The following is a 72,089-nucleotide window of genomic DNA, read 5'->3' as shown; positions in this document are numbered from 1 at the left end:
TTCACAACACAAATGTAAATAGTTTGGTTAAGTACCTAGAATTCAATAATTTCAGCTCATATTTGTTGGTTTTGGATGTGTAGAAATTCTCATGGCCTTATCGTTTCTGCAGGTTAATCCTTCCAGATGTTATAATTTTTGAAGGGATTATCATTTTTCATGACCCTCGTGTCAGAGAGTTAATGAACATGAAAATATTTGTTGATACAGGTTAAATAATTAAATTTATCTCAGTTCATTGGTTGATCATATCCATTTGCAAGTTATATATTGATTAGTTTTTTGACCAATGTCTGTAAGCTCCCTATTGTTAGGAACATTTTAGGTTGGATGTACTGTATAGGGAAAATACATACCAATGTGCTGTAAAGTGTAAATAAATTTTTTTTTAATTGATTTGTTTAATTTCAATCTGCATTATGTTGAAGGCAAAAAAGACCTGTTAAAAGCACACTACCTTTAAGAAAACCGAAATTTGGTGCTGAAAGTTGATTGGGATTTGGATTAGGGAAAAGTTGTGGATTTTGAGATTATGTTTGATATTGTGTTTGGTATTGGAAATGTGGTGAAACAAAATTTTCTTGGTGATGAAATTGTAGTGGAACCATGAAATTTTGAGGTTGATAACAACATTGTACATTGTGAGCACCATAAACTGGGGCTGAAGAACTTAGTTGATTACTACCCGTTACTGACAAAACTTCACTACTTCTAGGTTTAACAACATACAATGTAACATCATCTTGCGAAACACTAATGTAAGCAATGAATCGTTCAACATCTTCATTGTCGGTTAACAAATAAACTTTACCTTTTCTCTGATAAGATAACCTAAATCCACTTAGAGACTCTAAATTCAATTTCTTTGAAACACGTAACATTAGAGTTTCATAAGTTAACTTTTTTAATGACAATTTTCATTGAAGATTCATGGGTAAAGGCATATATTGTAAAACACCATTAACATTCTCCCATGACCCTCCATAACACAAATCTATCCAAACATGATCAACATTAGATGATTTCATTCTACAAATTGTAAACTAATTTACTAAACAAACGAGCTATAAACTAGATATCATCACTAACTTAGAGAAAAACATACATTTATTAAGTTGATACTTGATAATTTGGGTGAGAAATCATTGAAAAATTATATAGAAATAAAAACATGTAAAAAAAATTAGAGATGGGGAAGAATGTCGTCAGATATAGGAACGGATGTCGCCGGAGAGAGTGAGAGATGGAGATAGACTGAGTTGCGATTTAGGGATTTAGGTTATGAGTTGCTGCTGCTGCGTAGTTTATATACCCAAAACATTTGTGTTGCGAAAATAAAAGTTGTTTTGCGAAATTAAAATTCGTGTAGCGAATTCGAAAATCAAGTTGCGAAAATAAAATTTGCGTTGCGAATTTAAAAATTGTGTTGCGAAAAAGAAATCCGTGTTGCAAAATTGTCAAATTCGAGTTGCGAAATTGTCAAATTCGAGTTGCGAATTTAACTTTTGTGTTGCGAATTCCAAATTCGTGTTGCGAATTTGGAAACTTTGTTACGAAATTAGAGTCCGTGTTGTGAATTCAATTCGGTCACTCAAATTATTTTCTCTTTATCATATTGAATTTACTTCTTTTAAATTTTCTTCTTCATCTTGTTCACTTTTTAATCTTCCTATTTTCTTGTTTTTATTTTATTTTACTCTCTTTATCTACAAACCCCCCATTATCTCTCAAAAATTACTCCATCCACTTCTTGGCTTAGAGATTAAACCAAGCATAAATCAGGGAGTTTTTTTAGTCTCTGTGGCCTTACTTCTCTTTTACTACATTAAATTTTCTTTATTTATTATTTGAGAAAAATGAATTATTTTGACGCGAAAATGACACATGTCAATGGGCTTCTGTTTTATTTTCAATGTGAACCAACTTTGAGTATGTGTACTTCAATCAAAATATAAAATTCTAACTTTTATCACAAATAATATTAAGAGGTAAGGGTACCCGCGGCTATGTCATGGAATTGTTGTGTTTTGCGATGAAATTAAGGAAGGAATAGCGTGGTGCATAAGTGATGGAAGAACAATTGGCTTATAGGAGCTTGCTTGGTTAGAGCTAGGGCCACTATTGGATCTTCGACTGGAGGCTACACCGACCATCACTGATCCTATCTCGGTTTGAGCTATGTAACGGTAGGTATGGATTGTTAGTGAAACCAGTTGTGGCATTCATTACCTCAATCAACATTGCTGCACCTGGCGACTGTAAAGTCGCGTTTAATAGATGGCAAGGCAAACAAATGGACTTGGAGATAGGAAAAGAATAGACATTTCATAATGACAAGCTCCTACTTGCGATGATCAAATTTATTCAGGGAAGTGGAAATCAAGTTTTTGCATACAATACCAAAATATTGTGGCATTCCCCATATATGAGTTTTGTTTTGGCCAATTTATAAGAAATCGACTCATGACAAACGTTGAAAGGGTTCGACTCCATTTTTTAATAAACCTTATGGCATTTGTGGGGATTCAAGTGAATCCACCTCCTACATCTTCCGTAAGTGCATGACTGCATACCAATCAACTTGCATATTTTCCAAGTGAATATCAACCAATTAACCTACATATTTTCTGAAACAAAATGAGGATTCGGATTTGCTATTTGTAGAGATAGTTTGGAGCATTTGAGTAAGGAGAAATCAGATGATTTCTTATTAAGAACTATTGAACATAGAAAATGTAGTGCAGTGTAGTAAATGCCTGTGTCTAGAGGCTAGTCATGCAATAATGCAGCAAAATGCACAAATATCTGTTGTAAGGAAAATTCTTGTCGATGGAAAAGGTGGCAACCTCCTCCAGAAGAATGGTGCAAGCTGAACTCAGATGGAGCATGAGAGCCAAACTCGAGGACAACGACATGTGGAGACATTTCACGAGACTCAAGGGGTCTACGGATAAGGATGTAAAAAACTGTCCAACCTGCAAAATTGACTGAAACTGACTTGAATTAAAACAGTTTGTCACCTGTGGTGGTGATCCGAAATGGATTCAAGTCTGAATTGGTGTTGACTTGAACCTAAGCTGAACTTAGAAATTGTGAATTTGTACCCGACTTACACCCTATCTGATAACAACCTGAACCCGGATTGAACTAATAATATGATAACTGAACCAGGATTGCATTCGACTGATATAAACCTGAACCCGAGATTAATCTAATAAATAATTGGTGTTACCCTACTAGTTATCAACATGACTTGTTACGAACATGACTTGTAATTGACCCAACCTATAAATGATCCGACTTATTATTAAACTGACTTGATATTTACATGACTTATAAGTTACAATTGGTGAAGTTACGAGATTATGAATTTATAATAAACTATAATAATTATAATTACTTTTTAAAAATAAAAATATATCGTTAATTATGATAATTAAATTAATAAGAATTAAATTTATAAACTATATATTAGTTCATATTATTAGCCCATATTCTACGTATAATAAACTCATAAATATAGAAGTTCACATTATAAATAAGACCAAATAAATAAATAAATGTCCATTAAATAAAACTCAATACATATTTAACAAAAATCCTAAAACACATTAATAATTGCCCACAATGCTAAATTTTTGAAAAACCCAGTCTCCTTTTATCTTTATCGCCTCTTCTCTTGAAAAATGGGGAGTTGTAATTTAATGAACACAGTTTTTTAAGAACCGCCACGTCGCCAATCCTTGTAGAAGTAACACAGAGAATCCTGGCCATTGATCAAGTTTCAGATCCAATGGCTGAAAATTGATCTCCACCGTTCGACCAGCTTCACACGCGTCTCCGACTGATGGGTTACTCGCGTCTCCGACAGATGGATTACAAGCGCCGTCTTCTCCACTCCATTGGTAGTCGTTTTATGCAAAAGTCACAAGAAATCGGTGAGATAAAAGGTATGATGTTGGGGGGGGGGGGAAAGAAATGAAGAAATGAATCACGTTGAAATTAGGTTTTAGTGTTTAATAAGATATTTTGGGTTAATTAGGCCCGCGCTCCATCAAGAATCATTGTTTTTCTACTTTGTACTTTGATTTCTGATTTTATTTATTTCAGTCATAGTTTAATTGTGAATCTATTCTTCAATTCAATGCAATTTAGTCTTGAATGCATTCTAATTACTTTCAATTTTCCCTTCTTTCTTTAATGTGCATAATTATTAAATGTGAATGTTAATTTTAGAATCTTTTATTTTAGTCACTCATGTTTAATTATAGATCAAAGCCCTCATATTTTAGTCATAAATTATATTATTGTAAATGTTATTAAGTATAATTTATGATATTTTGATGATGCATTTAAAGATAAATTATGGTTAATTTATTTTTTAATAATTATAATTTTTATTATTTTTTACTTTTATTTAAAAAATAAATTATGATTTATATAAGTACATATATACATGCATCATACATATATACTTAGGCTATCTCCAGCCCTCATCTCTACTCTACAACATCTCTATCTATACTCCAAAGATGAAACAGTAATTCATCTCCAGCATTATCTCTATATTACCATCAACTCTACTTTATTCATAATATTTAACTATTATAATATTGATTTTGCAAATATAAAATAAAACATATACATTTCTAATAAATATCAAGATAAAAAGAATAAATAAAACATTAATAAATAGCATTGCGAAAATACAAATAAATAAGAAAATTACAATTTATAATAATAATGCGAAAAAACATAAGTTGCATAATTATATATTTTAATTCTCGGAATTAGAATATTCATTCCACAAATGCTCAATTAGTGCATTTCGTAGAGCAAAATAACCAGTTGCATCTTTGATTTGTCTAAATCGGGTAAGGAATTCTTGAAATTGAGTCTCCTTATCTTCAACAAATTCGACATTCGGAGGCGACACACCTCTTCCTTCTACAATTGGAGAATTAAGATCTCGTTCATCCTCGATTATCATATTATGCATTATTATGCAAGCAGTCATAATATCTTTCAAATCATTTTTGCTCCAAAAAGTGTTAGATTTGCCACAATTGCAAATCGACTTTGAAGAACTCCAAATGTACGTTCGGCATTCTTTCGACATGCTTCTTGTTTTGTCGTAAAATATTTCTTTTTGGGACCAATTGGCTCATGGATAGTTTGCACAAGAGTCACCCATTTGGGGTATATAGCATCAGTTAGATAATACCCCATATTGTACTCTTTTCCACAAATGACATAATGTGCAGGAGGAGCAATACCTCTAGCAAGGTTAGAGAGAAAATGTTAGACGTCTCCAACACATTAATATCATTGTTGGCCCCTGGCATCCCAAAATATGCATGCCATATCCACAAATCATAATCAACTACATCTTCAAGAATAATTGTTGGAGATCCACTTCGGCCGGCATATTGTCCCGCCCAAGCTGTTGGATAATTTTTCCATCTTAAGTGCATGCAATCGAGACTTCCTAACATTCCTAGAAAACCACATTGCTGACCAATATAAAGTAATAAAGCAACATCATCAATAGTGGGTGATCTTAAATATTGTTCTCCAAATACCTCTCGAATAGCACGACAAAATCTTTTGACACATTCAATTGTTGTAGACTCTCCAATTTTGATGTACTCGTCAGTTGCATCTGTCGGAGTTGCATATGCTAGTATGCAAAATGCAGCTGTTATTTTTTGTAAAATAGACAAGCCCACTTTCCCAACTGCATCCCTTCGTTACAGAAAATAAAGATCATGGTCTTTTACAGCAACAATGCGCAAGAATAAATTCTGCTATATTCGACAGCGTCGATGAAATAACTCTTCATTGTATGTTGGATTTTCTGAAAAATAGTCTTTGAAGAGGTTGGTTGCTGCTACTTCTCGATCACGAAAGATTGTTCTTCGGCCTGGAACTGAGCCCCCATGAGTACATCTAATACGTAGGCCTTCACCTAGCATAAGAAGACGACCACTTTCTATGTGATCAACAATTATTTGATGCTCTCCATCGCACTCATCTATTATGGATTTTAACCTATTATCGGTTGATTTTGAATGAGAAGAAGAAGAAGAATCATAATTCATTTTTTTTAATAGAGAAACAATTATGATAATAAGCAAATGAGTTTGGAAGTGATGAAATGGTTAGAGCATATGTTGGTATTTATAACCACAATGCATGTGCTTTTAGAAAACACAATCCATGTGAATTGGATTACAACCATTGATAAAGAAAGGAATCTTTCGATCTCAGCCATTCATTCACAATCCATGTGAATTGGATTACAACCATTGATAAAGAAAAGAATCTTTCGATCTCATCCATTCATTCACAATCCATGTGAATTGGATTACAGCCATTGATAAAGAAAGGAATCTTTCGATCTCAGCTATTCATTCACAATCCATGTGAATTGGATTACATCCATTGATAAAGAAAGAAACCTTTCGATCTCAACCATTCATTCACAATCCATGTGAATTGGATTACAACCATTGATAAAGAAAGTAATCTTTCGATCTCAACCGTTCATTCACAATCCATGTGAATTGGATTACAACCATTGATAAAGAAAGGAATCTTTCGATCTCAGCCATTCATTCACAATCCATGTGAATTATGCTTGCAAGAAAACACAATCCATGTGAAAACAATTCTACCCATTGATAAAGAAAGGAATCTTTCGATCCCAGCCGTTTATTCACAATCCATGTGAATTGTGCTTGCAAGAAAACACATTCCATTTGAAAACAATTCTACCCATTGATAAAGAAAGGAATCTTTTGATCTCAGTCGTTCATTCACAATCCATGTGAATTGTGCTTGCAAGAAAACACAATCCATGTGAAAACAATTCTACCCATTGATAAAGAAATGAATCTTTCGATCCCAGCCGTTCATTCACAATCCATGAGAATTATGCTTGCAAGAAAACACAATCCATGTGAAAACAATTCTACCCATTGATAAAGAAAGGAATATTTCGATCTCAGCCGTTCATTCACAATTCATGTGAATTGTTCTTGCAATAAAACACAATCCATGTGAAAACAATTTTACCCATTGATAAAGAAAGGAATCTTTTGATCCCAACCTTTCTTTCATTCATATTCCATGTGAATTGTGCTTGCAAGAAAACACAATCCATGTGAAAATAATTCTACCCATTGATAAAGAAATGAATCTTTCGATCTTAGCCGTTCATTCATAATCCATGTGAATTGTGCTTGCAAGAAAACACAATCCATGTGAAAACAATTCTACCCATTGATAAAGAAAGGAATCTTTCAATCTCAACCGTTCATTCACAATCCATGTGAATTGTGCTTACAAGAAAACACAATCCATGAGAAAACAATTCTACCCATTGATTAAGAATTGACTCTTTAAATCTCAACCATTCAATTTTATACGAATTTTTTCGATAAATAGATGCCATGTTATTTTTTCTAACACACCTCAGAAAAATCACAATTCTTATATTTCTCATTTCTAAAATGTCGACAAAGTTACGCACTAATTTCAAAGTGGGTGAAGATCGATACCTCTACAGTGTCTATCTTGATATTACACAAGATCCGATCGTCGGCAACAACCAAACGAAAGATCGTCTTTGGCAGAGTGTTGAAGCAAAACACAATGGCGAATCAAAACCTTCTCACATTGTCGATCATAATTCTAGATCGATACAATGTCGCATGTCTACCTTTCTCAAAGACAGCCGTAAATTCAACAGTTGTATACAACAAGTTGAACATAGTCATTCAAGTGGTGCAAATCAATAAATAATCATAAGTAGTTGTCGCAACCGTCTTTCGGTTGGGGCCCCGAATTGGGCTTCGACTTGGATTAAATGTGGTTAGGAGTCGCCACCGATCATTTATTTAAAAATAAATGGGTTGATCGGATACCCTATTTCTTACCTGATCTACGTCTTACCAGAAATATATCGGGCTCGGGAGTCAGTTACGGTCAAGGAAGGATTAGCACCTTTGAACCGCCCTTTCGGTACTACGTAATTTCCAATTGTCTTAATTAAGAAAAAAATGTAAATTTAAATTAAGAGGTAAAATAGCGATTTCGACTACTTACAATTGATTGATTTGAAAATGAACCCTTTAAGAGTCAAAATATGTATTAGAAAAGGGGATGAAAATAAATTAAAATTGAAGCATAAAGAAAACGGAATGAAGAACAAAATAACAATAAATGATACACTAAAGGTAACATAATCGACATGGAGATATAAAACATGAAGGAAATAAGAATGAAGACAAGTATGACAACATATGATCAGGTAAAAAATGAAAGAATGAAGAAATAAGAAAATAAGACACAATAAAATGGAAAAAGAAAAGAATAAATAAATAGGGAAAGCATAATAAAAGTGAAATAAAATAATATATACAAATGTAAAATAATGAGAATTAAATAAAATGTACATATGTATATATAAAAAAATGTAAAATAATAGCGTATAAAGTGAAATAAATAAAGTTAATAAAAACATATAATAATATCAATACCATATATATATGATTAGCTAAATATGAGAGGGAGGGAAAAAAATATATATATAATAATAATAGAAAAACTAAAAAATGTAAATAAATATAATAATAAAGAAGTAAAGAAATAGGATAAAATGCAAAATGTATATATACATATATATATATATATATAATATAACATATAAGTGAAATAATAATATACTAATAATACATATATACGAGTGTATAAAAAACTAATAATAATATAAAATATATATAAATATTATAATGTAATATAAAAAGATAATTAAAATTAAAATCCAGAGAAAGGATTAAAATGAAAGAACTGCAGGCTAGAGGTCAAAATTCCAAAGCAATATTAAGGGTTAATTTCGATTTGAGGGGGGAAAACAACTCTTTTCGAGGTAACGGGGATCAAAAGGGTAGTTTACCCTATTTTAGATAGAAACACGCGGATGGTTTAAGTATAAAAATCAAATTTTTTATCAAAATATTCATTTCTCTCTTCTCCAAGCCGAATCCTCCCCCATTTCTCTCTTTTTCTCTGCCTGGTTCATGTGTTCTTGATGAACACATGAACGCCGCCGTAGTTCCCAGACTCCGGCCACCGTTGCTGGCGCCGACCGTCGCTCGCCAGCGTCAAAATATAAAAATTTTCAATTTTTTTGAACCCCTTCCCTTCCTTGTTTTAAAAATCCGAACAACTTTTCAAAAGACACTCGCCTCGGGGGCTAGATCTACGTACATAGATCTTGAAAAACGCCCCCAGTTCATCGGCTAAGAAATGATTTTTTGGGGTTGATGTGTAACCAAACAACGAAACAAGATCCCTACGCATGCAAAAACGACAAAGGTAAGAGATTTTTACCTTTACTTCTTTTCGAAATATAGTAAAAACTCTTCGACTGTTTTGAGTTTTTTGGATGATTCCCCTGGTATTTCTCTCAAATTTCAGTATGTATCTCGTGTATCCACTGTTGTAAATCGTGCTCGAAAATGACTATCCTCCCCCCTTCAATGGGTTTTGATTACATATATTTATAGGAATAAAAATCCTATTTTTAGGTATTTACAACCGAATAAAACTCTAATGCAATCTGTTTATGTTTGTTGGTGATGACCGAGACTCTAGCGCCGGCTGGTTCGGTAGGTTGAAGCGTGTTGGTTGGAGTCCCACACGTCCACGATCTTGGCTTGCTGCCGAGAAGCACGGGGGAGAGGCGTACGAGCCTGGGAGTGACTTGCGGCGCAGAAGGGGAAGGCTTGCTAGAAACCCTAGCCTTCTGCAGATCCTTAATCCTGGACTGGGTCACGCGCAGTTGGTTTTTGTGCTGCTGGGCCGTGATCCTATTATCGGGCCTGAAAAAAGGAAAAAAATGTAAATAAATGTAAATATGAATAAAGACTTATATAGTTTATAATATTATATAGTATAACATCAGAAAAAAATTGAGTGTCTTCAGCTGCCCCTCTTTGCTCATTGTCGTGTAACGAAAGTGGAGCAAAGATTACAAGACACAAATTTTGTCTATATCAAACATCCTCTGTCGCAGAGTTGAAATTGTCGAAATGACTCCCTCTCCGTGAGGTTAAGTTTAAACTGGAAAACGCCGAGCACGAAATCCCTCGTCGTGAAGTTGAAAACGAGCTCTAAAATTGAGAAGTTGTTTGTTGACAACCAGCGGTCCCTTCGTCGTGAAGTTTGAACTTGCTTTGTCTGGAGTCCAACATCCTTCGTTGTGAAGTTAAAATTGGCTCTAAAATTGAGAAATGTTTGTTGACAACCAGCGGTCCCTTCGTCGTGAAGTTGAACTTGTGTTGTCTGGAGTCCAATATCCTTTGTTGTGAAGCAGAAATTGGTTCTGAAATTGAGAAATGTTTGTTGACAACCAGCGGTCCCTTCGTCGTGAAGTTGAACTTGCGTTGTCTGGAGTCCAATATCCTTCGTTGTGAAGTTGAAATTGGCTCTGAAATTGAGAAATGTTTGTTGACAACCAGCGGTCCCTTCTTCGTGAAGTTGAACTTGTATTGTCTGGAGTCCAATATCCTTCGTTGTGAAGCAGAAATTGGCTCTGAAATTGAGAAATGTTCATTGACAACCAGCGGTCCCTTCGTCGTGAAGTTGAACTTGCGTTGTCTGGAGTCCAATATCCTTCGTTGTGAAGTTGAAATTGGCTCTGAAATTGAGAAATGTTTGTTGACAACCAGCGGTCCCTTCGTCGTGAAGTTGAACTTGCGTTGTCTGGAGTCCAATATCCTTCGTTGTGAAGCAGAAATTGGCTCTGAAACTGAGAAATGTTTGTTGACAACCAGCGGTCCCTTCGTCGTGAAGTTGAACTTGCATTGTCTGGAGTCCAATATCCTTCGTTGTGAAGTTGAAATTGGCTTTGGGTAAAACCTGCAAAGATATGCATATATGTGATGTTATGGATGTCATGCTCTTAGGTATGCCTAAAATGCATATGCAACATATGTTATTCTGACCTCTGGAGAGTAATCTCGATCTCCGGTGGCCTGTCGTTGTTGACTCTTGAGCTTGAAGTTCCGATCTCTGATCTTGAATTCTTCAAATGTTTGATGATTTTTTTTTGAAGATGCTTCTCAACTATCTCAAGCATGCGCATGAGCCTTGATCGGCTTTTGGGTACCTGTACTTTTCAATGAATCTTTGTACAGTAATATGTGATTATCTTTCATAAAAATAAATAAATCATTAGGTTTAAATCTAATTCAAGATGCTCAAAAGGAATTAGAGGAAAGATGATCTTTATTCATAAGGGAGGAGAAGAACAAACAATACATGGCAAACATTCTAGAAAACGAATACACGGTGATGTGTAAATGAATGTCTTAGATCTCGATAATGTGGGCACTCCTGAGCTGAAAAGCCATTTGATGACTTTGAATGCAGCCTTTGCCAAAAGATCTTTGAGAATGCGATAACGTTTGGGAGAGTGCAACATTTCTCTGATTTGTTGAGTTCGTAGAAGATTCATGTGCCGGGATGTTTCCACTGTTAATATCCAAATCGCCCTTTCCGGGTTTTCAACTTGGATCCATCCTTGGTTGCAAGACGCCCTTTGCGGGTTTTCATCTTGAACCCCCCTTATTTTCTCTTTTGTTGTTCTTTTTTTAAAAAAAAAAAAATTAGGGCGCCCTTTCAGGTTTTCACCCTAAACGTTTTTCTCTATTTGTTATTTTTTTAACGTAGGACGCCCTCTCGGGTTATCATCCTAAGCGAATTATTTCTTGACTGCGTCCGAGTTGATGGGATGTGGCAGTTCAGGTCCGTCCATTTCAGCCAGGATGAGGGCTCCTCCAGAGAAAGCCTTTTTCACGACATAAGGTCCTTCCCAATTTGGCGTCCATTTTCCTCGGAAATCTTTCTGGACTGGCCAAATTCTTTTTAGAACTAGATCCCCTTCGCGGAATATTCTCGGGCGCACCTTTTTGTCATGTGCTCGGATCATTCGTTTCTGATAGATTTGACCATGATGAATGGCTTTCAGTCTTTTTTCATCTATCAGATTAAGCTGATCATATCTGGGTTGTGCCCACTCTGCATCATCCAGTTTGACTTCTGACAAGACCCTGAGAGACAGAATCTCGACTTCAATGGGTAGCACTGCTTCCATTCCATAGGCTAGTGAAAATGGAGTTGCCCCAGTCGAAGTTTGTACCGAGGTTCGATAAGCGAACAAAGCAAAAGGCAACTTCTCATGCCATTCTTTGTAGGTTTCAGTTGTTTTCTCCACTATCTTCTTAATATTTTTGTTTGCTGCTTCTACTGCTCCGTTCATCTTTGGTCTGTAAGCAGTGGAATTGTGATGTTTTATGTTGAACTATTCGCAAGCAGCACTCATCATCTTGTTGTTCAAGTTTGTTGCGTTATCGGTGATAATCCTTTCGGGTAGACCATACCGACATATAATTTCTTTCTTCAGAAACTTGCAAATAGTGGATTGAGTGACACTGGCGTATGACGTAGCCTCTACCCATTTCGTGAAATAGTCAATTGCTACGAGAATGAAACGGTGACCATTCGAAGCCTTCGGATGGATTTGCCCGATAACGTCCATGCCCCACACAGAAAAGGCCATAGTGACGTCATTACATGAAGCGGATGGGGTGGAACATTTATCTTGTCTCCATAAATCTGACATTTATGACATCTCCTAGCATAGTTGATGCAATCGCTTTCTAGTGTGGACCAAAAATATCCGCATCTCATTATTTGTCTTGACATCATATGCCCATTTGCATGTGCTCCACAAACTCCATCATGTACTTCTTCCACTATCATTTTTGCCTCTTCAGCATCGACGCACCTTAACAGAACTTGGTTATGGCTTTTCTTGTATAAAACCTCTCTGTCAAGGACGTATCCAGCTGCCAACCTTCTAAGGGTTCTCTTCTCGATTTCAGTGGTTTTTTTCTGGATAACTCCGATGCTTGATATACTGCAGAATGTCGTAGTACCAAGGCTTAGTGTCTTTCACTCCTTCAATTTGGTAACAATGAGCTGGGTACTCATACGACTGCATGTTAATTGGCATCATTTTAGACTCCCCGCCATCCTTGAATGTGGCTGCCAAAGTAGCTAAAGCGTCAGCCATTTGATTTTCTTCTCTAGGCACGTAGTGGAAGGTGACTTCGTCGAACTCTTCGAGCAGATCCAACACTAGTTTTCGGTACTCTAACAGCTTTATATCCTTGGTTTCCCACTCTCCTCGGAGCTGATAGATTACTAAGGCTGAGTCTCCATACACCCGCAAAGTCTTTATATTTTGCCCCAGTGCAGCCCGAATTCCCAAGACACAGCTTCATATTCTGCCATGTTATTGGTACAATCAAAGTTCAGTCTGCTGGTAAATGGGTAGTGACTCCCTTCTAGGGAGACTAGGATTGCCCCGATGCCATGTCCTAGTGCATTTGATGCCCCATCGAAGTGCATTCTCCAGGAACTGTCCGTTGAAATGCTTGCTTCCTCTAAAGATATGGCCATTAAGTCTTCGTCTGGGAAATCAAAGTCCAGCGGCTCATAGCTCTCATCAGTTCTGCTTGCCAAAAAATCGGATATGGCGCTGCCTTTTACCGCTTTTTGGCTCACGTATTCGATGTCAAATTCAGACAAAAGCATCTGCCATCGGGCTAACCTTCCGGATAGAGCAGGTACACCCATCATGTATTTTAGTGGGTCTAACTTGGAAATCAGCCAAGTGGTGTGATACAACATGTATTGTCGAAGTCTTTTTGTAGCCCAGACCAGGGCACAACAAACCTTCTCAATAGGAGGATATCGGACCTCGCAATCGGTGAACTTCTTGCTTAAGTAGTAGATGGCTCTTTCCTTCTTCCCAGACTCGTCGTGTTGACCCAGGACACACCCCATGGAGCTCTCGAATATGGAGAGATACAAAAACAGAGGTTTTCCTGGGATATGGGACATCAGGACAGGTGCGTGGGACAGGTACTCTTTTACCTTCTCAAATGCAATTTGACAGTTTTCATCCCATGTTCCAGGGCTGTTTTTTCGGAGAAGGTGAAAGATCGGATCACACTTGTCAGTTAGCTGAGATATAAATCGGGCTATGTAATTCAATCTTCCTAAAAAACCTCGGACCTCCTTTTGTGTTCGCGGAGGAGGTAGAATCTGGATGGCCTTAACCTTATCAGGATCAACCTCAATGCCTTTTCTGCTGACTATAAAGCCTAATAGTTTCCCGGATGTCACCCCGAAGGTACACTTGCTAGGGTTCAGTCGTAATCTGAATTTCCTCAATCTTTGGAAGAGCTTTCTCAGATTCTCGACATGTTCATTCTCGGTCTGTGCCTTGACAATCATGTCGTCGACATAAACCTCGATCTCTTGGTGCATCATGTCATGAAACAAGGTCACCATAGCTCTTTTATATGTTTCCCCAGCATTCTTTAATCCGAAAGGCATCACTTTGTAACAGAAAGTTCCCCACATTGTGACGAAAGTGGTCTTCTCCATGTCTTCGGGATGCATCTTGATCTGATTGTACCCCGAAAATCCATCCATGAACAAAAAGTATGCGTTCCCGGCCGTATTGTCCACCAGAGTGTCTATGTGTGGCAGAGGAAAGTTGTCTTTAGGACTTGCCTTGTTAAGGTCCCGGTAATCGACACACATGCGTACTTTCCCGTCCTTCTTCGGCACAGGCACTATGTTGGCCACCCACTCCGGGTATTTGGCTACTTGGAGAAAACCGGCATCAAATTGCTTCTTGACTTCTTCCTTGATCTTAAGGAGCATTTCTGGTCGCATTCTTCTCAGTTTTTGCTGCACAGGTTTGAATTCTGGTTTGATTGGCAGTTTGTGAACTACCATATCTGTGTCTAGTCCCGGCATATCTTGATATGACCAAGCGAACACATCTCCGTACTCTTGAAGTAAGACTATCAGGTTTTTTCTTGCTTCAGTCGAAAGAGTTATGCCGATTTTAACCTCCTTTCGATCTTCCTCAGTGCCCAAATTTAAGATTCCGATCGCCTCCTCATGTGGCAGTATTTGCTTTCCTTCGTTTTCTATCATTCTCAATAATTCGGTAGGCAAGTTGTACTCCTCTTGATTATCGCATTCATCAAATTCCCCAAGACAAATGGTTGATTCAAAATCCACCTCTGGATCAGGATCATCAGTGCCCACATTATCGTTATCTGGGAACCTGAAAGGAAGAAGCTATGCATGTGTGAGAGGATAATATCCCACACGGAACGGTCAAGAAATAACTTTAAGAGTAACTGGAAATGAAGTACTGGAATGAAGGAGATAGAGAATGAATTCAAAAATAAAAGAAAAGTTTGTTTGCCATGGAAAAGAAAAATGCATCTTTTATTAAACTTAAACAAAATATTTATTCACCCTTAAAAAGGATCACCTATTGCCCCGGGTATAGGCAAATAGGGATAGTTCGAATATTACTCTGAAAGATTCTTGTAAACCACATGTAGTTCTTCCACCGACCAACTGTTAGGCACAAACCCATGTGGCAGAAGGCATATCTCGGATCTATCTCCGTTGTCAACATCTTCTGTGGTCACGGCATTAACGTTCAGATCTTCCAGAGCCGTTTCTAACTCGGATATGGTGGTCTCAAACACATAACTACCTGACTTGAATGTTGTGAAAAGCGGCGGGAATGTCATGGGCTTCCATTGAAATTCGTTCCCAGTCAATCTGGCCAATCTTCTCTCCCGGTTCTTTTGGATCTCCTTTCTCTTTTCATGATAACTGGGCTGAAAACCGAGCCCAAATTGGTCTAATTTTGAGATAGGAAGGACAGGATTGATCATCCCTTACAAATATTTCCCAAAACCTTTCCCGGTTCTGGCGCCTTGGCCCAGGGTTTGCTTGATCTCTATCTTTGTGTATTTGGAGAGTCGAGGTCTTGGGATTCTCTTTCCTTCCGCCACGAATGTGGCATTCACAAACTCCAAGGAGCGGAACGAACATTCTACTGCCTCCTCGTCTACTTCGATGTATGGAGCCTCCGTGGTCACGCTTGCCACGATATCTTCCTCAGCGTTGATAATTACTAAGGCCCCGTCAATGACAAATTTAACTTTCTGGTGCAACGTGGAGGGTACTGCACCTGCTTGATGAATCCACGGCCTTCCCAAAAGACAGCTATAGGACGGCATGATATCCATCACAAGGAACTCAACATCATTGGTGGCTGGTCCGATGGTCAATGGTACCTCAATCTTTCCGATTACCTCTCTTTTGGTCCCATCAAATGCTCGGACCACATTCTGACAAGCTCTCATATGAGAGGTATCTATTGGTAGCCTCTTCAATGTAATCGAAGGCATCACGTTCTGGGCTGAACCATTATCGATTAAGACACTTGGTAAAGCGTGCCCCTTACAGTAGGTAGTAATGTGTAACGCCTTCGTTCGGCCTCTTCCTCTTGATGGAATCTCATCATCTGAAAACGAGATGAGATTATCAGCTTGAATATTGTTCACCAGTCGATCCATCTTGCTGACTGGTATGTCTTGTGGCACGAACGTTTGATTAAGGATATCCAACAACGCTTCTCGGTGTGCTTCCGAGCTTAAAAATAGTGCTAGCATTGAAGTACGTGTAGGTAAGTTGTGGAGCTGTTCTACAATGTTGTACTCGCTGTGCTTCAAGATCTTGAGGAACTCTTTAGCTTCTTCCTCCTTTATAGGTTCATTGACGACTAGCACATCTTCTTTGAACGGCTCCAGTGGTCTTTGCCCCACTTTACTATTACCTCCTCCGGAAGTACTCACCTGACACTCGTATTTCCATGGCACTTGTCGATTGTCCTTATATTGAAAAGGCCGAGGTACGGAGATTACCACCTTGGCTGGTGTTGTTACTGTCATGCTTGCCTTAGGGGTAATTATCAAAGGACTACCCCTACCAAATTTTCTATCTGATGATTCTCCGGTGGCACAAACATCTGCTTCCAAAGAATCTAGAATTTCTTCGTAAAACTCCAGCTCTTTCTGGTTCATCATGAGTTGGACTAACGATCTGAACTCTGGGCAATCTTGTACTTTATGTCCTTCTTCGTTGTGGCAACAACAATGGTTACCATCTTCATTTTCTATCGTATCTGGATATGGTGCAAGAAGCCCTGCCTTCACCATTTGGCTCCATACCCAAGCCAAAGGAGATTTGATCTCTGAAACACTCGATTTAACTTTCCTGCCCCCTTCGGTAGTAACGGCATTGATTCCTGTCTCCTGATGATTGGACAAGGGATTCTGGGCGACGTTTGGTGCTCCGGAGTTGAAAGTGATCCAATTTTTGTTTCGCATTCGTTGCACAAGTCTTTTGAATGCGAGACAACTTTCAATCGAATGCCCCTGCACACCGCCATGGTATTCACAGTGAGCGCTCTCGTCATACCATTTCGGGTAAGGGGGATTTATTGGATTCATAGGATAAGGCGACACTGCATGAGTGTCGAAGAGCTGTTGGTATAATTCTTTATACGTCATGGGAATGGGGTCAAACTGTTCCCTTTCCCTTTCTCTTCTTGGTTCTCTCTGGTTCTGTCTAGAAGTACCAGATGGTACAGCTGCTGTGGAATTTGAGCTTGAGATCGTAACCCCTTTGCTGACACTGTAGGTGTTTACATTGTTGATCTCTCGCTCTTTGTTCTTCATGGGAGGTTTTTTAGTGGAGTCTCATCCCTCAATCTTTCCTTGTTTAATGGCCAACTCGATCATTTCACCGGCCATGACTAAGTCTGAGAAACTTCCCGACGTGATTGCTACCAAATGCCCGAAGTAAGGTGCCTTTAAGGTCTGTACAAATAGCTTTCTTGTTTCCTTTTCATCCAAGGGTGGATGAAATTGCACAGATAAATCCCTCCATCTCTGTGCATACTGTTTGAAACTCTCATTGTGTTTCTTCTCTAGGCTTTGTAACATGACCCGGTCTGGTCTCATATCGTTGATATGCTTATACTGCTCCAAGAAAGACTTGGCTAAGTCTTTCCACGTCTTGATATGAGTTCGGCTAAGCTGGTTGTACCACCGAATAACTGAACTGGAAAGGCTCTCCTGAAAACAATGGATCAGGAGCTGGTCATTCCCGCCATATCCTGTCATCTTGCGACAGAACATAGTGATATGGGCTGAAGGGCAACTGTTCCCGTCGAACTTCTCAAACTCCGGAACTTTAAACTTTGGTGGAAGCACCAGGTCTGGAACTAGGCTCAGCTCCATTGCGTCCACTCCATAATAATCATGGTCTCCCTGGACCATCTTTATTTGATCTTCTAATATTTTTATCTTTTCTTCCATATTTTTGGCTTTATCTTCCTCATCAAAGTCTGGGACATGATTATCATCCGGATGATCATCAGGGATGATTGTAGAAGTTTGTATCTTAACAGCAGGTGCAACTTTCTCTTTGGTAACGAATGAGTCCCCGGGTAGTGCTGCTTTCCTTTTAGTAGCAGATGCGTCCCCGGGTAATATTCCGGGTGAGATAACCACTTGCGGGGTTGGTGGTATGGCCACTCCCTCGGAAGAAATGCCCCCTGATGCACTAGCTTGCTGTAAACCTGACAACTTGGCTATGATTTGGTCGACCAAGGACTCCTGATTTTTCTTGATAGACTCAAGAGTACTTTCACTGTTCTGAGCCATCTTATCTTCTAGTTCCTTTTGAAGTCTTGCCATGTGCTCTTCGATATTCTCCATTCTGGCTTCCATTTATCTCTTTTTTGCTCGAGTATTGTGCGGGTGATGTGTATCTGATGCTTGTGGTGGTAAGCTCGGTGTCTGAGACATGTTCTGTTAGTTAATACAAATGTAAAAACATGGAAAAAAAATAAACAGACATGAAATATAAAATGCAAGAAATGCAATGCATGATGTATTCAATTGGAGGCATTGATCCAGAAAAGTGTTCATTATTATAAATAACCCTTGTTCAGACAAAAATGTCTTATCTTTTAAGAGACATAAAAACAGATTAAAGGTACATTCGGACTAAATCCTCTAGACCCCGAACAGCTTCCAGTAGGTTGACAAGTCTTCTGCCTTCATCTGTCACTGGTAGAATGCCTTGTCGAACCACACCAGCTTCCCTTGCTAGGCCGTGAAGATGACGGGCTGCTTTTTGCACTTGATCCAGGAAATCTCGGATGGTTGCGTCTCGGGCCCTCACCCTTCGTTGTGCTTGTTCCCAACGGAAACGTCATTGTAATCCTCCGTCGAAGGGCACCATCTGAAGCTCGTTTGCTTGCCTGTTGAACCCATCTACAATAGCTTCTAACTCAGCTATCGTCTTGCCATCTTTCTCATGCTGTTTCTCTAAGTCAGCTACCCGAACTCTCAAACGTTGGTTCTGATATTGACTATCTGCCAAGCGTCTTTGGGCAGTCTTCGTTTGTTCTTTCCAAGCTCTCTCATCAAGCCCCTCGAACTTCCTTTTCAGGCTATGAGCTTCGTCTTTCCAGTATTCAGAGGTTACCTTCAACTTGGAGTTATCCTTGACCTTATCTTGATACCCCTTTCTCAAGTCTTCGAGCTCAAAACGGACTCTTTTTTGTTCTTTTTCCAGTTTTTCTGCCCGATCTTTCTGAGAGTCAGCATCAAGCTTCCACTGATAACGTTCAGCTTCAAGTTCCTTTATCCTTTGCTTCAGCTCATTATTCACGGCTTCAAACTCGGTCTTGGCTATCTCGAGTTCAGAAGGGACATGCCTGAGATGTTCTTCCATGGTCCGGGTGTCATCACAGTCTGGCACAGGGATATTATCATTCTTTCTCAATCTTCGCCATTCCACATAATCCGGAGTGAGCATGCTTCTGGCAGCTACAACATCCATCCGGAATACTTTCCTCCACAAATCGACTGCTTCTTTGATCATCTTCTTATAGCTGTCGCCGTGATACTCAAACTCTGACCTAGCTAACCCGCATGTTGCTGGGACAAACTGACGTGCTCCATACTGTCTAAGTGCTAATAGCGGAGCATACCCAACTGCTCCCCAAAGTCCAAGTAAGGTCACAGTGTCGGAGTCACCACATCGAAAAAGAACATCACTGAGGAATAACCAAGGGGCTCTCCAGACAATATCTCGGTCTTGAAGATGCGTAAAGACCTTCATCCATTTTTCTTTCGAGGTGCCTTCATGCCATTTTAAGGTAATAAATTCACCTAGAGGTGAATAGGTGGTGCTGAAACGGCGGTAGGCAACCCCGTCAGTCTTCCAGAAGTGGCTGTGAATCCAGACTTGAAGGAGCTGAATGCACCCGGTGAATCTTCCTCCGCCAGTTCTTCGGCAATGGTTGAGCGATCGAAAGGTCTCGGCCAAGATGGCTGGTGCTGGGTTAACTCGTTTAGAAAGTTGCTCAAATAGTTCCACCACGGCAGCGTCAATGCACCCCAAAGCCTTCGGAAATATGATCAAACCGTACAGACCCAGTGCAAAAAGGTCTATAGTCTTCCACTCATCAGGGTGGTTTTTCATTAGTTGCTTTATATGGATCCACTCGATTCCTTCCCCGCTACCTTTGTGCCGGAGTCGATCAGTCACCCACTTTTCATCAACCCCTGCAATCTTGGCCAGTCCGTTCTTGAAGGGCTGACCCTTGATATGTTTAATATATGCCCTTTCTAGTTTGATGCTTTCGCAGTGCAGTAGAGTAGTATACTCTTCGATAGTAGGCACCATGTCTTCCTGGTTAAAGGTAAAACAACTATATCCCGGGTTCCAGAATTGAATTAATGCTCGGAGTAAGGGCTCATCAGTCTTGAATGGAGCAAGAGGGCGATATCACCATATCGTTGGCTGAACTTCTGCTTTCTGTCATTCTTCCAACTGTCCCAAATGTTTCGCAGCTCTTGGACATTATTCTGTTTCAGGCTGACAGCGGTATAACTAACCAGTTCTGACACATAGTTTCCCTGAAGACTGTCTCCCTTCTCTTTCTGAGCCTTCTCGGACCATAGTCGTGCCTCAGCGTTTTCAATCTCTTGTATTACAACACCTTTGTCCATTAATTCGAATTATTTTGTGTATAACAAATGCTTTTTAGGGATCAATAGCCTCTTGTAATGATGCAAATGCTAGAAAACAAACACAAAGGCAAAAACGTTAGTAAAATAAAAATACAAATAAAAAAATGACGGAAGGAAAAAGCGCAACAAAAAACATGGTTAGGGTAAAAATATCCTAAGTTTTGGAACGTGGTTTCGGGGTAGGCTCTAATTCTTCATGGTCTCCCAGTTTAGGTTTTAAAAAAACGGTACCCGAGTTCTCCTTGTCGGTGCCCCCTTGGGCTTGCCAGACCCTTAGTCCTAAACCCATCACAGGCTTGTGTGGACTAAGTTAAACTCGAGGGGACACATTCCCTTATGCCCGCACGGTGAATAAATTCACACGAAGACATAAGGTATATGAATCCCGAAGGCTACTTGCTAGGCCCGCACGGTGAATAAATTCACACGAAGGCGTCGCTTTCACCCCCACTTAAAATAGGAATTGGAGCTCGGGTATAGAGCCTTAGATGAAAAAAAACTTTGAAGTCTGAAATCATGAGAAAACGATTAGTCCAACTATTTACTCGAAAATATAATCAAAAGTAAGTAAAAAGGATCGAAATATTACCTTAAAATTTAAACTTACCATTTTCGTTAAAAAGACAACTGGAAATTACCTTAGCCTGACACACTTACCGGTCCCCAGCGGAGTCGCCAAGCTATCGCAACCGTCTTTCGGTTGGGGCCCCGAATTGGGCTTCGACTTGGATTAAATGTGGTTAGGAGTCGCCACCGATCATTTATTTAAAAATAAATGGGTTGATCGAATACCCTATTTCTTACCTGATCTACGTCTTACCAGAAATATATCGGGCTCGGGAGTCGGTTACGGTCAAGGAAGGATTAGCACCCTTGAACCGCCCTTTCGGTACTACGTAATTTCAAATTGTCTTAATTAAGAAAAAAATGTAAATTTAAATTAAGAGGTAAAATAGCGATTTCGACTACTTACAATTGATTGGTTTGAAAATGAACCCTTTAAGAGTCAAAATATGTATTAGAAAAGGGGATGAAAATAAATTAAAATTGAAGCATAAAGAAAACGGAATGAAGAAGAAAATAACAATAAATGATACACTAAAGGTAACATAATCGACATGGAGATATAAAACATGAAGGAAATAAGAATGAAGACAAGTATGACAACATATGATCAGGTAAAAAATGAAAGAATGAAGAAATAAGAAAATAAGACACAATAAAATGGAAAAAGAAAAGAATAAATAAATAGGGAAAGCATAATAAAAGTGAAATAAAATAATATATACAAATGTAAAATAATGAGAATTAAATAAATGTACATATGTATATATAAAAAATGTAAAATAATAGCGTATAAAGTGAAATAAAAAAGTTAATAAAACATATAATAATATCAATATCATATATATATGATTAGCTAAATATGAGAGGGAGGGAAAAAATATATATATAATAATAATAGAAAAACTAAAAAATGTAAATAAATATAATAATAAAGAAGTAAAGAAATAGGATAAAATGCAAAATGTATATATACATATATATATATATATATATATATATATATATATATATAATATAACATATAAGTGAAATAAATACTAATAATACATATATACGAGTGTATAAAAACTAATAATAATATAAAATATATAAATATTATAATGTAATATAAAAAGATAATTAAAATTAAAATCCAGAGAAAGGATTAAAATGAAAGAACTGCAGGCTAGAGGTCAAAATTCCAAAGCAATATTAAGGGTTAATTTCGATTTGAGGGGGGAAAACAACTCTTTTCGAGGTAACGGGGATCAAAAGGGTAGTTTACCCTATTTTAGATAGAAACACGCGGATGGTTTAAGTATAAAAATCAATTTTTTTATCAAAATATTCATTTCTCTCTTCTCCAAGCCGAATCCTCCCCCATTTCTCTTTTTTTCTCTGCCTGGTTCATGTGTTCTTGATGAACACATGAACGCCGTCGTAGTTCCCAGACTCCGGCCACCGTTGCTGGCGCCGACCGTCGCTCGCCGGCGTCAAAATATAAAAAATTTCAATTTTTTTGAACCCCTTCCCTTCCTTGTTTTAAAAATCCGAACAACTTTTCAAAATACACTCGCCTCGGGGGCTAGATCTACGTACATAGATCTTGAAAAACGCCCCCAGTTCATCGGCTAAGAAATGATTTTTTGGGGTTGATGTGTAACCAAACAACGAAACAAGATCCCTACGCATGCAAAAACGACAAAGGTAAGAGATTTTTACCTTTACTTCTTTTCGAAATATAGTAAAAACTCTTCGACTGTTTTGAGTTTTTTGGATGATTCCCCTGGTATTTCTCTCAAATTTCAGTATGTATCTCGTGTATCCACTGTTGTAAATCGTGCTCGAAAATGACTATCCTCCCCCCTTCAATGGGTTCTGATTACATATATTTATAGGAATAAAAATCCTATTTTTAGGTATTTACAACCGAATAAAACTCTAATGCAATCTGTTTGTGTTTGTTGGTGATGACCGAAACTCTAGCGCCGGATGGTTCGGTAGGTTGAAGCGTGTTGGTTGGAGTCCCACACGTCCACGATCTTGGCTTGATGCCGAGAAGCACGGGGGAGAGGCGTACGAGCCTGGGAGTGACTTGCGGCGCAGAAGGGGAAGGCTTGCTGGAAACCCTAGCCTTCTGCAGATCCTGAATCCTGGACTGGGTCACGCGCAGTTGGTTTTTGTGCTGCTGGGCCGTGATCCTATTATCGGGCCTGAAAAAAAGAAAAAAAATGTAAAAAAATGTAAATATGAATAAAGACTTATATAGTTTATAATATTATATAGTATAACATCAGAAAAAAATTGAGTGTCTTCAGTAGTAATTTATATTATTTTCATTATTTTTTTATTTAACATGAACAATAAATAATTTTATTTTCTATAATGCAACTACAACGTGCAATTGAACTTTTCGTGCAAGAAAGGGGTTGTGCATTTAAGTTTGATCATGTGTTCGATTTGGTAGAAGATATTTTGCAACTTGAAAAAATGAGTGCAATTTCTTCACTGCCTCCAGAAAATATTTCAGATTCTGTCAACCCTTCATTGTCTTGATTTGAAATCAATTTAAGTAGCGATGAAAATATTAGTACAAGTTCTTCTTCCCAGAGACCAGAGGGTGTCAAAAAATCCAATGAAAAAAGGAAGCAAATCGAAGAAGACTATATTCTTGCAGATTCCTTCAATGAATCAAATGAAAAGCTTCGGGAAACATTATCTTTATCAAAGGCACAAAGGGATCTTGCTCTTCAACTGGAAAAGGAATTAATAGAGGCCTTAAATAGAAGGTCTGAAATTGCACAATTGAGAAGAGATGACAAGATTCTAGCGATGGATCCAGATACCATTCCTGGCCTAGAACGACTCTACTATTTTCGAAACAAACAACAAAAAATTATTTGGAAACGAAAAAAAGAACAGTCAACCTCTACTACTTTTAATGTGTTTGGAATGAACTTTGATGATCTTGGAGGGAGTGGAGGGGGTCTGTCTGATTATTAGTTAAATTCTTGTGTTTGGGCTGTTGGTTAAAATGTTGTTTGAGTTTTATTAGTATTTTCTATGTTTTTATGTTTGTTGTAGTTCTTATGTTTCAAAAAATTAGTATGTTTATTTATCTAATTTCAATGTATTTTTATCTATCTTGCAATTTAATCTACTTGAATTTAAAAAAAATCAAAAAAATTACAAAAAGAGTAGTATGTTTATTTATCTAATTTCAATGTATTTTTATCTATCTTACAATTTAATCTACTTGAATTTAAAAAAAATCAGAAAAATTACGAAAAATTAGAAAAATTACGAAAAAAATTAGTATGTTTATTTATCTAATTTCAATGTATTTTTATCTATCTTGTAATTTAATCTACTTGAATTTAAAAAAATATCAGAAAAATTACAAAATATCATAAAAATTACAAAAAAAATAGTATGTTTATTTATCTAATTTCAATGTATTTCTATCTATCTTGCAATTTAATCTACTTGAATTTAAGAAAATCATAAAAATTACAACAACAACAAAAAAATTGTAGCGTAGCTATATTGCAACGCCAAATGTGGCATGCACTATAGCATATCGCCACATTAAAGATCGTTTTTGACGATAGGCTGGAGAAAATACTATTAAAACCCCCTTATGCATGCATGTTACTTATATATATACTTTTTTTCTTTGATTTTTTTACTCAGCAAAAAGATTAATTTTATATCGGAAAAACCTTGAGTCCCAATCGATAGCCTCATTAAAACCCCCTCTACACCTATATGGGAAAAAAGAGTGCAACACGATTGGGATAAAACGTTCGACCAACAAAACTCCTAGAACGAAACGAAGCTGCAGCAAGCTACCAAAGAACTCTACTACACTGGCCACAAGATAGAGAATACGGCAACATCATAAAACTATGGTGGACTAAGACCACAAAGAGCTTAAAGACTAAACACTCCCACCATGCTTAACATTGCTTGACTACTCAAACCCCCCATTGCAAAACAATCCACCATAGTAATGATTGCTCGAGACAAATAGATAAAACAACTTTCCCAAATACATTAAATATCCTGTCAATTTCTTCGAAAGATTTCCTCCAATTCCATGGGCGATACAGAGCAGAGGACATCCAATTCACTACTTTTAAATATTATTCGATTACCAACTCGACCTTACCTCGTAGATAGTTCATAAATGTAACACCCATATCCTATATATGTCTCGTAATATGAGTCACAGATGTCTCATCAACTCAACTGACATTTGCTGAACTTAAATGCTTAAAAATTTTGTTTCATTTAATAATTTCCATTTTAACTTTAAAAACTTTTTCCTTAATCATATAAATTTATAAATACTATTTGATCATTGAAAACAAATATGATTTCATTCAGTAATTAGACAGTTCAGTGTTGTTTCATATCCAAATACAACTGCCTAATACTGTTTGATTTTAAACCATTTAAAATATGACATTTATACTATTCACTCATAAATACGACTAATACTAAAATTAGACAAAACTAAAGAAAATAACCCTAATTACTATTACAAACCCTTTTAAAATAAATCTAATAAAGCAACCCAACAAATATAATGTACATGTCACGAATAAGTTAAAGTTAGGATGTCTTACTGATACTGTCTGTAAGTTTGATTTTGCATGAGATAATGGCAAGCTCCTCACTTCAGGACCTCTACTTTATTCGAACCTACGCATAAAAATCATCACGCACAAAGTAAAACTTAGTGAGACAAAAATATAACTAAAATATAAAATCCATAAAATATAAGCAATAAACTGTAATTTAAATAAAAAAAAACATTAAAACTTCAACCCAGGATTTCCAAGCTGTATTTTTCCTCATCAGAAATCTGAAAAATCATGCTCTTATAATTTCATTAAAATCACAGTAAACAATAGCAAAAATAGTATACTTCGTATATACTTTCCATTCAGGCACATTTCAGAACTTCCATATTTTTCATTTTTATATTCTTTTTCCTTTCAATCACTTTCATAACTTTGTTTATTGCATTTTCATAGCCCAATATATATTTATGAGAATGCAAGATACATGAGTCAGACGAGTGAGCGCAATAATCACTTCAATGTTATCGTCATAATCAGAATATATAAACACACATAGTGCTATCATGTCAGAATCGTAATGTGCACACAAAGTGCAATCAGATCAGAATATATATACTAGTGCACCCACCGGTACACCACAATATATCAGAATCAGAACATATAAGCACACACAGTGTTGTTATATCAGAATCGTAATGTGCACACAAAACGCAATCAAATCAGAATATATATACTAGTGCACCCACCGGTACACCACAATATATCAGAATCGTAACATATAAGCACACACAGTGCTATCATATCAGAATCGTAATGTGCACACAAAGTGCAATCATATCTTAATATATATACTAGGGGACCCACTTGTACACCACAGTATATCAGAATTGGAACATATAAGCACACACAGTGCTATCATATTAGAACCATAATGTTCACAAAAAGTGCAATCAGATCATAATATATATACTAGTGTACCTTCAGGTAACACCACAATATATTAGAATCACTCTTCTTCATGTACCCACGACTCTCAATGCAACATACAATGAGCTTTACTTTGATTCATAAACATTTAATAAATATCATGTCAAACCAAAATTATTTTCAAATCATAACCATAGAATATAGCATGGGCAGTTCATACCCGAATTCATTCATAAAACTTGATAAAATATCATAGAAATATTTCATACTGAAATTTATAAATCATAATGGAAAATAAAATGTGGTTGACTTATCGCAAGTCGTCCTCAATCAGAATAATTAAATTATTAAATTGCACTCGCATTAATACTTTATATACAAATCAAAACATAAACCTCACCAAACATTAAGCTTAATTTCTTGCTTTCAATTCACTTCTTCACGAATTTATCACAATTTCATATTTCGATAGTTTGCGCTATCATCAAAGAAATATTTTTATGTATTAATCTATATATTTAAAAATTATTTTGTTTATACCAATGGAAACTAGACTTGAATAAGAATCTAACCACACTTTTCCAGTTCAACTCGTACAATTTATAGCTAATTTTCAAAGTTGACTGACAGAAGTTATCTTGGACTAAATCTGATATCCTATTTTTTGACCTATCACTGATTAAAAATTCTTATCTTTTTGTACACTTATTGAAATAAGTTTCCGTTTAATCTAAACGAAACTAGACTAATACACGAATCCAATGGTATAAGATTCATCTCACAATCATTTTTTTAGAATTTCTGTTGATTTTCTAAACTTACTATTCAGAACATAATTTCTAGGCAGATTTCACCAACTAGTGTCCTTAAATTATTCACTAAATCTATTAGCTTACTAAATGAACATATAAGCTTAATTTATATTTCATATAACACTAAGAGTCACTTCTTAACATAACTCCAACACTGGCTCATCGCAAGCCAATGTTTATTCGAAACATAAATATGAATTAAATGCACTCATCTTTGCCTCACTATCGAGCCTTCTCCATGATAATCTTCTCGATCCTATACTTTTTTCTTCCCTTCAAGATACTTGAATCACTAGATTTACATTGATCTGACGACATTATATAATAAAATAAAATATTCAAACTATATGTTAGCATCGAACTAACATAATCTAAACTTAAATATAAAATTCGACATAAATAAATCTGATACTTAAATTGATATACAACTAAATTGCACTTCCATCGTAACTTTCAAACTTCTCAAAATACTTATTTGATCCTATGAATATTTATTTTCACTATCAACCCTTTAACTTTTGCCAACAATCAAACCACTAATTATGAATTCTTTCTAGAATTCACATTAACTTTTCTATTAACTTCATAATGATCCTTTACCATTATGATTATTTTACATTAATCACATAAAATTTCCAACACCTAAATAAAATATTAAAATCAACACTTAAACATTCAAAAGCTTACAAATTCATCCTAAACTTTCTTAATCTTTGTCAATTCAACCACAATCTCTATAAAATTGTAATTTGATTCGAACTTAATAATTAAACAAAAATTTCAGCAAGCTTTCAGAATTTCCAGAATTGTCCTTATTTACGCAAATGATACTTCTACATTTACTAACTTGCAAACAAGTCCCCATTTTCTTAGGACCTTTCAAATTCCAACCCGAACTTTTACCAAATTTGCAATTTGGTTCCAAATAACTTTCCAACTTAATTTTCCAGCATCTCAATACTAAATATTATCATCGAATACTCCAAATCTCACATTCATGTTATAATGTCCCACAATTTGCAATACTTATAAATTAGCCCTTTTTCTATTTCAATCTTCCAAATTAATCCAAATTGATCTCCAAATCACATAGAACCCTTTCCAATATCAACTCTAGATCATAGGAAAATTTTCAATGTTTTCCCCTAATTTCTTTCTTATGACCGAATACCATTAGTAGTCTAGGACTTGATTTCCATTAAATTTCAAGCATGAATTCAACCTCCTTTCATTAAATTCATGTTATTTCAATCATTACAACATCAAATTTATTCACAACTCAATCAACTTCTATAAACCCTAACCAATTCCAAACATAATATAAGCTTACACACTTGAATTTAAGAATCACCTAAGCTTTAGAATTACTCAACAACATCAAAAACATAAAAATTCCCATCAACTCTTCAAAATCAAACATGTTCTTCAACCACCCAATTCATGAATCTCAATATCTAAGCATGATTTTCATGTATTTTTTATACCGAATGATAGAGAATTTCAAGAAGATTAATTATCTTTCTAATAGCTTAACCCAAAAACCAAAGAAAATGACTTAAAATGGAAAATATTTTTTTCTCGCCTTCCATGGAGTTTACGGAAGCAAGGGGAAGAAGATGAACAATTTTGCTGATTTTTCCTTTCATTTATTAACCTTTACACTTGTTTTAATCTAATAAAAATGAATTTAAAATTCATTTCATGAGAAATTCCCAAAATACCATTAATGAATCTTGAAAATTACCACTTTCCTTTGAAAATATCTTCCATTAAAATATCTCAAAGTCAAAGATGAACCAAATTTAAGTTAATTTTCTACTTTGGCCATGCAATTTTTGAAAATTGCATTTTAGTCACTAAAATTCAACTGTTTGGTCAAATCTGAAAAATTACACCGTTATGAGCCAAATTTATCTGATATAAAATATGACAATAATATTTCCAACCATTTTTTAATATCCTTCAAATTTTCATATAATTCTGGTTTGATCTGATTATCCGATTTCAATACCAAACTTTATCATTTTGCAGCTATTAACACGAATCCCGAACCGAAAATCTGATTACCACAAAAATCCTTGTTTTAGGACAAACTATTCATTTACGATCTAAAATCTATAAATTTTAAAAATTATATTTTGGTCCCTAAACTTTTACAAAGTTTATACTTTAGCCCTCAAATTTTCAAAACTTACATTTTAGTCACTAGTCAAAATTTGGTGTATTACAATTCCTCCCTCCTTAAAATAAATTTGTCCTCGAATTTTCTATTCATTTCTACATACCTGAAGTAAAGAGATAAGGAAACTATCTTTTTGTGTCTTTGCCTCGTTCCCAAGTCGATTTCTTAACTTTATGATTTCACTAAAGAACTTTCACCAGTGTAATCGTCTTATTTCTCAGCTCTTTGTCTCCATATACTAAAATATTTATTGGTTTCTCTTCATATGACAAATTTGATTGAATCTCAGTTTTCTCTATGTAATCACATGTAAAGTATTCAATCTATAATTTCAAAACAGTTATACATGAAACACATAATAAATCTTATCCATTTCCAGAGATAATGATAACTGGTAAATTACCAGACTAACTCTTTTTACAATCTCATATAACTGATAAATCTCGGACTTTACTTTCTTTTATGCTCAAATCTCATAATCTTTTTCTAAAGTAGAACTTTTAGAAATACTTTATCATCTCTTTGTTATTTGATTTCCTTTCTTCACTTTTCGATCCTTTCTGAAAATCTTTTATCTTTGTAGGGAAGATCTTTAATCAAATCTGACAATATAGGTCTCATCATCAACTCTACAACGAGTACACCATCATTTTTCCTTGAAAATCAAGTATTTAAAGCTTTGAAAGCAGAGAAGATCTTTCGACTAAATGTGTCAACTACCATATTTACCTTCCCAAGATGATAATCAATAATCGTATCCATCTTTTAGAAGTTTGATATATATCCTTTATCTAAGTTCCAATTCTTTCTAAATAAGTAAATACTTCAAACCTTTATAGTATGTTTAAATATAACATCGATCACCATATAGATAGTGGTGCCATATTTTCCAAGTAAACACCACAATTGTTAACTCTAAATTCTAAGTCGAATAATTTCGTTCATGCATCTTTAGTTGTCTCAATGTATAAACTATCACTTTTCCTTCTTGCATCAAAACACGTTCCAAACCTTTAAGGAATGCATCATTGCAATTCACATACTCTTTACATGATTCTGACTACGCTAAAACTGATGTTTCTGTCAATTTTCTTAAGTGTATCAAAGTTTTCTTGTCATTTTTCAGTCCAAACAATTGGTACATCATTTCTAAGCAACTTTGTAAATACAAAAGTAATCATCGAGAAATTATTCACAAATCCTCGATAACCTCCAATTAATCTCAAGAAATTACGAACTTCGAATGCATTCTTTGTGGTTTTCCATTCTATTATAGCTTGTACTTTCTTCGAATCTACTCAAGTTCCCTATGCTGAAATCATGGGGCCAAGGAAAGAAATTTCTGACAATCAGAATTCACATTTTGACAACTTAACATACAACTTTTAATGCCACAATGTTTGAAGTAAAATGTGAAGACGTGTGTCGTGCTCTTTTTTAATCTTAGAATATATCAAAATATCATCTATGAACACGACCACGAAGTAATCTATTTACAACTAGAATATTCGATTCATTAAATCTATAAATACTACTGGAACATTAATTGGTCCATATGACATCATGAAAAACTCATAATATCTATATCGGGTTCTGAAAGTCATCCTCAAAATATCTTACTCTTTAATCTTTAACTAGTGATACTCTAATTGAATATCAATCTTCGAAAATTCTGATGTACCTTTGAGTTGTTCGAATAGATCATCGATTCTTGAAAGAGGATACTTATTTATTTCTGTCACTTTATTCAGCTAACGACAATCTATGTATAGCCACATCTATTCTTTTTTTTCTTCTTTTACCAAATAGTACTAGTATACCACATAGAGATACTTTTGGTCTAAAAAATTTCGATCAAATAGCTCATGTAGTTGTATCTTTAACTATCTGAATTCTATCAAAGCTCTCCGATATTAGATTATCAAAATGGGCATTGTACCAAAAAAATATAAAGTTTAAACTCCACTTCTTGATCATGAGGTAATCCAGATAATTCATCAGGGTTACATCTAAAATTTCCCAAACTATCATAATATCCTATAATCTAACTTCAGATGTTCAGCTTTTAATTACACTTACCATGATGATCTCAAATTCATCAAATGGAAATATCATTCCTTGAATTTTATAAGGAATTTCCTACTTATATGTTTTATTCTAACACTAAGACCCAATGGTTTTGTTACTATAAATAAATTCTAAGAGAATGCATGTTTAAGGCAATTCTTTTATTAACACAACCTATTCATAAATTCTATTCTCAACAATTAAATTACTACTCTATCACTTAGAGTCATTCTTCAGACACTTTCTCATTTCTATAATCTTGCTCTAATTGTCATAATAGTGAAATCCTTCAAGTCCTTCAAATCAACAACAACCCAACAGATATAATGTACATGCCACTAATAAGTCATAGTTAGGATGTCTTAATGATACTGTAAGTAGGTTTAATTTTACATATGTTGGTAAGCTCCTCACTTCAAGACCTCTACTTTATTCGAACCTACGCATGAAAATCATCACATGCTAAGCAAAACTTAGTGAAGCATAAATATAACTAAAGTGATATAAAACCATAAAATTCCATAAAATATAATAAATAAATTGTAATTTAAATAAAAACATTAAACTTCCAACCGTGCTAGTCAAGCCGTTTTTCCTTCTGAAAACCTAAAAATCATCATCTCATGATTTTATCAAAAAATCATGTAAGTCATCATCAAATATCATAAATAACTTTTGTTCTTTTCATTCGAACATATTTCCTAATTTTCTTTTCTATTCTAGGTTCTTTTCTTTTATATATTGTCATAACTTTCACACTTACTATTATAGCCCAATGTATATGTAAGAGAATATAAGGTACGTGAGTTTAAGAAGTGCACTAGGCACAACACGGTGTCGAATCATAGCTGAAACTGCGATATGATGCACTTCAGTGCAATCATAACCTGAGCACCAACGGTGCTGAACATTGGTACATGAATGTACCAAAGCTGAACTGCTAATTGATAATTGTAACTGAAAAATACTCACTAAATGGCATGCCAAATGTACCTATGACTCTCAATGTAACATACAATGGACTTATATGTGTCATCATAAAATCATTTATTAATATATGTCTGAAAACTGTAAAATATCTGATGTTCATAAATATCTGATAATTGTAATCATTTGATAACTGAAAATCATATGATAACTGTAAACATTTAGAATTCATCATCATAAATATCATACTTGGGTAGTTCATACCCAAACTTATTCGTAGAACTTGATGAAAATTTTTATAGATATATTCCATACTGAAAATTTATAAATCATACTAAAAATAAAATGAGGTTAACTTATTGCAAGTCATCCTCGATTATAATAATCAAATAAACAAATACACTCACTTTAACACTTTATTTATTTTTAATCAAAATATAAGCCTCATTAAGCTTTAGATTTAAATCCTTTGCCTTCCACTACTTTCAATACACAATTTATCAAAAATTCCATATTCTGGCAATTTGCACTCCTTCAAACAAATATTATTTTGTATTAATTTATATACTGAAAATTATTCTATTTGTACCAATAAAAACTAGAATCGAATACAAATCTAACCATATAATGAACTCCATTTATTTCTAATTGTACAATTTATAGCAAATTTTCAAAGTTAACTGACATAAGTTGTTTCGGGCAGAATCTGCTGCCCTATTTTCTGACCTATCACTTATTAAAAATTCATATCTTTTTTTATACCCATCTAAATCAATTATTTCTTTAGCATTTCTGGTGATTTTCTAAACTTTCTGTTCAGAACATAATATCTAAGCAAATTTCACCAACTTGCATCCTTAACTTATTCACTAAATCTATAATCTTACCAATTGAACATATAGGCTTGAAGTACACTTCTCATGCACTAGGAGTCACTTCTTAATGTAACTCCGACACTGGCTCATCTTAAGTCAATGTTTGTTTCGATAACATAAATTCAAGTTAAATGCATTCACCTGGTCTCCTTAGCTTGCAATCGTCCTTAGAATTTCCCATTTCATCCTTAAGCTTCTCCTTAACTTTAATAATATTTGATCTTGATTTCAAGCCCTCAATCGAAATGAACATCATTACCAAACATATACAAATTCAAACCAAATGTTAGAATCTTACTAACATAGACATACTTTGGAAAATAAATTCCTAACAAATTTTCTGATGCTCATTCTATATAATTTCCGTTTCACAACATAAATGTTGATCTTAATACTTCTAATTGGTCACTCAAGTTCCTTTTTATCCCAATTTCACATAACATTTTTACTTAAACTCTCAACCTTTTCATATTTATAATTTAAACTTCAACTTTTACTAGCTTTCCAAAATAATCCAATTTCACATCCTAACTTCAATTCTATCACTCAAACATTAATTTCCATCATGCTACATCAACTATTGAACAATTACACAATAATCTAAAACTTTTCTAAAATTACCAATTTGGTCCCCCAACTTTTTAAAAATTACATAATGGTCCCTAATTTTTTCTAAGGTTTTTAGAATACTTCCTATATCAATTCCAACCCCTACATAATTTTCCCATAATTTTTTCTCATTCTCTATAGTCAAGGTCGAATGCTTTGTATGTTCAAAATTAGGGTTTTCATGATTTTACTCGATTTTTATTCGATTCAAGCATGAAATCAACTTCGATTCAACCTTATAAAATCTCTACAATCAAAGCCCCAACTTAATTTCATCAAAACACATATTTCCCATCAAGTTAGGGTTTGGCCAAAACTTTATTTGTTCATATAACCATGTACAAGTGATTTTAATCATCAATCATGCTTGGAAATGATTCTACAACCTCCAAAACGTCAAAATCCTTCATCAATTCTATAAACCCTAATGTGAACATAAACCATAGAATTTGGGATCTTTGAACACAAACCAAATTAGCAAGCAATAATGGTACCAAATGATAGCGTTTTTCGAATAGAACAATTTTCTATTTCACGGCATGATCCAAAAACCAAAGGAAATTTCTGAAAAATGGAAACTAAATTTCTCTTACCTTGGTATGAAGGAGCACGAAATGTTGGTTGAAAAATGGCTTGGTTTCATGAAATTTTGGTTAATTTCATGTTAATTTAGTATTAATTTAAGCTTAAATGAATAAAATATTCATTTAATGAGAAATGTCCATTTTACCTTAATGAAACTTGATATTTACCTTAATACCAAGCCACATAAACCTTATCATCTTCCAAAGTCAAAGATGGACAAAATTTTTTGCCCTTTACAACTTTGGCCATGCCATTTTCCAAAAATTTCAATCTTGTCATTTTTCATCCAACGATCTAAATTGAACATGAAAATAAATTCTCAAATCAAATCCTTCATATTATTTTCCATCATTCTAAAATATGGAAATAATATTTTTAATCCTAATTTATCATTGTTCAAAATTTCTAAAAATTCCTATTTGATCCGATTTACTGAATTTTTACCGGACTTTAACACTTTCTAGTTTTTAACACAATTTCATATTAAGAATATGATTTCAATAAAACCCCACTTTCAAGAGTAAACTATCCATTTATGAAATAAAAAAATCTTTTTGAGAAATTTACCACTTAGGTCCCTGAAATTTCACAGTTTTCTAGTAATACAATTTTTGAAAATTATATTTTAGTCACTAAAATTCCACTGTTTAGTCAAATCTAAAAAATTACAATGTCTTGAGCCAAATTTCTCTTATCTAAAATATGAAAATAATATTTCCAAACATATTCTAACATCCTTCAATTTTCATAAAATTATGGTTCGATCCGATTATCTAATTTCAATACTAAACTTTATCGCTTTATAGCTTTTAACACAAATCACATACCGAAAATGGGATTTCCACAAAAATCCTTGTTTTAAGCCAAACTGTTCATTTACGAGTTAAAATCTATATCTTTTCAAAATTGCATTTTTGATCCCTAAACTTTTATAAAATTTATACTTTAACCCTCAAACTTTCAAAAGTTACATTTCAGTCACTAGTCAAAATTTGAGGTATTACAGACGATGCTTATTCAAGGTGCAAAAATAGATAGAAAATCACCAATGGTACTACATAATGTAGATTTATTACTACGTAAACAGAGGCTAAAGTGTGTTTATACACCTCGTAAAAGGAATATGATTGCGAATTATTTGACAAAAATGGCATGAATTCTCTTATTTAGGGTCTGAGCCTTTGATCACCCTCTAAATGCTATCGATCGAATGTTGCAAAAAGATAGGACAAGCGACTCGCAATAAGCTAATTGAGTTTGTTTGATTTCTACGTTACGTATTCAAGAAGAAGAAGGAGGAGGAGGAGGAGGAGGAGGAGGAGGAGGAGGAGGAGGAGGAGGAGGAGGAGGAGGAGGAGGAGGAGGAGAATCGGTTACCAATACATCGAATGTTGCTTTTTCTTAAATATCAATATTTTTCCTAATATCTAAAATCAACTAAACACCTGGATCAAATAGGTGGTTACATTTAAAATATTCAACGTGTTACCCATAATTTTGATAAAATGTTTAACACTGTACATGTATTAATAAAATATCCAATATGATACCTATACTTCAACAATATTTTCATATTTGTGCATATTTTGATAAAATGATTAATTTGGTAACACAAATTCTTTTATTTTTGTTTTATTTATATTTTTATATAATAATATAATATCAATGTGAATTTACTATAAAAAATAATTTGTTAAATTTTTAATTGATTTGACACTAATGATATCAATCCCAAGTACTGTAATAATATAGGTGTATACAATACAATATATGTTCAAAAACTTTCAATCATTTGTCAATAAACACTCATATCTCTAGTATATGCGGTGTTCAAATCTAGAACCTCAGGAGATAACAAGTATTATTTTGAATATTTTGTTAAAGTATATATATCACATTAGAATTTTAAAATTACAAATATATTATTATTAAAGTTTAGATATTAAAAGTATTGAACATTATATCAAAATATAAATACGAAACAAAATATTTTAAAAGGATATATCCCACCTTGTACAATTTGTCAAAGTACATACCAAATAATAAAACAAGCTTCTATTATTATTGGAAAGCAAATAGTTTATAATTATAGAAAATTAATTAATTAAATCAGTCAAATTTTAGAAAGTAATTTTATTTATGGAAAAGGAATAAGCATATGAGACGTAGCCGTTAGTTGTCCCAAATCAAAATAACAAAAAAGAATTAAAGGAGATAAGAAATGATGACGATATCCATCCAACTCCAGATCGTAGCATAATAATATAGTGAACTACCGGTCCGGTCGGGCCACTATAAATGGAGAGAAATAAAAATAAACCCAAAAATTAAGCGATTTCAAGGTTCACAAGAAAGGAACTCCCGATTCTCACTCAAGTCGTCAACTCAAACCCACCACAATAAATTAGGCATTTGGCTTCTTTATTCCAAACACGCTCGCAAATCATTTTCTTTTTACTTTTCACGAGAGACAGAAATAGCGCAGCTCTGGATTCCACCTCTTCCCTGCCTTGCCAACGGTTCTCATGCCGGTTGGTTCCCAGGTAATTACATTTGTTTCCACTTAGGTCTGATCTGATCAGGTTTAACTTCTTATTTGTAAATTTCTGTTTAGGTTTAGATTAGTGGGGTTTCCCCCTTGAATTGGATCTATTTTTTTTTATTTTTTTAATTTAATCTATTAGGATATGATTTTCTGATTTGTCACAAAGTTTCATAGTATTTATTGACTTATTTCGTTAATTGGATTGTTGATATTTCTATCTCGTTTGTTTGTCCAATTGTCTCATATGGCGTTTGTTTGGTTTATTTATAGGGAATATGAATTGATTTTTACCTATTATCAGGCATTGATTTTTTTTCCCTCGTGATATGATGAGTCGCTGGCTGGACGCCAGTTGTGCACTTTTATTGAATATTGCTTGCATATGATAGCCTCTGCTACTTTCTTGAGATTTCGGTTTTCTAAGATGTATATTGTATCACGTTTTATACCCAGTTCCATCTCATATGCTTAAATCACGTCATATTAGGTTATGGGCTCATGTAAGTCCCACGGCGAATCAAGCTTCATTTGATGCTATTTTAATGTTAGATTATACCGGATTTGGATTTAAAGGAATTTAATTTCCTTTTCAAGACATGGCGAAAGTCTACTTCTGGTCAAATTGCAACCACTTCCGGGTCTTTTTATTCCAAGAAGTACTTGACTGGCTGTTTATTGTCCATGGAGCTTCTCTTTTGGTTTCCTTTGGTAATTGCACTTAGTGCCCAACCTCTTTTTAGTACTCAAAACGTGAGTTGTAATGAATTTTAGTGCACTGTTGATACAACATCCAGTCATGAGAAAACGCCTTCCAGGTACATAATATATTTTCATTATTATATTTTCTCGCATCTGTTAACTACTTCTCCCTTTTCTAAAATTTAGTATATATATTTTTCCTATTTTATTATCACAGGGCTTGTAGTGGATTATTGAAAGTTGCTTGCTAAGCATTGGCATTGGTAGTTAATGTTTTGTTGTTGCTCCTGATGGGTACCTGGTTTCTGAGGGGCCTTCTGCAAATGTTTCTATTTAGAATACATGAGTTAACCGCAATTAAGACTTTGAACCAAGTGATTGTATCTTGATCTTGGAATCCTTCCTTCTGGCTGTATCAGTATGTTTTTTAAAGCTCATCCATTCCTATTGTTGATGCCTTCTTTTGGTCTTGAAGTTGCGGGTTTAGTACCAAATAAGGCTTTGAAGCTCATCCACCATAAAAGTTCCGGTTTATGTCATTCCATGTTTCCAGTGGAAATTAATGGTGGATTTATCTGATCTCCAAAGCAATTTTTTTTTTGTCTTATAGTTTAATACCATCAATCTTCTACTGAAGATAACTGTTACATGTCTATCTTTGTTTCTTATAAATCTCCTCAATAAAGGGCTACTTTTTGTTCCACAAAAATGGAGAGGTAAGTTGTTTAAAACAGGATTTGCTAGACAGTATTTATTTTCTGCATAATGATTTATGCTTATCAATTCTTGGGATGATGTTGTGCAGTCTAATGTTATAATTAAGCATATCAACAGATGTTCTAATGTGGAAGCTGATTGTCTAGCTAAGTCAGGAATTGGTTAGTGAGTGAGGAGGTTGTTGTTATGAGTAGTGGTTATGGTGTATTATTTTGGTTATGGTTCTATGTTAGGTAATTTTATGTATTGTTTGGAATCTTATGTAATTATGGGTTATTAATAAATTTAGGCACTCTTTTCCTCCTTCCGCTAGTTGTCTCTTTACAAGAGGCAACTATGAGGGAGGTTTTTAATGAGGCCTTCTATTCCTATCAAAAAAAAAAAAATTCTTGGGATGATGTTAGGAGCAAGTTAATTAAGAAAGTTGGAACTTTTGGAAGGGTGTGGCATGCTATTCATAAGCAGTCTGGGGAAATTGTTAGTATGCCTTGGATTTTAACTACTTGAAGTTTTAAGACTATTCCCTATCTGTTATGCTGATATTGAAATATCCTTTACAAATAAATATTATATGTTTTGAAGGTTGCAATTAAGAAAATGAAGAAGAAATATTACTCATGGGAAGAGTGTGTGAATCTGAGAGAAGTTAAGGTAATATGAGTTGCTTTATTCTTGTTTTGCTTGTAGTTATTTTATTTCACATGCCTGATTGTCTGTTTCTTTTAACAGTCATTGTAGAGAATGAATCAACCAAATATTGGGAAGCTTAAGGAAGTCATCAGGGAAAATGGCATTTTATTCTTTGTGTTTGAATATATGGTAAGGGCCAGTTTTTATTTGTGTTCTTAATTAATGGGGTTTTGCTGAAAAATGAAAATTTTCCAGGAATGCAGCCTTTAACAACTTATGAAAGACATGGAAAAGCCTTTTTCTGAAGTTGAAATCAGACATTGGTGTTTTCAAGTCTTTCAAGGTCTTGCATACATGTACTAGCGTGGATTTTTTCATCACGACCTAAAGCCATGTATTCTATTTTTTTTATAGGAATTGAAGGCCTCATTAAAAACCCCCTTTATGATTAAGGAATTCAGAATGAATTCTTTAATCAGAGGAAGGAGGAAAAGAGTGCCTTATACTTCATTAATAAAAGATACATAAGATTTACAGCATCAAGATAAAACCCTTACAAACAATCCTAAGAACCCAAAATAAAATACCCTTAAAACACACTGAAATTAGCCAATACCAGACTTAGCCAACCCATCAGCTTCTATATTTGTTGTTCTAGCAACCCATCTAATAACACCCTCCAATTCTTTATCCCTGACAATAAAGGCATATAGATCAGGACACAAAGGTCCATTCTTAACCTATTCCACTACCATTTTACTATTTGATTCTATAATCAACCGACCCTTAATACCTCCTCTCACTGAATCAAAGAAATATAATCCCTTTTGAACAGCCTTTAACTCCATCAAAGTAGGTGGACCCGGACCCGTAGCCTCTTTAAAAGAGCCTAAAAGAAGACCTTCGTCGTCTCTAAGAATACCCGCAATTCCACTGCTCTTCCAATCAGAACTGGTAGCTGCATCCACATTCAATTTGACAAAGCCCTTAGGATGGGGGGACCAAGGGATCGTAGAGACAATCGATTTGTTAAGAGGGAAACATAAATCCCCAAGGGACGAGTCACTGATAAGAGAATCCATAGAAATAACAGAGTCTGCAAACTTAGCTAAGAACCAAGATGCAAGCCTCACCCTTGCTAAGAAAAATAAGTTAGTCTGGTCTAACTTCCCTCTTTCAAAGACAATATCATTTCTAACTTTCCAAACAGTCCAAATAACAACAACCAGAATAAAGTTCCAAATAGCAGAACTAGAATTTAGTTCTTCCCAAGCTAGGAGGAAGTTCTACACATTTTCTTGAAAAACCGAACTAATACTCCAACACTGCACAAATTTGTTCCAAAGTGATCACACGACAGAACAAGAGAAAAATAAATGAGAAGAAGATTCATTAACCAAATTACATAGAGGACAAGAAAGATCTACAATACCCGTAACCCCTCTTTTAACCAGTTCAGTCCTCACTGGCAACTTTTTTAGAACCACCTACCACATAAAAAACTCAACTCTTGGTGGCACAAATCCTTTCCACAAAATTTTCTTCCAAAAAGAATTCTTTTGGGAAGCCAAGGAACAAATCTTCACTCATGAATTTACAGAATAAACACCAGCCCCGTTTCCTTTCCAGATCAGACCATCGATGGCCTCTTTAGACAGAAATAATTTAGCCCACTGTTCAAATTCCCAATCTATCAAACTACTCCTCAACTGAATATTCCAAATCCATCCCAAAGAACTAAACTCGCCAAATTCAATTAATTTGCCACTATGATTTGAGGAAATAGCAAACAACCTCGGAAAAAGACCTTAAGAAGGCAGTCCATTGCCCAATGGTCCTGACAAAACCAAATACACTGACCACTACCAACTTGAATTCTGCACATACTATGGAACTTTGAGCCAAATGAGTCTTCTTTAAAATGAGAATTAACCATTGAACTCCAAATCCAGGATGCTTGAGCTGGAATTTTGCTATTGAACATTTATGAATAAGGATCAAGATTGTATTTAGAGCATATTAACCTCCTCCAAACAACATTCCTATCATTAGCAAACCTCCAAGACCATTTTCCCAGAAGGGCTCTGTTCATATTAATAATATTTAACACTCCCAAACCTCCTTCATCCTTAGATTTGCACACATTGGGCTAACTAACCCAATTAATCTTATTTCTCTCCATTCCACCTCCCCATAAGAATTTAGACATAATGGAATTGAGTTTTGAATTAACCAAGGAGGAAATTTTAAAAAGAGAGAAGTAGTAAGTTGGAAGTGAACAAAGAACCGATTTATTCAAGACTAACCTCCCTGCCAATGAAAGAGTGGCAGCTTTACAACCTGCAAGTTTCTTGTAAAATTTTAAAATAACCGGATCCCAAAGAGAGGAAGAATTCCGTGTTGCACCAAGAGGCAGACCTAGATAGTCATAAGGAAAATTCCCAACTGCACAACCAATTGTCGACGCCCACTCCGCAACCTCCTTTGGAGCCGTATTAACAACAAATAATTTGCTTTTCTTTAGATTCAATTGAAGACCAGGTATGACTTCAAACACTCGCAACCTCTTAACATTTGAAATCTGTTTATTCAAAGCCCCACAGAAAATAATTAGGTCATCTTTAAATTGTAGATGTGATAAATTAATAACAATCTCATTCCTCCCAATCTACGTCCACAAAACAGTCCCTCACCTTTAAAAGTAGTAAATTTAGAAGTTCCCCAACTAAGTTGAAAAGCAAAGGAGACATAAAACAACCCTAACGAAGACCCCTTGCCATAGGAAATTCTTTAGAAGGGACCCCATTAATCAAAACTAAAATTGAAGTTGTTGTTACACATTGTCTAATCCAACTCCTCCATTTGATGTTGAATCCCATTTTCTCCATAACCTAAAAAAGAATAGACCAATCCACAATATCATAAGCCTTCATAAAATCCACTTTAAACACACAACCTTTAAGTCATTTTTTCCTCCAAAAGTCAACCGCCTCATTTGCTATAAGAGAGCAATCCAAAATTTGACGGCCTGGAATGAAGGCAAACTGCGTAGGGCTTATCAAATCAGTAATACAATTCCTTAGTCTCGTCGAAAGGCATTCTGAAAGGATCTTGTACAACCCTCCTACAAAACTTATAGGTCTATAATCATCTAATCTACCAATATTAGACACCTTGGGAATAAGAGTAATGAATGTATGATTAACTCAATGTTCCCAATTTTTCCCCATATAAAAGTTATGAAAGAATTTCAGAATATCGACCTTTAGGACAGACCAAAATCTCTTGAAAAAACCCATATTTAAACCATCCGGCCCGGGAGCTTTGTTGCTATCACATGATTGTAAAGTCTCCCAAATTTCTTCCTTCGTAAATTCTTTTTCCAAAATAACACTATGCTCCACTGAAACTCTGGAAAAATTCAGCTTCGTATCTTCAACTTCCAAGGTAGATCTTGTGTTAAAAATTCAAAAAAATGGTCCTTAACACTAGCTTTGATGATAGCCGGATCTCGAGTAATCTCACCATTGACATTCAGAGCACTCATGAAATTCCTTTTCCTCCTAACTGAAGCACATGTGTAAAAAAATCTTGTATTACGATCCCTTCCACTCATTTTGATCTCGATTTTTGAAACCATATATGTTCTTCAATTTTATAAAGCCTCCATAATTCTGATCTCATAGTAGTCAATTCTGCTCCTTTTTCACTACCATTTAAATCTTGCAACTGCTGGAATTTTTCCTCTGCCAAGTGAATTTTCCTTTATAATTTGGCAATCTCTACAGCTGGAAATTGGTCTCTCTTACCCGCCCATTTCTTGATCGCCAGTTTAGTTGTTTTCAGGATAGATAGAATTCCAGCTCTCTTCTGTGTAATCTTACATTCTTGAACAATATAATCAACTAAATTCTGAAAGCATTCCTCATCCATCAAATAATTAAAAAGTCTGAATGGTTTTTTGCCCCAACTAACTCCCACATTCTCAAGAAAAATGGCATTATGATCTGACACAGACCTTGGTAACAAATATTGCGTAGTTTTAGGAAACGCTTCCAGGAAATGGACATAAACAAGGAATTTGTTAAATATACAAAGGTGGGTATATCCTGGTTGTTACACGGTGGCAGGCCGTTGGCCGGTTTCCCTCCGGTGAGGGAGTTAGAGAGTTCTCTCTTAGAAAAAGAAGCAAAAAATGAAAAATGAGAGATGGGGAGGCATTTAGGCATGTTATGGGATATAAATAGTTTTGGATACGTTGTTTTGGGGAAGGACCTTTGTGTTATTTCAAAAATGGTCAAACCTCGTCCGCAGTTCCTGTAATTTGTAATTTTTACATTTTAGTCACCAAATTTAATTTTCAGCATTTTAATTTGGATTTCAAATTTTATTATGGTTACATTTTAATCCCTAATTTATGTTTTATTCGAATATGGCCTAGGAATTTATGCATGTTTTATTTTGGTCACTAATTTAAATTATTTTCTTTTATTTTGGTCTTTTAATTTTATAATAATTTTATTTTCATCCCTTACTATTATTATTACTATTATTTTTATCTTAATTTTACCTTTTAAATTTTTTTAGTATCTAACATTTTTGACTTTTTCAATAGTAACTTCAATCGATAAAAGGTAACTAATTCGAATTGAATTTTTAAATTTAAATTTCAATTTAAAATTTCGCAATTAAAACAACCGAAAAATTAAATGGTACCAAAAAGGCAGTTCAAGAGTGCTAATCCTTTCTTAACTGTAACAGACTCACGAACCTGTTTTAATCGAATCTTTGTGAACGCAGACCAATTTTTGTCTTAAAAATGATTTTTCTTAAAATAGTTTTTAAAAGATGTTTTTAGGTATTCGACCTACCTAATCTAAAGGTCGATGACGACTCTTTTTCAATTCTATTCAACTTAATTTCAAAATCCTAATTTTTCAAAATTAAAGTCGTGACTGTTTTTTAAAAATAACATTTAATTGTTCCACCTAAAAATGTTTATGACAGCAAATTGGGCTTTGACTTGGGAAAAATGATTTGGAGTCGCCACCGATAATTTGTTTTAAAACAAATGGGTTGATCGGATACATTATTTCTTACCTGATCTGCGTCTTACCAAAGATGTGTCGGATTCGGTAGTCGGTTACAGTCAAGGAAGAGTTAACACTCTTAAACTGCCCTTTCGGTACTACGTAATTTCCAGTTGTCTTAAATTAAGGAAATTGTAATTTAAACTATAAGGTAAAAATACGATCCAAGTTACTTACCTCTAATTAATTGAAATATTCTTAAAAGATAAAAATGTTAGATTCGTAGTGGAGTATAAAATCGAATTAAGATAGCAAGTGCACAAATATGAAAATAATAAACAAAACAAGAAAAAAGAAAAATAATAGAACAAGTAAAAAATATTAATAAAAAAATAAATAAAATAAATAAAATGGTAAAAAACAAAGATAATGATAAAGGGGAAAATTAATGGAATAAAAAATAAAACACGAAAAAAGTAAAAAAACAATTAAAAAATGAATAAAAATAACATGTATATATATAATGTGAAGAAAAAAAATAAACAAAAGGAAAAGAAAGAAAATAAGGAAGAAAACAAAATAATGGGGCCCCCACTATATTAATGCACAAAAAAATATTTTGTCAAAAAGAGGGGACATGATGGCATACGAAGAAAAAAAAAGTGAGATAAAAATTTATTAGATAAAATATATATATATATAATATAGTACTTAATATAAATAAATAAATAAATAAATAGTAAAAAACACTAACAATATATATATAACGGTATTTAAATAAAAAAGGAAAAAATAATGATAATAAAAATAAATATATATATATATAGGATATTAGTAAAACAAATAAATAAATAAAAATAAAATATGTGTATATATATATACATAAATAAAATATCTAAAAATATGAGGGAAAAAATATATAAAAATAATAAATCAGGAAAAAGTCCAAAAATATACAACAACAACAACAACAACAAAACCCTATTCTCATATGAAATGGGATAACAGGAGGTAGGGTAGTAGGCTGCCTCCAACTCCAGGTTGAGAGCAGCTTCCGTAGAAGATCTCCGACAGTCAGAAAATTAAAAATAAAGATAGAATGCAATGCATGTATAAATAAATAAATAAATACATAGTTTAACATTCTTCATATGCAGTCTTTATATGCGCGTCTATAATGGGAAGTAATCCCTGCGTAAAAAATCTTTGTATATAGATATAAACGTATATAAATTAGAAGTCATGGAAATTACTACAAAGACATTAAAAGAAAGAGATGTTACATCATATGGTTGTGACATGCATTACTCGGCTACCTTGGTCTTAAGTCCAAAAATATAAAAGATAATAAAAAATAAAAATAATATATATATAGTAAACAAATATGACATATATAATGATAATAAAAAAGGGCTAATTTAGAATAAAATCAAAATTAAAAGGTCAAATTAAAAAAGGAAATTGGTGCAGAAGCAAAATTCGGGATCAAAATAAAATGTTAAAAAAGAAGGGGGACCAAAAACGAATTTCCCCTTAAATACACGAAAACGCACGGATCCTCCCCTCGGGTCGGGTCAAAGCGCAGGTCACCGCTAGGCCAACGGGTCGACTATTTAACCCAAATTTTTTTCTAAAATCTTCATTTTTCATTCCAAAACACCAAAAATCCCTCCCCCATTAAAGAATTCTCTCAAGTGTTCTTTGGATTTAAGAACAAATGCCTGGGTTCTTGATGAACCCAGAATCCGGCCATCAACGCAGTCTCGCCGGCCGCCTTTGATCGGCGTCGGCCGCCGGTCATCAGCGACAAAAATCACAATTTTTTTATCATTCGAAAGCCCTAAGTCAAAAAATCCAAACCTTTTTTCAAAACTAGCCTCGTAGGGGTGTAGATATAAAAAAATAGATTTCGAACTCTTCCCCCTCCGGTCATCGACGCAACCCACGTTTTGGGTTATTTGAACCAAATCTCAAGAAAAACAACATGCACAGGCGAGAAATGAACGAATTAATTATGGGACTCCAGTTTAAACTTATTATGGCCTGACTCACTTACCTGTCCCTAACAGAGTCGCCAAACTGTCATAACCATTTTTCGAGGTTGAACAATTAAATATTATTTTAAAAACGGTCATGACTTTAATTTTGAAAAATTAGGGATTTTGAAATTAAATTGGATAGAATTGAAATATTCTGTAACTGACTGCCTTTTTCTTTGTAGAGAATTTGTTGGTTAGTAAAGGTATAATCGAAATTGCTGATTTTGGTCTTGCACGTGAAATTAATTCACACCCACCATAGACGGTGTATGTCTCAACACGCTGGTAGGTTTGGTACATTCAGAATTTTTTGTATTTTAATCGTTTTTCCTTGTGTGTATATATTTGTGTGTGTGTGTGCATGCCTGCATGTATATTTGCTGCAACTTGTCTGTGCCTTGAGTTCCTTGTATTGTAGGTATCGTGCCCCTGATGTAATTCTTCAATCATACCTATATACTTCAAAAGTTGGCAAGTTTTCTGTGCACTTTCAATAGGGATTCACTTAAGACAGAATTAGCGTCAGCCCTTTTAACTATGTTTTTCCCTTACTTATTTATTACAGATATATGGGCGATGGGTGCAATCATTGCTGAGTTATTAACCTTACGTCCTCTTTTTCCTGGAACCAGGTGTGTTCTTGTGATGATATCTAATTATCACTTCTTATTTGTTTGGCAAGTATGGGTAGTTGTGTGTCTATTCATTTAATTGATGCTAGCCCTTCATTATTGTTGCAGTGAAGCAGATGAAATCTACAAAATCTGTAGTGTAATAGGTACTCCAACTAAGGAATCCTGGCTTGATGGGCTTGATCTTGCAAGGGCTATATTCCCACAGGTCTTCCTCTCGATGCATTCTTGCACAGATTGTAACTTTGTAGTACAAGTTCCAAGTTATTTTAGCATGTGCTGTTGCTACTGATATTTTAGAGGGGATGTGTTATTTCGATTCATTTGTGGCTAATATCCTATTTTGCATGCTTGTAGCTAGGGTTAGAGGATCATTGGAACAGCGACAAGTTAGGAGATATTCTGTAGCTGACCTTATTCCCATATGTAATGGGATAAGGGGAGGTAGGATAGTAGGCTGCCCCTAACGCCAAGTTGAGAGCAGCTTCCGTGGTAGATCTCCAACAGTCAAAATTATGAATTGCCCACCGTGAGACTCGATCCCACGACCATAAAATTAAGAGCCTTGCGCTCGTACCAATTGAGCTAGACGGGCAACTGTAAATGTTGTTAATTTTGCTAATTTGACCGACTCTTGTAGGTATGCAACGCAAACCGGAGATGCTGAATCAGGTAATCATCGTTTTGTCATAATTTTTCTTCTCGTCTAATATTAATTTCTTTTCTATTGCTACTAAATATGATTTTCTTTGCCCTCTGTAGGATCCGAGAAAGAATGATAAATCCTTGAAGAACTTTACCAAACAACCCAGATATTGGCCACAAGGAAGAACGGCTCCGAGTATGTTTTTTTGTTTGGGTTCTATTTAAATTGTTTCTTTTTAGATCTTCACTCATTTTATCAGTCGGTTGCGCAGTATAATATAAAATGTCTGTCAATAGAGAAGTAGTTCATTTCCGGTATGCTTACCGGTTTTGATTTGTGAAAATGAATCGACTTTGAAAATTTTCAGGGAGCCTATTGTAGCATCAGTCTTGTTTGATATTATGTAATTGACTTGAAAAATATCGGTGGTTTGGCAGTAGTATCCATGAGCAAGGATAAGAAGGGTGATGGAGCGACCTCAGATGTTGCAGAGAAGTTGGGAAATGTTACGATTGGGGAATGTAGCGAGTATGTTGGGCAAATACTGCCGCCACCTATGAAGGCTGGGGTGCAGTGGACTGCAGAATATAAGGACATGTTTCTTAGGCCAACCCAACAAATACAGTCTGGCACTAGAAAAGTAGCGGGATGAGATGGTTGGTTCGCTCCACGTCATAGCTTATTTTATGTTTTATAATAAATAAATAAAATGAGGCATCCCATTCAATACATGGTTTGGTTTGAGTGGTTTTGCGTTAACCCTACAATAAATATGGTTTGTTTCTTCACATCGATGTTGAGAATGAAATGTGAGCTGTTGTGTTTTTCCCTAAACCCCAAACCGTATTTTTAAGTGGAGCAAGTGCTTGGAGTATTCTTGATCATCCAGCGTAGGGATGAGCATGCGTCGGGTATTTGGTTAACTCGATTCGACTCAAAAAATGTGTACCCTCCACCTGAAATTTAACCTAACTCGGATCTAGGGTGGTTTCCCTCGATCTAAACTCAATCTACACTTTTGACATAAAATTTGAATCTAGTTCAATCAGATTTAAAAAAATTGTATAAATATATTAATTGTATTTGATAAAATTAAGAATCTAATTGAAAAAATAATAGAGTTATTATTTTAATTATACTTAAATATAGTATATAATTACATTATTTTTAAGATCGAGTTATCAAATATTTTTCTCTAAACTTGAATCTGATCCAACTATAACATATCATTTAAAAATTTGACTCAAACTTGAATTACTTTAAGAAAAAATTTAATCCGATAAGATTGAATTGGATCGAAATTCGTCTATTAGAATCGTGTCCTCATCCCCAATCCAGTCGGGGTGAAGCAATATTTTAACTTAAAATACGCCGGTGATCATGGAGTCAGATACCGTTGCGAATGCAAATTTGACCTTCAGCTTTTTTGCTGCTGATGCCAACAGATAAGAAAGATACTCATAATATCATTAATAGGAAAAAATTTCTACGGTTAACATACCACACTAAAACATGCTTTACTAAAACATACTATTAAAGTGACATCTCGAAACATACTATTGATTAAATTAAAAATAATATAAAATTAAAAATATCATCAATCTATGATAAATGATCTTTTTAATTATTCAACTTTTTTAAAGTTGTAGAATAAACATTAAATTTTAGGTTTTATTAAAAATAGAAGTACCCATCCCTACCTTTTAGAGGTTGGATTAGGACTAGGAACAGCCCCTCCCTCCTTTAGTCTATCTATATAACTTTTCAAAAACATTAATCAACCTTTAATGTTTTTGTTCCCTGTCCATTAACTCATTTGTACAGGATGTAAACAACAATTAGTCTTTAACACAATCTATATAGCTATTTATGATTTTAACTAATAAAAACCAACTCCCTTCAGATCGGGATTCAAATAAAAGCATGTGGTGAGCAAAAAAGAAGAGTGAAAACACCAAGGGAAGAAAAAAAAAAGCAAAGTAAAACATGAATTAATAAGGCAACTTGAGACGAAAATAGCAGTATATAAGCATGAAGAAACGTCCTACTTCTTACGCGATCCACCCCAAATGGATTGCCAAAACACAGGCCAGTTCTTCTGAGCCTCATTCCATCCCAAGAGTGACCCTTCTCTCATGGGATCCCAACTAGATGACACGATGCCATAACTTACCCCTAACAAAGCCGTCCCAAAGAAGAAGAAGGAAACAATAAACGGCACCCACGTTGGAACATCGATTTTCAACCCAACCTTGAGATAATAAAAGAACGGGAAAAACAACAGCCCTATAAACAATGGAATCCCAACCGATAATCCCATTCGGCTTATCATCCGGTTTGTTACCACCTCGGGTATCACGCCTGCCTCAGCCTCTTCGAATTCCTCTTCACCTTCGTCTTTTTCATCGCCACTCTTTGTCCTTTTGTTCTTCTTGGGTGGTGGTCCAAACCCTTTTGGGCTATTCAATGTGGCATATAGGGGTACCAACTGCAATGACCCAATTTGATTTTCGGGGTTAAGTGGGAATTGCCAAGTTTTCATGGATGGTGGTTTTAAAGCTTGGGTTGGTGTCAACGAGGAGGATTTTTCATTGCCACGGTCAATCTGCAAAACCATATGCGAATTGTATTATCTAATCAAAAGCTTGGAATTCCCACAACATAGAGCGATAAATAAAGGTAAACGAAAGCAATTTTTTTTTCATGATATGAGCAACAGAAAACATGTATACCTTGCAAGGGCAGGATAAAGATGACAGTGCCAAAGTTGCCATTCACTTGAGTCTTCGCCTACTTCACTTTTTCCTCCCCTCAGGTGCTTGTTAAGGTCGTCTAGATATGGGGAAACGATAACTCACAATCCTATTTTTAAGTTAAAGTTGTTTCTGATTTAGAAGCTCGACCATGGTTGCCCCCGCTGAAACTCTTTTATCACCAGTTATTAGACAGAAGAAGCGATAAGGTTGAGGTTCAAAGATGATCCGAAATAGTATCAATCGGGCCAAGTCGGATTGGGTCATAACCTTTTTGATGGAATGGTCGGGTTTTTTTTTGGCCCAATACCCCAGGCGGGTAAAAAATTTAGGGTATTAGACCTACCCAAATTTTATTTAGCAAACTACGAGTTGCCTCGGATATTATTTTTTAATAGTCCAGTGTAGTTGGCCTTACGTGGGTCATTATTTAATTGGGTTATAATGACTCGTCACGTCGAGGTGACGAGTAAATTATTTTTTTTAAATTTTTTTAAATAAAATTTATAAAATAAAAAATCTATGGGACTCGTCAAGTCGAGAAAACGTGTTCCTTCGAATTAAAAAAATGTAGCCGTTGGCTAGACGTTATGCAACGAGCAACAACGGCCAAAGAAACTCGTCCCCTAAAAGTGACGAGTTTGGCTGAGGATAATTTAAAAAAATTAAATTACAAGAAAAAATCAATTTATTTAAATTTTATGAAATATAAAGTAAATAAATAAATGTAAAAAATAATTTTTTACACGAAAATTACGAAGTAAAAATCAATTTATCTATGTCTTCTAAGTTCTTAACGATGTCGCTGAGTGGTTGAATGGTAATGTCGCAGGGCTCATCGAGTATGTCGGGGTCGTAGGCCTTGATCGTCGTCGTCTTGCTGAAGAGGCATACTTAACACACTTTGCAATCCACCTTCGAAAGATGGTAATGGATTATGACATTTGATGCCATCATCGTCGTAACTGCTTTGACTTGGCTTTGGTGACCATATAGGATATGATCCCACTCACCCGCAACCGTATATTCTATCAAAGATGCTTGAGTGTACTATGGTGCATCCCATGAACCTCCAACTCAATTCGTCCGAGTCTCAACTGAGTATGAAAGGGAGGATTGAAACTGAAACTAGCCTGTGATGCGTAATAGTACTCTTATACCGCAAATGCTAAAGCAGAAGACGACGATGACGATGCTTTCTTCTTGGACTTGGACTTGGTACGTATAGCCTGATGTTGTTGCCATTCTGCCCTCTCTTTAGGTGTCATGAGATATGGTTTGCCATTTTGTTCGTAAATCGGGAGATACTGGGAATGGTCGAAATCTAAGTCCAGTGGTGTAATGTCCTGACAATGGGAGAGTGATAGTTCACACTGATTCCATAAGTTGTTGTAGTAAGCATGTCACGCCGACCAATTTTCATCATGTTTCCCACATGTATCGATTGTATGGAGTGCGTCCATATCAACCTCTATTTCCGTAGGAATCGACTGGTGCGTCGAAAACTGGCGCATTACTCTATCATCCGTGTGCCACTCAACAATCGCTTGGTGCAATAACGTCGTCACAACACACCATAAATGGGACCCCTCTAAAAATCGTGCTGACAATACGCGGTTGATATCCTCGTCAACCTATTGAAGCCAAGATAACTTGTAAATATTAAATATCAAAATTATAACTTTGAAAAAAATATATACTAATTAGTATATATAAATTTGAAAAGATTCAAAACTAATAATAAAAATATCGTATGTCATACCGTAATTTGACCGACGATGTTGATCCTCATCCGTATGTCTAGTGCATCGCACCTGCCAACTTCGTCTCCGTTATTTTATGAAACCATCTAAAATATTTAAAAATAAAAATATTATGAACAAATAGAAATATAAATAAATTTTGAGATTAAAAAAAAGGTTAAATAAATGAAGTTAAACAATTGCCTTGCAGACAATGTAAACTTGACTAGGGCGTTTGTAATCGGTGTCAAAAAGGCAAGCGATACCATGCTGAGGAGTGTAGAAGTAATAGACAACCTGTTACATCAACTTTTCGACCACGCTGGACAGTTGAACCTTACAAAGCTCCCAATAAAGGAAGGCCAAAATCGCGGAGCCCCAACTGGTATTCCGGCACACATTGAAGTCTTCCAAATATCATAGATACTGGGTGTGCACCAAATTACCAGATTTTTCTGGTAACAATATCCCTTCGATCACTTGGAGAAGAAATGCTCCGGACGCGAAAACAACCTCTGCCTCAAGAGACTCGTCCGGGACTTGGAATTCAGTCTCTAGTCACGTTATCATTACCCGATAGCCCCTCATGAAGTCGGATGGTGGCCATTTCCCAAGACTTGGAGGATCAATATCGCGGGGTAGTAAACGTTATGACTCACGACGAAGGCTCCATTCACTGGAATACCGAGTTGGTAAGTGACGTCTTCCAAAGTAATCGTCAGTTCACCACTCGGCAAATGGAACGTGTGCGTGTCGAGGTGCCAACGTTTGATCAGAGACTCGATCAATGCTGGGTACACCTTGAAGCCAAGTAAAAATATGGCCGAAAATAAACCGGATTGATGCAGATATACCATCATCCACTGATGCAGCTCTTTAGTTGTCATCCCCCGACTACGAATACTCCATTCGTCATCTTGACTGTGTTGGATCGACGAAACATGGATGTTATCCAGGTGTAACATATATTCTCGGGTTGCCATTTTTTGAGATTTTCGCACAACGTATGTTTTTTTCAAATTTTTTCTAGATTTAGGGTTGGGTGAAATACAAAAATCCCAAACCCCTATTTATAGCATTACCCCCAATGGCCATAAACGACTAGTGTTTCAAAATGTTCGGCCGAACTCGTCACCTCGAGGAACGAGTTCTATCGACCGTTGCTGCCCCTCTTCCCGTTGAAAAACGACTACTTTTTTAAATTAGAAGGAAATCGTCACCTCAACGTGACGATTTCCATCGAAATTTTTTTATTTTATAATTTTTTTAAATTTTAAAAAATATTTTTTAATGGACTTGTCACCTCAGTGTGACGAGTCATTATAATTCTAATTAAATAATGGTCCATGTGGGGCTCATTACGCGGGGATCATTAAAAAAATAATATCCGAGTAAACCATCACCTCGAGGTGATGAGTTCCATGCGGACTATAGCAAATGCCGTAGTTTGCTAAATAAAATTGGGATAAGTCCAATACCCTAAATGTTTTACTCACTTGGAGTATTAGGCCAAAAAAAAACCCACAATTGGTTATTGTTAAAAAAAAGTTAAACTACAAATTTAATCACTAAATTTTACTCTCCCTCTATTTTATTCTTTGTGTTTTAAAAGTTTTCAATTTAATAATTAAAAATTTTATTCATTGATTTTTTTGTCACTATGCTGTTTTTTCTCTAATTCTATGGTGACATGGTAACTTTTATTAAATTTTTAATTAAATAATATTTTATTAATATTACTTTTGTACTTTTTTTTACTCATCTTCCCCAACCATTTATCCCTATTTTCTACCACAATTTGCTGCCTACGAACGACCTGAGCCGAACTGGTCTCTCTTGTCGACATAAATCGATCTCTCTACTATTTTAATGGATACCATGCATGCTAGTTTCTGCGGTACAACAACTTCTGTTCAAAGTACTAGTAGTAACCTAGTGTCAGTCAATCAAGATTCGCCATCCAAAGAGGGTATTAAATAGTTCGACTAAAAAGAGAGGTTAAAGTGATAAGTAGTTTGATCTCTACTATTTTAATGGATACCATGCATGCTGGTTTCTGCGGTACAACAACTTCAGTTCAAAGTACTAGTAGTAAGTGTCAGTCAATCAAGATTCGCCATCCAGAGAGGGTATTAAATAGTTCGACTAAAAAGAGAGGTTAAAGTGGTAAGTAGTTTGATATCATTTAAGTAAAGTTTAAAGGTCCGAGTCATTGTGTATGTAGAAAATCCTCGCTCGGAGACTCACCCACTAAAACCAAGTGTGTGATCCGAGTCAGTCTAAATTCGTCATTGCAAAGCCTTGGAACTGGAGGGAAAAAAATACTAATACTAGTAGTGGCTATTATATTATGTGATGGGGCTTCAATAGAAGTGGAGAAGCACAAAGCCTTCATATATCTAAGCTTCCAAAGCTGCCCAGAAACGGTGGAAGAAGAAATATGGTTCGAATGATTTCAACCATTGCGGGTGTTTTGTTGCTAGTAGTAATCATTGGAACATCATATATTTACAAGAGAAAAAAATATGAGGAAATACATGAAGATTAGGAAAACGAATATTACTGTAGTCTCATCAACCGACTGATTAAAAACCTAGTTGATTCAACTTAAACAACGACATTAGATTTGTTTTTGTAAGTTTACCAACCAATTTTTTGAATGATCCTGCTACCTAACTTACAAATGTTACCACATTGCCCAAATTATAACACTTTTAATGAATAGATGCCTACAGTATTTTTCGAATGATCTTGCTACCTAACTTACAAATGTTACCACTTTAGGTGTCTGGGCCGTCAACGACGCTAATTTCCTCCATTAAGTTACATGTGTCACAAGAATGTAATTTTAAAAGTTTTAATTAAAATTTAAAAATTATATTTATATTTTAAAAAAAAGATACAAAATTTTAAAATAACCCCAAAACTTTGAAAACATTTATTTCAACCCCTAAACCCATTGATAGGGAAGCGGTGGTGGGTTAATGAACGTTGCTCTTGTTGAATAATCAAACCTAGAAAGTTCTAGACTTGATGAAGAACAATGGGGAATGAATAGGGGAAGGTGGCGGCAGCTAGTAGGGTTCTTAGGGTTTCTTTTATGTTTTGGAAACAAGGTAAGAAATAAGATAAACAAAATATAAAGAAATTGAAAATAAAGTTTGATAATCAAGAAATCAAAAGATCTCCCTTATGAAGGTGAACGATAAAGATGATGATGGTGAGGATAGATTTGTGGAAAATAGATGGATAAGTGTCCTATCGAGTCCTCCCAGTCGCAATGAAAAGGAAAACACGATAATATGGCCCTAACCAATCCTCCTAGTCACGATGAAAAGGCAAATTGGAGTGTGAAGATGAATCTCCCTCACAAGAACTCGAAAGAACTCCAGGAGAAGAAGCTTCGAAGGCATAAGGCAATCAACACTTGCAAAAATGAACTCTTGTTGTATTATTAATCAAAGAAATCTGATTTACAAAGTTGAATGAAGCCTCCTTTATATAGGGGTTGAGTTCTAAAGGTCCTAAATAACTAATGAATAAAATAATAACAAACTAAATATGTCTTTACTCTAATTCCTAATAAAATAATAATAACTAAAACTAATGTTTTATCTCAGCGTTAATTCCTAATAAAATAATAAATCTAATCCTAAAAGATAATACATCATCCTATATTATTATATTAAAAATAATTAATATAAATATTGAAAATTCGTAATATTTACAAAATCACGTATAGGCTTGGACGAGTGGATCATTTGGATGTATCTTGAGTTCCTGATATCGGATTGATACGATTCAAGAACCGTTGGAAAGATAAGGACAGACGGTTGTATATCCAGAAGATATGTTGATCAAATAAGATAAGAATCCCATTCAAAAAGTCATCTCAAGTATGTTTCTATTTTGGTCTTCTTTTCTAAGGCTTGGACTAGTGGATCATTTGGAAGAGTTATTACTTCTTCATTTGATGTGAGCATTGTGATGCATGTATCATCATCCCTTTCTTCAAAAATATTCGACCTCGAATCTAAAACATAAAAGGGAGCAACATTAGAATTGTTTAATGATTCATTACATTATGCTTACCAAATAGATATGCTTTGAATCTTCGAGACTTTATTCTTCTAATAGGTTCAACTAGAAACATTAGTCCAAAGAAGCATGTATTATGGAATCTTGTGCATGTATCATTCCCCCACTCCTCGAAAGGATTTTTCCTCGAATCTGAAAATCTAAAAGAAAGAGAATTAGATGTGTTGAAAGGAAAACTTGTGAAACATTCACCAGGATCAATGTGATGTGTCTTTATGCATTTTAGTTTAGGTTTATTCTTTGTAGGGACTGATTTATTGTAGCCTTGAAATCCTATTTTGCATACAAGTCTTGTAATATGATGTTTAGGTTGAAATTCAACATGGCGCCGACCACTGTTGGCTTTATGTATGATTGCTTCAGATAATTTCTCCATGGTTTTATTCGTCTGTGGCGAGAATGAGTGTTTAAAAACAATGTCAAGTGGTTTTTTAAAGTAATCCCTTAAGTCTCCTAAGTGTGGTTCATGAATTAAGGATTCTCGGGAGGAGATTTGTGGACTGTAGAACCTGTTTAGTTGGCAAGGAAACTCATATACAAGATAAAACTCATTAAAAGCACTTTTAAAATTATGGGTAGAAATATTAGAAATATCCGAGTTATCGTGATATACATCTTTTATATGTTCAATTCTCGGAATAGTAGTATGCTTAGGAGTATACCTTCATGGTAGTGTATCATCTACTATGTTTTGCTTATCTCGGTCTATTACGCACTTAAAGGAGTTGTGTTTAGTATGGATGACAAATTCAAGAGTTTTACCTTTTAAAAAAGAGAAGAAGTACGTTACAATATCATTAAAATGAGTAATAAAATACTTACCTTTGGACTCTTGTAAATCGTGACTCTTCATTGATAAGACATAGTGATTAGGACTTTCAGGTGGTAACCCGTCATGAGGGTCACCTAGCACTATTTGACAACTCTTGGCGATGGAATATGGTGTGGGACAATCTCGTGTTTCTTTTACTTTCTCATCATTTACATGGATTCCCTGTGCACGAACTATAAAGCCTGTGAAGTTGTTCAAGTCATGTTTCATCATTAAGATGGAGTCATGACTAAGGCTTTCATGGATATAGCCTTTTTGTAACAAATCTAACTCTTTGGTTTCTTCGAGATTGTATGTTTGACGAGGTATGATGGAACCTTGAATTAGATTGGTTTGGTGTTATTTTCCTCTTTTTGGTAGTAATTCGTTAGGTGGATCACCTAACACTTCTCGACAATCCTGTAACAAAGATGAAAACACACTAGACAAATCCTTGTTAATGTTAGAAATCGAAACAATTGATTCCCTAAAGCGAACAAGGATGAAACACTGTTTGTAAAGAAGGTTTTCTCTCAATTCTTTTGTGCTCACACATAGATTTTGAGTCACTCTTTTCTTCTCACAATTAGGTTCACTCACCTCCCATGGGTCATTATTCTTTTGGCTTTTGTAACTAGTGACCTCTTTTGCTTTTGCCTCTTTCTCTGTTTTTTTTTCTTTTTTTTGCTTTCCCTACCTCCTCACAAATTATCATTTGATCTTTAGGGGCTAGAAGTGTGTCATTCTTTGCTGGTCATTCTTTCTCCTTGTCAGGTTTGTCATCTTTTGGATTTAGAGAAGATGGAGTAGAAGATGAGGAAGGATTTGAAGGATTACCTTGGTAAGAGGATGAAGAACCTTGGTAATGTTCTCTGAATCAGAATCTCCTTTCGATTTGTGCTTCAATTGTCATTTCTTTATTTAGTGTATCTTCAAGGTTTTCGTACCCATGGATATCAAGAAGATCAATGATATTTGAGTTTAAACCGACGACGATTCTTGACACGGTGACCTCTTCTTTTTCGGTTATGTTAGCCCTATTGAGTAAGGATTGCATCTCCTTGTAGCAGTCTTCAACTGAACTTCTACCTTGTCGAAGTCAGTGTAGTTGTAGTTTAACTTCTCGTGTATAATTTGTTGGTAGGAATCACTTACTCATGGTTTGTTTGAGGTCGGTCCAAGAAGTGATTGTTGGAATTTGGAAGTTTTGGATCTTTTTCCTTGTTTGCATCTACCAAGTTCGAGAATATCATTCGAATTGCATGGTGATGAGGGGAACTTGTTTAGCTTGGGGGCAATCATGGTATGCGAACATGAGATCAACTTTTCCTTCCCAATTGATGTACCGACCCAGATCGTTCTCCTTTGAAAGACGGGATCGTGAACTTTGGTTTTGAAAAGATTTTAGGTGCCTGGAAATATGGTTGTTCTCATCTGGGTACCAAATTTGGTGGTTGTTCTCGCCTGAGTACCTAAAGTTTAGCATTGTTTGGTCTTGGATTCTGATTTGGTAGATCCTGTTGTGGTTCTTGTCGTTCTCTCACGGTTTGGTAAGTTCATCAAATCTTTCAATTTGAGTCGTGAGTTGGACAAGTGCGGCTAAGATAGTTGTAAGTGTCTTGTTGTTATTGTCTCCCATCCTGAAATCATAACACTCAAAAGAAAATTTTAAAGTAAAATAAAAATAAAAGAAAGCAAATTCAACAAAGAAAGAAACCTCATAAGTCACTCCAAGAAAGTAACACAGCGATAGGCAAGTAAGCCGCTGTTATACTCTTTAAAACTCATTTTACCAAGTAGTCTTCCACAGTTCGTATCGGAGTTTGATTACTAGCAAAGGCGATAAGAAAACCTAAAAGCTCTAAGAGGCCAAACAAGGGTTAGACTCCAAAAGAACGAGAATGCAAAGAAGGAAGAAGTATAAAAACTCTTTAGTCCTACTAACACAAGAAAGATAATGAAAAGGAACAATAAAAAGGAAAAAACAAAAGAACCTAAAGCACTAAGAGTCAAAGAAAAAAAGAACCAAACCAGAAACCTAGAAAACGCTGGATCAACTTGAGCAACGTTTTTGGAGGGTTACCGGTGTCCAAAAATTTTGGAAAAATTATTGAATGTCTTTCGATGCGTTAAGAAACCACATGTAAAATTTCAAACAAAATACCTTCAGTAGTATCCAGTAGACTCTGTCGAACGGTGAGTCATCAAACAATCTGTTTTTTTGTGATTACTTTGTTTGAAGGTGTTCTTGATCTCCAAAAATTCTGATTTTTTTGTGAATCACCATCAATATATGAAGTTTCAATCTGGAATTTTTCACAATGAAATTATTCCTGCAGAAATTTCAAAAAAATTCGACAAGATTCTAGACTGAATCTGCCGATGAAACTTGAATGATGTATTTGGAGGCTCTAATGAACTCCGATTGGGGTGAATTTTGGACTGGATATTACTCTTAGTATGAATATGAGATCTGAAATGATGAATCTTTTGTGAACTAGCTTCGTTGGTGTACCTTGACAGTTTTGTGTGCAAGAAAAAGCAAGATTGCTTGCTTCTTTCCATAAATCGGCCCAAATCTGATACCAATTGATAGGGAAGCGGTGGTGGGTTAATAAATGTTTCTATTGTTGAAGAATCAAACGTAGAAAGATCTAGACTCGATGAAGAACAATGAGGAATGAATAGAGGAAGGTGGTGACAGTAAGTAGGGTTATTAGGGTTTCTTTTATGTGCTGGAAACAAGGTAAGAAATAAGATTAGAACAAGATAAAAAAAGATAAAGAAATTAAAAATAAAGTATGATATCCAAGAAATCAAAAAATCTCCCTTATGAAGGTGAAAGGTAAAGATGATGATAGTGAGGATGGATTTGTGAAAAATAGATAGATAAACGTCCTATCGAGCCCTCCTAGTCGCAATGAAAAGGCAAACATGATAATATGGCTCTAAGCAACCCTCCTAGTCACGATGAAAAGACAAATTGGAGTGTGAATATTAATCTCACTCACAAGAACTTGAAAGAACTCCAGGAGAAGAAGCTTCGAAGGCACAAGACAATCAACACTTGCAAAAACGAACTCTCGTTGTATTATATATCAAAGAAATCTGATTTACAAAGTTGAATGAAGCCTCCTTTATATAGGGGATGAGTTCTAAAGGTCCTAAATAACTAATGAATAAAATAATAACAAACTAAATATGTCTTAACTCTAATTCCTAATGAAATAATAATAACTAAAACTAATGTTTTAACGCAACATTAATTCCTAATAAAATAATAAATCTAATCTTAAAAGATAATGCATCATCCTATATTAATTATATTACAAATAATCAATATAAATATTGAAAATTCGTAATATTTGCAAAATCACGTATTAATCTCGTATAAGAATTTCTACATGCGCTATCTTCACTAAAATGAACGTATTTTGAGTTGCCGATATTGGATTGATGCGATTCAAGAACTGTTGGAAAGATAAGAGACATACAATTGTATATATAGAAGACATGTTGACCAAATAAGATCAGGATCCCATTAAAAAAGTCGTTGTAAGTTTGTTTCTGTTTTGGTATTCTTTTCCAAGGCTTGGACGAGTGGATCATTTGGAAGAGTTATTACTTCTTACTTTGATGTGAGCCTTGTGATGCATGTATCACCCATACTAGCCATTGCTCTTTGTAGTCAACGAAGCTATACTCAGCCTCACTTCCCCAACAACTAAATCCACTATGAAATTATGACCGATCGACGAAGGATTGATGTTTTATACCCTGCAAACCTTAGGATGAAAATCAAAATCCCACGTGATTCTGACGGTCAATCGATAACAACTATATCGATTTATGACTAACTGTTTCGATGTTGGATGGGAATGCCCACACGTGGTGGAAGCCCGTAGTGAGTAGTCTTTCAACCGACCGCCTGACATGGAACTTATTTAGGGAGTGCTTCAGGAAATGTTTCCTTGGAGAGTGTTATCTGGCCGAGAGATGACAACAGTTTCAGGATTTGGTCTAGGGAGATATGACAGTCTATGAGTATGAGATGGAGTTTTTGAAGCTTATTAAGTATGGTGAAAGTCTGGTTCCTACTGATAGGGACAGGTGTCATAAGTTTGCTCAAGGACTCAGATATGAGCTAAGTAGGGAAGTGGTAACCCATCGGGATGAGGTTCTTGATGATTTGGTGGAAAAAGCAAAAACAAAAATTGAGGAAATCGAAGCTAAGGCTTGTGATAATGAGAAATTAGATCGAAAGCTGTCTAGGAAACCTTCTAGTCTTCTGCCCATTCTGAAAAGAAATCTTGTTTTGTTTCCCCTCATAGGAGTTATATTGGTTCAAGACATGCGTCTCCTTCACCCTCAGTTATTAGTCGGGGTGATTCTTCAGATTTTATTCATATACCTATTTGCAAGTATTGTGGTAATTGACATAGAGGAGAGTGTCGGAAAAAGATAGGTGAATGCTTCCATTATGGGTCTAGTGAACATTACCTTAGGAATTGTCCCCACCCTGCCTCTTCTATGCATACACCTACTCTGACCCCTGCCCATTCTCAAGCATCCGTTCAGACCCCAGTTAGGACACAGAATCTGGGTAGGACTTCTGGATCTATTTCTAAGACTGATTTTAGGGCCCGATCTCAACAGAGTGGAGGACCAGTTTTATCTGAGGTGAGGCAGCCTGCTCTGTTCTATGCTGCTAGGCATTTTAACGATCAAGTTGAGCCTGAGATGTCTACATGTATATTTATTGTTATTTATGTTCATTATCATGCATTTCTAAAAAACAATCCCATATACTCATCTGTTTCGAGATGTATCCCGAGATGCTCAGACTCTTATTTGACTTATCGAAATAACGTTACCGTTAAAACTTTATGTATCTATTCCACTCAGGTGAATTTTGATGATGAAATTCTTTTAAAGGAATGATAGTTATCACTCCCCAATTTTTTTGCATTCGATTTAACTTTAATTTTATTAATTTTTGGGGACCAAATTATGAATTTTCGAAGTTTTAAGACATTTTCAAAATTCTGAAATAGTTCACAGACATATTCCCAAATTTTATCCTCACCTATTAGCAAAGAGAAAAAATAATAAAATATGTTGGTCGTGGGTTTTGAACACATATATTTTGGAACTCTCCCCTAAGCCTTAATCGGTTAGGCTGGGTTACTATAACTGATGGGATTAAGAAAAATAAATTTTTTAAATTTCTTCTTGGGATTTTAAATCCCTAAATCTTTCCCCTAATCAGATCCAAGTGAACAACCCTAAAATTTCCCAAAGACTTTCACTATCACCGTCAAAGTCCCGATTCAACACTGTCCGACCATCCGTGATCGTCACAACCTTCACCATCGTGACCGGTGATGTTCCCTGATCAAAGCACCAGTTTACTTGTCGAAAATCATCATCGAACGACGTGAACTCGAGAAGCTTCGTTAAAACCCTATTTTGGTCACCCTTCGATTTCAGTCAATGCGATTGTTCGTGGGTTGCACCGTCGGTACCATCGTGATCGTCGTCCGCTCTCAACTAAAACCTGACCAACCGATCGTCATAAAGGCCTACCCTTCGTCGAAAATCGATCGTCGAAGGTTTGTTAGAGAACTAAAATCGGCATAGCTATTTTCATATTTTTACGCCGATCCTAATGCCAGCTCGGCTTACTGCCGCCACCGTTTGACTCCTCGTCCAGGTCGTCGATTGTTGATGGGTAAGCTTCGATTTTTTTATTTTATTTTTTTCAGAAAATTTTGGTTGGATTATTGGGATTATGAGAGTTGATTTTTGGTGTTTGGTGGTTTTTCAATTAATCAATCATCATCCCTGACCTCGTCGCTATCATCACGCACCGCTGTCACACGTGGGGCTTGTCCTCTAACCGAATTTTCTAGTATTGAGTCAACTTGGACCCGATTTAACCAAGTCAGTCAAGTTAACTCGTGAGTCAACCCATTGAGTCAACTAGACCAGTCAAACCTGTTGACCATTGATCCCGATCGTCGATCGTTGCCAGACCCGTTTACTTTGACCGCGTTTGTAACACCCATTTCCTATATACGTTTCCGTACATAAGTTACATGTGTCATATGACTTTTAAATTTTTTTTCTTTATTTGTAAACCCATAAAATTTTTTTCCATTAATAAAACATTTCCGTGTAATAAAAATAAAACGTTTGTATAGCACATTACAAAAAATTATCACTTTAATACAATCCAAATCATTTTCTTAAGTCCATATACATGCCAACTAATTATCAAAATAGACATAAATGTCCTACAGTTACTGATGAGGTAACCTGTGATTGATGATGTCCACTGCACTCCTTACTCCGCTAGTCTTTGCTATTTCCTACATATGAAATCAACACATGGTAAGTATTTACTTAGTGAGGCATAGTAATACAAAAGGTATTATACTTAAATATAAACATATCACAATTTATCAAAATACGAATAAAATCGTATAATTCATATCAATTACATTAACTTGGCTTGACGAACCAATCCTCATTCAAATAACATGATAAACTATCTTTAGTATGCCCAACATCCCTATCAATCATTATTTTCCAATTTATCCTTTATTTTTCCCATTGTATATCAAATGAGATTGCAAAGGTACATGCATTGCACCGAAGTGCCGAAATGGAATTTCAAAAACTAATTATGAATTCCATGGATTGTACATATAGTGTCGAAATGGTCATTCATAAACACATTATGAATACCATGGGTTGCACATTTAGTGCCGAAAATGCACTGTTATGCATTAAACAAAATTGATCGATAACTTTTATATACATATGTATATCGAAATGGTGATTCACAAACACATTATGAATACCATAATTGCACATTTAGTGCCCAAAGTACATTTAGTACTGATACGAAAATGCACCATTATGCTTTAATCAAAATCGATCAATACCATCATACACGAAGTATGTCGAAATGCACCTATGACTATCAATGCACATATAATGGGATTTTAATTCAAATTCACAGATTTAAACATTTAGTTCTGTTATGTCAATATCCATTGAACAACATCAACATTCATCTATTCATTTTAGAGAAGTTCATACTCTAAAACTTATTCAAAATATAATTCCCATAAACATTATGAAAATATATTAAAATACTGCAAAACATATTTTACCAAAACATTTGAGGTTGTCTCGTCTCAAGTCTCCCTCATTCCTTAGAGGTACAATAAATGCACTCACCTGATATGCCTCACTAGTATGCTGTAATGATGTCCAACTATTCAGCAACTTTATCCTTGCCCTTTTTCTTACTTGACTCTGGAGCTTGGTTACGATCAACACAAGCATCCATTAATGACACATACCATACAAATGTTAGTATACTTTCTAACATTTATACTTTTAATAATACTCAAAAGTACTATTATTGTTAATTTCTATTAAAATTCATCCTATCTAAAACATTCCATGCTCAATAGTATTGGTACCCAACTATGGTATCGATACTTCTATACTATGGTATCGATACTCCCCTTTAGTATCAATACCATTTTTGCATTCTAGAATTCATGGTATCGATACCTTCCTCTTAGTATCGATACCCACAACAGTATCGATACTAATTGCATAAGTATCAATACTATTAATCCTATTTCCTCAAATTTAAACCTATAGTATTGGTATCGTTCTTTCAGTACCGATACCCTTACCCATATTTTCATTTTTCATTTCGATTTTTACCTAAATTTCCTTAAATTCTTTTACTATCACCTCCAACAATACCATTAAACTCATCATCAGTAAACCCAACTAACTTTCCTTTATTAATCTTCCTATAACATAAAAATCTCTAAAGAACACTCCAAGCCAAGAATCACACTACTTTTTCATACATGTTTTTAATCATATCCAAGGCTTCAAATCTCTTATTTACTTCTTTGACAAGTCAAATCTACTTGCAAACCTCAATGAGAACTCTATTTCATCATATCACTCAAAAACCCATTTTCTTAAATCTCAAATAATTTACTAATCACTTAGTTTTAATCATCCTTGAATCTTCCTTAAGTCTCTATATCACTTAAGGTTTCAAAACTAGCCCATAAACTAAAGAAAAAACCAACTTGAAGAAATCTTACCTTTGGCTATGCGGTGAATGGGGGAAATGGGAAGAAGGAGAAGAGAACCAAGTTTTGCCAATTTTTTTCCCATTTTCCCCTTACCAACCTCATTAAATATCCCCAAAAAATTAATATTAAATTCATTCATTCTAAAAGACTAAATTGCCCTTCCATTCTTCCATTCTTCCATTCTTAATAATTAGCCTTAAACATAATTTTCCCAATTCATTTCTTGTACTTTACCATTTATTCAATTTAATCCTCCCAATTTTAAATCCTTTCATTATGGTCACTAACCCGATGTTTGGGGTATTACAGCATTGACTTTGAAAAAAAAGGTAAACTTTTGTGAAAAGCCCTATTTTTTGTTTTTCGATGTCTTAAGACCGAATTTGAAGTCTGTTTCGTCAAAGTTTAACCCGAAAGCCTCCAAATTGACCATTGAATATGAAATTGCTTAGTTATTTAAATTAAATTGTTTAAGGAAAAATAAAGAAATGGTAAAGACTGATGGATGATCTGGTTATGACAGGTACATGTGATTCACCCGATCGTGTGATTGCTCGACCCAGCTTTTCTCCATATGTCCAGCCGCGTGAGCCATGATTTCAAGTATGGTTCTGCAACTTCGTTAAATAATCAGTTCAATACATTATTCTAATAGTAACTCTATTTCAATATTATTTAGAATCGTGTTCTACTTTTGATCATAGCGAGACTCGTGTTTAGTAAACTGCCCCAATCGACTTGTTTCGCGAGTTGTGTTCCTCTTGTGCTATATTTATCTGTTTTGTTTTAACTGATTTTGAAAGCATGATTTTGTTTACGGATTTTCCTAAGTTATGGATTTACTGATCTGAAATTTCTTAATGTCTGGCACTTGTTCTCTGGATTACTATTACTGTAAAATGTCTGATTTATTATTTTCTGATTTTACTGGTTCTATCTGAAAATTGTTTTTAGGGTATTGTTGGGTAGGTTTCTGGAGACTTTGAGGTTCAGCTAGCTGGTAATTCCTTCATGTTCTTATCTTCCATATTGGACTCCTATATCTTAATGGCCTACATTAAGTCTTTATGGAGCATGTATCTTCCATATTGGACTCCAAGATCTTAGTGGTCTAGGGTAAGTTCTTATGGATGTCTGTATCTTTTATAATGGATTCATAGATCTTAGTGCTCACTCCCCTTCGTTCTCCTTCTCAGATATTTTGATTAGGCGCTCATACCATACACTTGGAGGATCGGCACATTCCGTACAATAATTTTTGTTGTAATGTTTTAATCTTCCGAACTGCCTTTATTTTGGTGACATGTGCGCCATTATTTTGATATATTGGTTTATGGATATTATTGACACTAGTTACTGATATTTTAAATTTAATTTGCACTATTTCTTGTTTTCTATCACTCAATTTAAATTTTATCATTATAGTCTTGTTTTAAAGAAATTAAGATTTTTAAAAGAGTGGAAATCATTTTAAATTTTTTTATTGTTATCCGTTAGATCCGGTCGTAACGCATAGACTGGGTCTAGGGGTTTACACTAAGCTTTAGCTTTTACTTCCAAATGTTTAAAGTTCAAATCCCGCTAAACTCAAATTTTAACCAAATATCCTCAAGCAAAACGTTGTCGTTTAGCCTTTTTTTTGGCATCAAAACATCATCGTTTTGGCGAGGAATCTATGTTAGCAACATCACGATACAGAGCTACCATGTCATCATCTCATTAAGTAATTAATTGCAGACTGACATAATTGTACTTAAAAGGAAACATCAGTGTTAAAATTAACAAAATTAAAAGGTTGGTAGTATAAATGAGTCAATGCTTAAAATTTTGATGGTATTTGACGTAGTTTATTCAAAAAAAGAATGAAGTATGTAAAGTTCTCGTAATTCTTTGATTCAGATAAATTGTTTACAGCCCTTGTTACAAGATAAAGGCTGATACAAGTGGTTAACTCTCAAGATAAGTTATTAGGTTCCCATGTATCCATAAAAGTGAAGAATCGAGTTCATAGTTTGTCTTCGTATACTTCAATCTTTGAGTTTGATCAAGAAGTTATCCTTTGGTAAGCCATAATTGAATAGCCTAAGTGATGATTACTTTGAATTATAATACTTTTAATTCTGAAGATTCAAAGAACTCCAAATAGGAAATTAAAAAATCTCTTGTGATTTAAGAATACACTCGCAATTTAAGAATATAAATTTCATAAATCACTTCGATTTGTAATTTTTCGTTTTGTTGTTCATAATAAACTCTGAATAAGTATTTCGATCATGATTTGATATGTAAAGAAATCTTTGATTAAGAGTTAGCAATATTTTCTCAAGAAATATTCGTATATGTTTCTACTAGGTTGTCAGAAAAATTTCTTTTGGTAGATAAATAGAACATGCATGAAATTGATATGCAATATGAGACTATACTATATTCGGCAACTTATAATCAGTTCTACAAGATAAATGATGTGCTGATTAATGAAATGTTTAAGATTCATTTTCATTGTCATGCCCCAAAATCGAGTTTTATATTTTAGTATTGTTAATTCAAATTTTTTAGTAGCTATAATTTTTAATTTATGGCTAAATTGAATAAATATCAATTTTAAAAATATCTTTTGAAGACCTTAAGAACTCTAGTGGCTTGATTTAGTGTTCGACTTCATAAGGTTTTTGATTTATTTTAAATTCTAATTTATCCTAAGATATTACTTTAATTTTTTTTTTTAAAAATGTATTTTCAATAGAGTATTATTATTAATAATATATAAACCCGTTTACCTCATCAAAGGTAAGTTACATTTAACCTTGATGGCTGGAGTCCACTGAACTCCACCACCGCCGCCGTATCAGCCACTACCAGTCTTCCACTCTGTTTTTCATTCGCTCACTCATAAATTGTGTCATTTTTACTTAATTCATTGAATGTATTAAAATTTAGTGGCCAAAATAAAAATAATGCTGAACTTGAGTGATGAAAAACTTAGTTTACCAAATTTAATAATGAATAAGAAAAAATTATCTAATGTCGAAAACTAGAAGTTGACATTTATTTAGAATATGAACGAATCGAAAAGTTGAAAAGCCTTCCGAACCAGTGAGCAAATAGTACAAAGACTTAGAGGGAAAGGGATTATAAAACACAACAAATAAAGAATTGCAACCTCAACACACGATAAAATCAAACATTGGAGAATAACACTACTGAAGGCTGCAAATGTAATCGGTAGCAACACTTCGTCCACAATTGTTTAGAACAAGGCTCAATGAAATAGGAAGGTTGATGTTAATGCCTAAGACTCTTGCTCTGACAGCAGTGCAAAGGCAAACTGCAGCTTCAAGATCAGCCAAACCTTGGATTAGGCTACAACATGGTTTTGTAGGCACATTACGTAGCTCAACGTTCACTAAACCCAGCACATCAAGACACAACCGAGGTTCAGGGGATTGCATGTACCGGATTGACCCCGACCATTAGGGATCACATCTCTGGAACGAACAACAATAGGGTTTCTGGCACAAGAAGAACCTTTTAAGTTACTAGCAATGGTTGTAGAGCTTGCCAAAGCGAAGAAAGGGAAAGAAATAGAGCATTTGGTGCGTTAACAGCCATTTCCGGAATCAAAAAGATACGACGTACGAAATTTGAAACTACTTATTACAAGATGATATTGATGATGGAGAGGTGGGAAAAGGGTTTTAATAGCTGGACATGGATTAAGCTGTTCTACAACTTTAAAATGAGAGCCACTAATTGGAATATTTGTTTCGTTGGCAATTATATATAATAATGCACGTCTGTGATGGATGATAGATATCCAAAATCACAATGTCTGATTACTTGATTTAATCAATAACATGAGTACAACGTTAACATTGTTTATATATATACATAATATTTATCATTACATCATTATTCTTTTCTCAAATTTCATATTTGACGGATTCTATGACAAGGTCTGGCTTATGATTCTGCTTTCTTTTGTTTTACTTTGTTATTAATTTTTGGGGCAGGCTTTTTTTTTTTTAATTTTGTTTATATATTTAGCAAAGGGAAAACAACCTATTTAGTCATTTGACTATGGGTTCAATTTAAAAGTGTGATGATATATTTTTATAATTTTTTTAAAGCATATTATTAACTTATTTACGCTCAAGTTATTAAATTTGTTATCCTAGAAATTATTATTATTTTCATGTAGGTTCTTGAACTTAAAATAATTTTTAAAATAATCCCTGAGCATGAATTCAAATTATAATGTGTTGATCCTAGAGGTCATGGGTTCGAGCATCAATGGCTGCTGCAAGGTGATTGAGCGTTCGTTGTCAAATGGTTGAGTATTTAAAACAGATAAAATTTTGTAATCACCTTGGCTTAATAAAAAAAAGTTATAATGTGTTAATGAATGATAAATATGATGGTATGATTTGAATTTGTGATGATTTGAATCTCTTTTTATGAGTGTAAGTTGTTTTATGTATGTTCAATAATTTTTTCTTTTCTATTTTAGTTTTGTTAACATCCTCAATTCGGTTTTCGTCTAGATCGCGCTGAAGACGTTACATTTTTAGTATCAAAGCCTAGTTTTAGTCCATTACAGGACTAAATCAAGGTTTAAGATGTGTATGAAGTTTATTTAATGTTCATTTGTCACCTAGGATTTTATTTTACATTTGACAATTATGACTTGTAATGAATACAATCTGATTTCCTTGGGCAGTCTATTAAGACGTTGGCTATTTTGACGAGTTTGTAATATCTTAAACTATATCGTGATTTCTTTGACTATAAAAGAGAAGGGTAAACTACGTCAAATACGACCAAACTTAAGCGATGACTCCTTTATACCACCAACCTTATAATTTTTGTCAATTTTAGCACTAACGTTTAATTTTAAGTGCAATTTTACCACTCCACTATTAATGACTTAACGGGACAATGACATGAAAGTTCTGCACTATGAAGTTTTCGAGTGGATGCCTCGCAAAAATGACAACATTTTAGTGTTTGTTTTGATGCTTAAAAAAGCCTAAAATATCTTTGTTTTGCTGATATAATTTTTTTTTCTAAAACCTCTATAGTTTATAAAATCCTAAAAAACTCAAAATTCCTAAAGTTCCTTGAAATCCTAAATTCTTGAAAATACCAAAAAACTATAAACCCTAAATTATAATCCTTAAATTCACCAACCATTGTCGTTGATAGCACATTGTTGCCACCGCACTAAAGTTTACTCCTTTAGTCGTGCACATCATTTTCCATTCACATGTCGATCGATCGCCTTTCTTGGTTCGACTAGAACATTTCATATTCAATATTTTGACAAACGATTAGCACATTGTTCTTTAATTTTTGACGTTGAGAGAGCGGGTGTAGCCCCTTAGACTCGGCCTGGACGTTACAACCAAATCTAGGCTGTCACATGTCGTATTCAGAATTCTTTTTCATGTTCAAAACATAATTGAAATCCATTTTAGTGTAAAATATGTATAACGGTAAAATACATAAATATATAAATATATCATCAAAAGTCTATAAGAAAACATGTTCAAAACAAAATATAGATGATACAGATACATACAGACAATAGTAAAAACAAGTGTCACCATAATATAAAGTATATGGTCATAAGAAAATGTACAGTTGTACAAAAATGGAGAACTATTGATCCTCTTGATGCCAAGTCAGCTATCCTATTATCTGGTACTTTCTGAAATGTTAAAAAATTAAAGAATGAGATAAAAACCTACTGTGATCCCTGTGGTGTATAAAACATTCAAATAAATACTTTGGTAAAAATTATTTTATAAAACATATTTTTTAAAACATGATCATGATTCTCAACCGAACACCAAAATGTGTAAGTTCTCGCTGAACCATACACCCACCTGTACACTTGATAAGGACCTTATAATGATAGCATAAGGACCTATGGTACGAACTTACCCTGTGCAAAAAGCAGTGAAACCTGCGATAAGGTCTTACATGTCACAGACTTGGCCATAAATACTTCCTCCATCAATACCCCAAAGACAGTAAATATGCATATGTTTAAGTAAAACGATAGTTTAATTCTTCTAGACATTAAAACATTTCATTTTCCAAAATAAGATACAAAAGTATAGTAACCAGAGATCATGCAAGAAATATACGGTAAATTAGATATCAAAACTCAATGCATACGGTAAATCAATCATCATGCAGTAAAAATATTTAAAATCATCTAAATTCCAAAACAGTTCATACAGATAGATCAAAACAGTAATGTAACTGTAACACCCATTTCCCTTATACGTTTCCGTACACAAGTCATAGGTGTCACATGACTTTTAAAAACGTTCACTCATTTGTAAAACCCATAAAATTTTGTTTCTTTAGATAAAACAATTTAATAATATAGTTTATAAGACATTCTTCAATTA

The 72,089-nt window shown here is 34.7% G+C and overlaps 3 protein-coding genes, 2 long non-coding RNA genes and 1 pseudogene across 5 annotated transcripts; 4 read left to right on the top strand and 2 right to left on the bottom strand.

Annotated features, from left to right (window-relative positions):
* Positions 1-4,777: 4,777 nt before the first annotated feature.
* On the bottom strand, positions 4,778-5,975 carry LOC120199166 (annotated as a pseudogene).
* Positions 5,976-38,297: 32,322 nt separating this feature from the next.
* LOC120199187 lies at positions 38,298-39,016 on the top strand. Its single transcript, XR_005523430.1, has 2 exons — positions 38,298-38,550; positions 38,652-39,016. It is a non-coding gene; the product is annotated as an uncharacterized LOC120199187 (long non-coding RNA).
* A 536-nt stretch (positions 39,017-39,552) lies between these two features.
* LOC120199186 lies at positions 39,553-40,017 on the top strand. Its single transcript, XR_005523429.1, has 3 exons — positions 39,553-39,628; positions 39,734-39,802; positions 39,881-40,017. It is a non-coding gene; the product is annotated as an uncharacterized LOC120199186 (long non-coding RNA).
* Positions 40,018-47,071: 7,054 nt separating this feature from the next.
* On the top strand, positions 47,072-47,890 carry LOC120199165 (cyclin-dependent kinase F-4-like). The gene is made up of 4 exons (XM_039200348.1): positions 47,072-47,321; positions 47,416-47,482; positions 47,591-47,690; positions 47,840-47,890. Exons 1-4 carry the CDS (start codon positions 47,120-47,122, stop codon positions 47,888-47,890), a joined length of 420 nt encoding a protein of 139 aa, XP_039056279.1. The 5' UTR covers positions 47,072-47,119.
* A 115-nt stretch (positions 47,891-48,005) lies between these two features.
* Positions 48,006-48,780, top strand: LOC120199164. The gene is made up of 3 exons (XM_039200347.1): positions 48,006-48,154; positions 48,245-48,323; positions 48,566-48,780. Exons 1-3 carry the CDS (start codon positions 48,125-48,127, stop codon positions 48,778-48,780), a joined length of 324 nt encoding a protein of 107 aa, XP_039056278.1. The 5' UTR covers positions 48,006-48,124.
* Positions 48,781-50,132: 1,352 nt separating this feature from the next.
* LOC120199185 (protein PAM68, chloroplastic-like) lies at positions 50,133-51,071 on the bottom strand. Its single transcript, XM_039200362.1, has 2 exons — positions 50,861-51,071; positions 50,133-50,733 (listed from the first exon to the last, which is right to left on the bottom strand). Exons 1-2 carry the CDS (start codon positions 50,900-50,902, stop codon positions 50,173-50,175), a joined length of 603 nt encoding a protein of 200 aa, XP_039056293.1. The 5' UTR covers positions 50,903-51,071; the 3' UTR covers positions 50,133-50,172.
* Between the last annotated feature and the right edge of the window lie 21,018 nt (positions 51,072-72,089).

Source organism: Hibiscus syriacus, unplaced genomic scaffold (assembly GCF_006381635.1).
Source record: "Hibiscus syriacus cultivar Baekdansim isolate YM2019G1 unplaced genomic scaffold, ASM638163v2 tig00005377_pilon, whole genome shotgun sequence".
Taxonomy (NCBI): domain Eukaryota; kingdom Viridiplantae; phylum Streptophyta; class Magnoliopsida; order Malvales; family Malvaceae; genus Hibiscus; species Hibiscus syriacus.
Note: the sequence above shows the minus strand (reverse complement) of the source record. Positions and strands in the feature narration are given on the sequence as shown.

Excerpts from the sequence above, each read along its gene's own strand:
- LOC120199165 (XM_039200348.1), top strand. The coding sequence starts at position 47,120 with ATGTCTCAACACGCTGGTAGGTTTGGTACATTCAGAATTTTTTGTATT. Across the intron at positions 47,322-47,415 it reads CCTATATACTTCAAAAGTTG|ATATATGGGCGATGGGTGCA; the intron begins GCAAGTTTTCTG and ends TATTTATTACAG. Across the intron at positions 47,691-47,839 it reads CAAGGGCTATATTCCCACAG|CTAGGGTTAGAGGATCATTG; the intron begins GTCTTCCTCTCG and ends GCATGCTTGTAG.
- LOC120199164 (XM_039200347.1), top strand. The coding sequence starts at position 48,125 with ATGCAACGCAAACCGGAGATGCTGAATCAG. Across the intron at positions 48,155-48,244 it reads AACCGGAGATGCTGAATCAG|GATCCGAGAAAGAATGATAA; the intron begins GTAATCATCGTT and ends TGCCCTCTGTAG. Across the intron at positions 48,324-48,565 it reads ACAAGGAAGAACGGCTCCGA|TAGTATCCATGAGCAAGGAT; the intron begins GTATGTTTTTTT and ends GTGGTTTGGCAG.
- LOC120199185 (XM_039200362.1), bottom strand. The coding sequence starts at position 50,902 with ATGGCAACTTTGGCACTGTCATCTTTATCCTGCCCTTGCAAG. Across the intron at positions 50,734-50,860 it reads CTTTATCCTGCCCTTGCAAG|ATTGACCGTGGCAATGAAAA; the intron begins GTATACATGTTT and ends ATGGTTTTGCAG.